Below are 61,509 nucleotides of genomic sequence, written 5' to 3' on the forward strand. Positions count from 1 at the left end.
GCAGAATCCTGGCCTTTAGAACCTCAGCTCTGTCATGCCATTTGTTTGAGCCTCAGTTGTAGTATCTGTAAAATGGGGGTATTGATACTTATGTCTCATCTTTTCATGCCCCAAGATGACTTTATCATACCCTTGCTTCTTATTCTACTGAGAAAATAAAAGCAAATAAAAGCAAAAAAGAGTTCCTTCACCCTCCCCATTTAATCTACCAACCTACTGTCGCACATATCAGTCTGAACACACTATCCCTGTTTCTATCCCCATCACATGTGATTTGGATCTCACTCCTTTTTTTCTACTCGAGGACCATGCTCCTGCAATTGTCATAACACTTTTCATATCTTCAGTTTCCCCCACTCTTCCGGGGCATTCTCCTCAGCATACAAATAACCAAAGCAATATAGTCTCTTTACTTCTCAGTCTCTCCCAGAGTTTTATGTTTTCTTTCAGCTAATTGGAGTTCGATTTCTGTCTTTCCAATGAAAAAAGCCCTGCTTAATACAGGAGACATAGATAGGTGTCAATGGAAACAACCAGTGTCTTTTTCCCCATTCATCTTCAATGGGTAAAAGGTTTCAGCTCTGTAGGGTTCATTCTTGCTCTCCCCAGAGGACGTGGAAACTCTAAATTGTCCATCTTTGTATGTCATGTCACCAACCTCACAGCTCTCCAGGGATTTCAGACACAGTGGGAAGATGTTTGAAATTCACCTTCACAGTAGTTTAATAGGGACAGACAATTTTACATCAAACATTTAAAATTCTTCTCATGTTTGCATAAAAATTCCTCTTACATAGTTTTTCACAGATTATCTGTTGAAGAGGAGGATATTTGGCTTCAGAATTTAAATGAGAGGCATAGTAAAGACAGTAAAATATGTGGGAGGCAGAGTGCTTAATACTGAGCAGTCTATATTTAATTAAATGATTACATGAACTAATGAAGGACATAAATTAACAATTTGCAAATGTGTTGTATTCCCAGAGTTGGTTTTGTAACTCAGTTGTTTTGGATTTGGGATGCATTCTCCCAAAGAAACAATGTTATAAATGATACTTCAGTGCCAAGAAATCCCACTAGGCTGTTTACCCATGTAGCAATAGAATGTAGAAAAGTAATGGCATTGTGTAAGAACACTTAATTTTGAATACAGGTGTTTGAGGAAAAGTAACTTTAATTAGGAGATAAGGTGGCACATGAAAAATGTTGTGTTGATTTCCAAGGAGATTTCTGAGCTCTTTCAAGGATCGTGGAGGGCACTGTGTCTTTTTTAACATCTATTTTCATTTTAAAATGTATGCACTTTTTCCCCTTGGTACAATCTTACACTATTCTTATCACCACCATGATCTTTATTGTTTGGCAGGCAATAAATAACTGTTTGTTTCCCACTGGCTAGAAGGATGGGGGGGGGAACTTCTCTTAATTGGAAAAGGGTTGTAAGAGTGTCATAAACAGCAAACAAGTATTTGTTACTACATCTCAGTATTGAGATAAAAGAAAGATGATGTGCTATGCTCTTGAGAGGCTTACTATTTACACAGGGAGTTAGATCTACACAGAGAAGGAAAAAGCACTACCTGGTAAGCCACCTTGGGTATTAATCAAGGATCTAGCTGTTCACAGTGGGTGGTGATCTCTGGGGCCAGAGAGGGGAAGGAAGAGCTTAAGTCTGACCTTTGGAGGAGGATTTCAGTGAGGAGAGTTGGGGGAGTTTATGAAGTGAAATTAACTGAACAGTACTCACGAAAGAGGTGATAGGAAACACAGGAAAAGGAAGAAACATTGTGTAGGCATGATTCTACCCAAGAAGAATATGGCAGGGAAAAAGGATGCCGAATGATTTCCCCATGGAGGTCATACAATGGTTCAGGAAAGGTTGGTGCTGGCTACAGCCAACTGGGAATAATGCTGGCCTTAGAGTTTCCAAGTGCCCAGGAAGCCTGCCATCCTATAGCTCTGATTTCCACAATGGCTACCTCTAAGTAACACAGATGATTGTTTCTTTAAGTCGGTGACCTCTGCGCTCAGAGCTGTCACTGGGGCACTGGGATTTATCTGGAACGAGTGGTATGTCAAGTGTAGTGTAGGCTCTTCCCTCCGTTAAAGCAGTGGCGCGGGACCCAGGGGCAAAATCTGTTCGCTCCCATCCCCTTCGATTCTAAAGTCTTCTGGGTAGGCGCCAAATAGATAAAACCTTATCGTTCCCCGTTTGGGGCCTCGACCAGCATTGAGTACCCAGCTGCCTAACCGCAGACCTCGAACCCCCCCAGCACCCCGCACGCACGGAGCCGCGGGACCGCTTAGACGGGCTGTGGGTATCCCGGTGCCTAGACGAGGCGAGACGCGGCGGAAGCGGGGCCGCCACACTTCCGGTGGCCGGGCTGCTCGAGCTCGCCACACTTCCTGTTGATCCGGTTCCGCAGAGGGCTGGGCTGGGAGGAGGGCCGGCGGGCGGGAGGCTGCGGGGGAGGCGGTCACTGGCCAGACGTGGGCGCGCTGGGGCTGCGGCGGGCATAGAGCATTCGCCTCGTCGCTTCAGCCCGTAGCACCCTCGGCGGCCGCGCCTCCCGCCCTCCGTCCTTCTGCCCGGCCCCGCGCCACTATGCCCGCGGTGGACAAGCTCCTGCTGGAGGAGGCGTTGCAGGACAGCCCCCAGGTACCTCCCGCCGCTTCGGTCCCCCCGCCGCTTCGGTCCCCCCGCCCGGGGGTCTGGAGGCCGGGGTGGCCCCTCGAGCTCCGGGGTGGAGGCGGGTGCCCGTAGGGGCCGGGGAAGGGGCACCCCTCAGGCGGGGCTGGAGAACCCGAGAAAGCCCCCCGCGGCCAGAGTCTTTGTGTCCTGACCCCTTTTCCAGAGTCAGCTGAAACTGACGCTGCCCGGCCTAAAGTCGGGCTCCACAGCTTCGCTGAGTTCCTCGGACAAATAGCCTTTCTGTGCTGCAGTTTTGTCATCTGGGAACACAGGGATAATAATTGTCCCCGCCTCACAGAGTTGTCAGAATTAAATAAGGGAACGCCTGTAAAGTTGTTAGCGGCAACGTCTGGTACAGAAGAAGTAGTCTATCTTAGTTATTACTACTGCTGCTGCTGCTGCTGATGCGATGGGTCCTGGCGGGTTTAGGGCCAAGATGGGAGGCGGAGAGCCCAGCTCTCTTTCCCAGCGGTACCCTTCGGCACGGTTTTCCCATTTTGTCAAGCGAAAATTACAACACCTGCCCCATTTGTCGCACGGAGGGACTTCATTAGCACGCTCGAGATGAAAGTTAAGTCCTTGGAGCTCTGCAGATGAAAGCTGCTGTGTAAATAGAACAGATGAGTGCAGAGTGACAGGAGCTCATAATTCAGTGTCCTTTTCTTCAAGGAACTTTTTTGCTCCGCATTAGCGTTGCCCGGGCTTCGTATCTACTCTCCGGGTTCTGCATCTTCCTGAGTTTATTTGAATCAGTCTTTTTATCCCCCCCCGGGTGTCTCAACTCCTCAAAAATTCGAGTAAGATTAACCTGTTTTCCTTCTCTTTTTTTTTTCCTATCCTTTTTCTTCTTAGAACATTACATTCTGGGGGATGATCTCTTGATGGACTCTGCATCTTGCCAGTTCAGAATCAGCAGTCAAATGGCAGTGTGCTTAGTTGCCTTGTGTCCATTTCTTTGTGCTCTTCCTTAGGTAGACAAGTAAGAAACTTGAGCAAGCTGTGACTTTTTTTTTTTTTTTTAAATTGGCATCTGCTGCTCTGATGGACTTTTCAAAGACCCCTTTGAAAGCTCTAGACCTGTGGCATTTTAATGGTACTGAAGCCCATTGGAGAAGTCATTTTGTCTGTCCTCACACATAATGTGAGATATGAAGATAATAATCTAGAATTTCTAAGGATACCGTTTGGAACAGGGATTTCCGTTTGCTTTCTTGTCCGGAAGTGCAAAGCTATATTGCTTTCCTAACTGATCATGGTGATGGCTGAGCCGGGTCAGAGAGGTTGCACTAACTGATTGTCCTATGTTTCCCTCACTGAGAAGTCACATTCTGCATTTCTGACTGTCACATGAGTGAATATGCACCATTTCTGAGTGGTTTACAGGGTTTGCTCAGCTGGGAGGAAGCTGGGAGGGAGGACTGGCAAACAAGCTGGGAAAACTGGATCCTAATTCTTGCTCTGCCACTGACTTATCATGTGACTGGGGCAAGTCACTTACTTATCCGCACCCTGTGGCTGGCTCAATTTTCTCATCGGCAGAATGAGGCATGTGGAGCAGTTGATCTTTAAGGGGCTTTAGAAGCTTAAAATTATATTGCATGGTTTATAACTTTGAGCTTGTATGTGGAAGAGGAGGTCTGGTGGCACTGGCATTCCCATGTAATGTTCCTCTTAATGTAGGGAATGGTTACTGCTCTGGGGACTTAGGTGTCACCCGACCGGGATTCTTCATGAGGTTGGTGCAGTGGAAGCTAACTTTCAAGGTCTTTGATAATCATCAGAATATATTTATTTAGCAGTCTTATATGGGGTGTGTCCCTAAAGCGACCTTATTCTTGAAGAAACCCATAGATTTGGAACTGGAGGAAAGCAAATCTGATTCCTTTCATGTGTAGAGAATAAAAACAATAGCAATCACCTATATCACATGTACATTTTCTGCACCAGACATTATTCTAAATCCTTTACCTATAATAATTCACTTTATGTTTCCAACAGTCTTCTGAAGTAGGTCTCCTATGAAAATTACCAAGGAGCAGAGAAGTTAAATAACTTGCCCAATGGCAATGGCAGAGCCAGGATAGGAACCCAGCAGGCTAGCCTGTGTTGTTCAGGTACTACCTAGCACCTGGCATTTCTTTCTTTCTTTTTTTTTTTTAAATATTTATTTGACAGAGAGAGACCACAGGTAGGCAGAGAGGCAGGCGGAGAGAGAGGGGGAAGCAGACTCCCCGCTGACCAGAGAGCCCGATGCGGGGCTCAATCCCAGAACCCAGGGTCATGACCTGAGCTGAAGGCAGAGGCCTTAACCCACTGAGCCACCCAGGCGCCCCACACCTGGCATTTCTATCATCGGTGACCTACAGTGTTTCACTGAAAGGAAAAGATCCTAAGAAACCATCTATTGTTTGTTTCTTCTGGTTTCTTGAAGAGAACTTATGAGGGTTGCTGGAGCAACCTGCACATGATTCAGTAAGTGAACACAAACGCTTTTGTAACTGAACTCAGTGACCCAAGAAGAGCTGAATAGCGGTTGACCGCCCTTAGACACATCTATTCATTTTGTCCTTTTCTAGCACTGCACGGTGTGTGGAAGACTGGTGTGTGCGTACACATATCATTTCTGGTTACACATTTCTGGTATGTGAGAGGCAGAATGTTTTGAGGACGAAGCTACTGACTGGTCTCCGTTGCCGTTTGTGGGTCTCCGCTCCTTGCCAGGCGCCGCTAGATGCTGGGAATATTGTGACAAGGTAGGAGTGCCTGTCCTCCACGGGGCACAGTCTGTCCCGAGAGACAGATAAGGAAAGCAGTGCCAGGGCCGTGCGAATGGGCTGTGGTAGGAACACAAACGCAGCATTGAGCAGCTGCCGCGCTGACTTCTTCAGGGGCTCAGTGGCTTTTGTGTAAGTAGTCCGCTTTTGAGATAAGATGAAGACAAAAGTGGTATTGCTGACTGTTTTCTTGATCTTTGTGTGTGTGTGTTTCCTTTGCAGTTGGCATAACTGAAGCCCAGAGAAATGAAAGACTTAGTTCTGAGATCATGCAGTGAGTGGTCCAACTGGGAACAGCCCTCCTTGACCAAACCGGACTTTCTTTACCCAAACAAGGTGCCTCAGAACAACCTGGGGTTAGGTCTTGTGGAGGATAATATGTGTATTTTATAATCAGAGTTACTAAAATTGTGCCATTATATGGTCAGATGCTATTCTGGAGAATAAAAAATGTCTAGGACTATTTTATTAGGGAGCACCCCGTTTCTTTAAGATGGAGGGACGGTGTGGAGCTGAGGCTGTAGCCCTAGTGTGTTTGTTTCTTCTGGCTAGGCATACTCTTAAAAGTATAGGGTAGTGGGGGCGCCTGGGTGGCTCAGTGGGTTAAGCCGCTGCCTTCGGCTCAGGTCATGATCTCAGGGTCCTGGGATCGAGTCCCGCATCGGGCTCTCTGCTCAGCAGGGAGCCTGCTTCCCTCTCTCTCTCTCTCTCTCTGCCTGCCTCTCCATCTACTTGTGATCTCTCTCTCTGTCAAATAAATAAATAAATAAATAAATCTAAAAAAAAAAAAAGTATAGGGTAGTAGGAAAAGGATGGAGCTGAAATCCTGATTCTGCCATTGTTGCCTTAGGCAAGTTACTTGACCTCTCTGAGCTTGAGTTTCAACATGTGTACAATTAGAATAAAAATAGTTACTTAATGGGATTCTTATGAAGAATGGAATAATGTGTGTAAAGTGTCTTCATGCCTGCATGTCATAACAACTCCATAAATGATTGCTGTTACCTACAAGTGATAGGCAGCAGGGTCTTTCGGACTTTTAAGTAGAATCTTTGATGTCTGGTGTACCTTCAGCTGGTCTTGGTCTCATTCCTTACATTCCAGATATAGAACATTCCTGTTGTTTCAGATATAAATTCAAGCAGATATGGAGCTGATAACGTAGGTATCAAAAACAGTGCCTAAGATAGCCGGGTAGGTTTATTTCAGTGGTGATCCTGGCCTACTTAGAAAGACTGGATTTTTCTTGCCAGTGCTCACGGCGGTGGGTGGTCACGGTAAATATGTCCAGAGTGTGAGCAAATGAAATACTGGTGATAAAGATTTGGCAGTTAATAGGCAAGAGCGTGACAGGATGACCGAAGGGAAGCCGGCTCCAGGCAGGACTTGGGCTGGGGGCCACAGCGCATGCCCACTGATAAAGCTCGGCCAGCTGGGTGACAGGTGCAGCCTCTTGCAGGGGAGGAAGCGTGGCTGTTGGTGCCCATCAGACCGGGATTGACATCCCAGCCCTACTGCTTCCCAGCCGTGGGAGCTTGAGCAGCTTTCTTGACCTTGATGAGCCTCAGTTTTATTATCTGTAACATAGGATTAAATATCCATGTATCTACCTCATAAAGTTGTTGGAAGGATTAAATGAAGTAAATATTTAGTGCTCAGCACAGTGTCTCATAGGAGGTACAGAGTAAAAGGGAGGGTTCATTTTCTTTTCTCTTTTTGGAAGACCTTTACGTAAGCCTTCTCTTTTCCTCTTCTCATTTTCCATCCTACTTTATTCCTGAGAGTTCTAAAAGCAATTAATAGGACTCGACTAAATGGAGATCAGTAGTAGTTAGAAAAATGAAATCTCAATCCAGTTGTATCATTCTTTCCTTCTCATTTTCCTAGACATGTTAGTTATAGCAAAGGAAGATACCAGAATCATAAAAACGTGAGCTCCTCCAGCACTGACACCATGAATACAAAGAGACAAAAGGTCCTTGCCTATTAGTTAACATTTATAGATAACTGTACAGATAAGTATTGCTGTGGTGTTAAAGTGAAATCATACAGAGATTCATGCTCCTTTCCTTTCTGAGTCTCCGAGACGCCCCGTCCATATCTGCTCTCTCTGTATCTTCAGGAAGCTCTGCTCTCAGAAAAAATGAGATCATACATGTAAAGCCCTTAGTGTCCAGCATATAATAAGGAATCAGAATTCATTATTTTCATAATTAGTTTCATCTGCTATCACTGTACATCACACACTGGGAGGGACTTTGTGTGTGTTTGTTATCTTAGTAACCCTGCACATCAGTGTTAGAGCCTGAATTTGGACCCATCAGTCCAATTTGGACTGATATGGTCCCATGGGGATCCCAGATGCTTTGAGAGGCACAGCGGGCTCTAAGCTCCTGGAGAACAGAGTTGGGTCTAATCACCTCTGAATCCCAGTTCCCAGCACGTTGTTTCGACAGATACTGGATGAAGGCAGAGATGTGTGCATCTGTGAATGGTTACAATCTTTTTTCTCCCCCCAAATAAAAAGTCTGTTTTAAAAAGATAGAACGAAGAGTTCGGAACTGATGTTTTCCACCTACTGGTTGACATCCATGCATCCATTATGAGAGCCAGTGGGTCACAGTCATGATTTTTGTTTACAAGTGGAAGGGAACAGAATAGAACAGGAAAAAATTGGAATGTATACGCATACTAAAGACAAATATTGTTTGGTAACGTGTTTCGTACCATTGTTTTTAATTTTAGAAGGTTTGAAGAACTCCGCTCTGGCACACGAATGACATACTGGATGAGCTCTGATATTTTGCTGTGGTTGAGAGCTCTTGAAAACCTGTCTTATGTTTTCCATATTCATTGCTTCTGGTCCCTCTGTTGATAAGGATTGATAGTGAAGAGAGTACCCTGGTCTCACAGAAGGTATTTTTAGCCTTGAAGACCTCAGCGAAGCCAGGACAAGTGTGTTCTGCTGCAAAGTACACTGGAGTTTGGGGGACAAAATCCAGGGGAGACAGAATGATCCAAACCCCCAGGTGATTGAGGGCACTATGAAGTCCATCCCTGCTCTCTGACCTGAGGTTAGAAAAAAAAAGAAGGAATTGAAATGCATATGCAGGGAGATAATGAGCCTTAATAGATTGTTCTCTGTAAAGTGCTTTGATATTATCTTATTAAAAGCATTTCTATAATTTACTATCCATTCTATGCCTAATGGGTTATTTTTAGAGACTCCATTATCACTGACATAATATTTTAATTTCCCACTGTGCTGAACACGTTAAGTAAAGTCCCTTGAGTAGATATGGTCACTTATGTGACACCTTCATACTTACTTAGACACCATCTCCCATGTAAATATTTCTTCAGTGTTCCACGTGTCCAGCTCTGTGCACAAGAGCGACAGGAAACACCTTCCCTCTAATGACCTTGCTCAGCTACTCTGGGGAACTGAGTAGATAGCCTTCCTGAAGGGACGGAGCTAGCATTCTTGTTAAGTTGCGATTTCAGTTTTGTGCCCAGACCCACTACTGGTGGACCCAGGGTATACAAAATTTCCTGGCCACGAGCTTAAAATTAGTTGAATAAAAGATGACGAAAGTTGTGGAAATTGACTGTAGTATCTTAAGAGGAAAGAGTGACGCATTCCTGCAAGATGTCCAAGTTTGCAGAAAACCAGACCAGCAGTTAGCTGTTGGGGTGATACACTGCTGGGCGTCCACACCCCAGGTAAACACACAGATCTGGCACCGTGTTCAGTTTATGGGCCAGAAGGAGAGGCTGCCTTTTTAACTTTTTTTTTTTTCCAATTGGATGGACTCTCCTGGTGCTTAGGTAGGGGCTAAATCGAAACAGATAATAGCCCTCAAGTCTTACTCTTTAGAAATTGGCTTTCCTTCTCTGGCCCCAACATTCGAATTGTATTCAGTTTGCCCCTAAGTTGTAGTCTGAAGGATGAGGAAAGTAGTTTTAAATTAAAGCTTCAGAAATCAACCCTCCCTAGTATTATCAGTAAAAGAATAAAGCCAGAGAATAAGCATCTCCCTTCCCCATTTTAGAGAGGGGTGTGTGCGCGCGTGTGTGTGTTTCTACCTCCTCTGTAACTTTTCCACTTAGGAATAAATGGACTTCTCTTCTTTCCTTGTAGACTCGCTCTTTATTGAGTGTGTTTGAAGAAGATGCTGGCACCCTCACAGATTACACCAACCAGCTTCTCCAGGCGATGCAGCGCGTCTATGGAGCCCAGGTAGCCGGCCCTGCCCTCTCCCGGGGAGGAGGGGAGTAGGTGCCCCCTGCCCTCACCTTGAACTTGTCTCAAGGGACAGAGGATTTTGGGTCAGAACAATGCCACTGAAAATTTGTAAGTAAAACCAGAATCGATTCCCTCACTTCCGTTCACCTTAAAAAACTGAGGACAGTCTGTTTTCTCTGCTAAAGAAAATGGGTCATTTTCCTGTAGCTAGTAAAACCAGTAGAGAAGGACCATGTCACTGGTTTTAATTCTTAAAAAATTCGGCCCCAGAAGGGAACATTTGTGAATGAGCAGGGGTCAGTATCCTGAGACATGCTCTTTGTCTTTCTTGTAAATGGGAATCTTAGATGTCAGTGTGGGAGGGTAGAGAGGGTTTTCCACATGCTTCCTCTGAGAGGGCTTGAGTCACACTTCTGAAACTATTGGGTGGCTTCTTTGTTTTGAGGAACAAATATCTCTGACTTGCAAAACAATGGAAAATAAATTGCTGAGTAGCAAAAGTGAATTTTTTTTGATCGAGAAGTGCCTGTGTATGTTGTTAACATTCTAAGGGAAGACTTATAAGTTACTTAAAATTCATTATGTTGCACATTAAAATTTATGGCGGCTGGTGCTTTTGATTATTGATTCCTTGCTGACTTAAATCTGTGTGTGTCAATGTTTCTTTCTCTCATTGATGATCTCTAAGGAAATACCACATTCAGTATATAATATATACTAATAATTATGTGTGTCATTTCTCATATAACTCTTAATATTCATATGTGATCATTTATTGTTATCATTGTTTTATTAGTCATTTATTCATATCATCTATGGGACGAAGACTCAGTCCTTTCCATTAGAGTGCTTATGTTTGGGTGGGGAGACAGAGAAAACATTTATCTAGGAATGTTAGTACCACTAAGAGAAGAGGTTGCCTAACCCAGAGAAATTGTGCTCAGCACCCAAAGGGAGGAGGATTGTGACAGTCGAGATTAACTGAATATTGCATAGCTTCTGGACATGATTTCAGGACTTTTACATGGATTTTTTCATTTAAATTTCCCAGAATGTGAGGTGGGCATTGTTGACACCATCCACATTTTATGGGTTAGGAGACTTAAGGATTCCAATGACAAGTGACTTGTCCAAGTCCACCCCATTACTATATGGCAGAGCAAGTCAGCTGGAACCGGAAGCCCAAACTCTCAGCTACTAAACCTGGAGCAGCTTGAACTAGGAAAGTGGCAGTAGAAATGGAAAGAAGGGGATGAATTTCAGAGGTGTTCAGGAGGCAGATTGTGACTGATTGGACCTGAAGGGGTCAGATGTGTGAAGGATGAGTCCAGAATGATGTCCAGGTCTTTGAGTTGAACGACAGGGTGGAGAGTCAGGAGCACATAGGAAGAGATGGAGGGTGTGTGTGTGTGTGTGTGTGTGTGTGTGTGTGTGTGTGTGTGTGATGGCAGGGATGCCAATCATAATTCTTTCTTGAAAGGCTGATTTCGAGGTGTCCATGGGACATCAAAGTGGAGAAAGAGCTTTTTAAAGGTTCAGATCTGAAGTTCAGGCTGGAGATACAGATTTGAAATCTCTAATGTATTATACAAGTGGAACTTAATTGGGACTGGTGTTAAAACCCAAACAAATGTGCTCATGTGTGATAGTTTTGGTAAGACATTCAGAAACTAGGGCCATATTATGTTGATTTTTTTAAACCCTATTTATATTGTATTTTTTATATTCCCTACATATTCAAAATTTAAGAAAATAAAAATTTTTTTCACTGGACTTGGACCTGAACTTACTTGCTGTTCAGTGATTTGAATATTGTCATTAAATGATTTGTCTCCCGTTTAAGGTTTAGGAGACCCAAGACTTAAGGGACAGTGTCTCTGTTACTCTCAAAAGTTTCTGTTCTGCCTCTCCATGTCTGTCAGAATCATTTACTTGGAGATGCCCAGATGCGTTCTTACACGTTTTTTTCTTTTGAGCCAGAAAACTACATTTTGCCAAAATTAAGTGGGTCGTGCATTCCAAGAGTCTGTAAACTGGCTTTTTAAATTCACACCACATGATCATCACATGGGTTCTCTACTGGCCAGAAGCCCTTCCTCCTGCTTCGGCATTTCCTACAGCAGGGGCTGGCGGGAAGGGCTGCTTAGGCTGCCAGATTCAGCAACAGCTTCGAGCAGCGGCCAGCGGCATCCAGATCGGCTGGGTCAGGGTCAGTTGGTCTTCAGGTTTATGTGAAGGCTTAGGTGTCTTCTTTTGTTTCTTTGTAATTAAAAACAAAACAAAACAAAACTTCTTTGACTCCTCTTTGATGAATTTGTTTATATACATGTATTTATGGGTGTGTGTATACTTATGTATAGTAATACTTCACCAGTGTTTTCACTCAACTTTTTCCCTCTCAGTTATTTCTTGGTTTATTTAACATTATTCCTTGAATATTTTACACCTAGACCTGTTGAATTAAATTAGTAGGGTTTTATAATCTCATTTTTAAAAACACAGGCACTTGGCAAGATGTTTTTGCATTGTTGTATTTTAAAAATCAGGTATATACTGCTGGTAAGTGATAAATGATTCACTTTGAATCAGACTGCATGGTAAATTTCTGTATTCTGATAGGGCGAAAACCATTGAACCTCAGTTTTAGAAAGAGGAAGAGTGAGGACAACTAGAGGAAAGTTCTGTGAGCAGTTTTGCTGATTGTAGCTGATTTGGGGGAAATTTTAAATTTTATTTCACGTATATGCTAGAATGAAGCTACAGTCCCTGAGCTGTTTTTCACATTTTATCGCGGTCCCAGAAGTCATGTCTGGTCTTTTGACTGTCACATGTGCCTTTGCAGGCCATGGGAACTGAGTGCCTTGTTAGGGGTCACTTGAACGAAGGAGGCAGTACACGTTTCTCATGCACTAACGGCAGAGATGGGTTACATAAAAAGGTCTGCTGTTTTGAGGATGATTGGCTAGATAAGGTTAAAATCTCCTTAGTGTCTGAATAGACGCATCTGTGTCTATATTCAGTTAAATCTCAGATTTTGCATTTCATAGATTTTACAGAATCCCATAAATAATCAAAACATCTGCCATAATTTTGTTTCTTTCTTGGAGAGGTTAAAAAATTTTAAATATTTAAAGAATGGTTTTATTAGGATCTTACAATGAAGTTTACTTAGTAATCTCCTTGTGAGTATTGTGGTGAGAAAACAGGGACCAGTGAAATGTCCCCAGCAATTTTAGCAAAACCCAGCAATTCTTGGAATCTGTCTCCTCCAACAGATAATGAACTTCTATAGTCAGTGCTTTCAGTCTGGATAGAATTTTTTTCTTTTTTTTTTCTTTAAGTAGATTTTGGATGGATTCTTTTGAGGTGAGAACCATTGTTAAGCCTCTTTCATTTTCCTTCAGCAAAACAGACTTACTCACCCATAGTTCTGTCTCTACAACTGTTCTTCAACCTTCTGGAATACAGAACTACACATCCTAAAAACTAAAAGCCCAAACTGGAGGTGGGAATAGTATCTTTTCAAATTGTAGGAGGTGATAGGAGTAAAATATTTTGAAGAGAAGATACACAGAAATTTGGTATTATAAAGAAAAAACTTTTCTTCTTAAGAAATGTTGATGTACAGTTGACACTTGAACAACATGACTTTGAACGGCACAGGTCCGTTTATACGTGGATTTTTTTTATAAATATGGTACTGTAAATGTATTTTCTCTTAAGATTTTCTTTCTTTTTTCTTTCTTCTTTTTTTGTAAAGATTTAGAGAGAGTGTGCATGCGCACAAGTTTGGGGAGGGACAGAAAGACAAGATTCCAAGCAGACTCCCCGCTGAGCCCAGAGCCCAAAGGGGCTTGATCGCACGACCCTGAGATCGTGACCTGAACCAAAACCAAGAGTGGGATGCTGAGCCAGCTGAGCTACCCAGGGGCCCCTCTCTTAAGATTTTCCTAATAACATTTTCTGTTCTCTGGCTTACTTTATTGTAAGAATAAAGTATATGATACATATAATATACAGAATTTGTGTTGACTGTGGATGTTATTAGTAAGGCTTCTGGTCAACAGTATGCTGTTAAGTTCGGGGGCAGTTCAAAATTATGTACAGATTTTTGGCTGCACGAGGCAGGGCTTGCCGCCTAACCCCTGCATTGTTTAGGGGGCCCCTGGATAGAGATCTCAAGCTACACAAGCTAATGCACCTGTGGGGAAACAAAATGGGAGGAGTGGGCTTCCAGGAGTGGGAGCTTATAATAGGGCCGGGGGAGGATTTGGAAAGCAGATAGGGTCAGAACTGCTTACTGTAATAACAGAAATAATGGTCTCCATTTACTGGGCACAGAAACATACCACACACTAAGCTCGGCATCTCCTTTGTAGAATCTCATTTAGCTTTCACAAGAAAGGAGAGGTACTACCATAGCACATGTTTGCAGATCAGTAAACTAAGACTCAGGTCATGTATTTTGCCTAATATCATAGTGACAGAACTAGAATTTGCACTCAGGTCTTTGACTCCAAGACCTTCACTCTCACCCTGAACCAGTACGCTCTACTCTTTTGACATACTGGCCTCCAGACGTGGCAGCAGAGGGGGCGCCTGGGTGGCAGAGTCAGTTAAGTTTCTGCCTCCGGCTCAGGTCATGATCCCAGGGTCCTGGGATCGAGCCCCACATTGGGCTCCCTGCTCAGCGGGAAGCCTGCTTCTCCCTCTCCCACTCCACCTACTGTGTTTCCTCTCTCGCTGTGTTTCTCCCTATCAAATAAATAAAATCTAAAAAAAAAAAAAGAAGTGGCAGCAGAGGCTGAGGAAGTAAGAGCTTTCCAAGGTTGTTCTTGTCCCTCTAGAACAATCCCCACTATTAGACAGCCAAACAGCTGCATAGCGCAACGGTTCCGCCTTTAACTGTGGGCTCACTTTCCGACGTTCCCGTTACCCACAGCCAACTGTGGTCTAGAAGCAAGTGCTCCTTCTTCCGCTGTATCTGCAGAAAGTCAGTAGTAGCCTAGAGCTGTGCCGTTCCCCTCACTTCATCTCACCACGTGGGCATCTTATGGTCTCACATCATCACAAGAAGAGGGGTGAGTACAGCACAGTGAGATATTTGAGACAGAGACCACATTCACATAGCTTTTATTATAGTTACAGTTGGCCCTTGAACAATGGAGGGGTTGGGACGCTGACCCCCGCACAGCTGAAAATCCTCATACAACTTTTAACTCCCCCAGAGCTTAACTAGTGATGGTCTACTGTTGACCAGAAGCCTTCCAGTAACATAGAGTTGATTAACACATATTTTGGGTGTTGTACATACTATATTCTGTACTCTTACCATAAAGTAAGCTGGAGAAAAGGTGTTATTAAGAAAATCACAAGGAGGAATACATTTACAGCTCTGTATGTATTTACTGAAAAAACTTGGCATGTAAGTTGACCTTCAAACCCATGTTGTTCAAGGGTCAGCTGTATTGTTGTAATTTTTCCATTTGGTTATTGTGAATCTCTCACTGTACCTAATTTATAAGTTAAATTTTATCATAGGTATGTATGTGTAGGAAAAAACAGTATATGTAGAATTCCACACTAGCTGTGATGTTGGGCATCCACTGGGGGTCTGAGAATGTGTCCCCCAGGGAAGCGGGGACCCACTGTATGTGAGGGGGGGAGCCAGTTCCTTTTTGTATCCCATAGTGACTTTCCTTGTTGAATTAGTTTTTATGCATAATTGTTTTAGTCAGTGCATTTCAGTAGCCCTGAAAACCAGCCATATTGAGGTTGATATGACAGGGACTGAGGAGAAATATGAAAGTAGCTTCAGTGAGGGAGCAGAGAGCCTGAGTGGTTTCTAGAAACTGCTTCAGAGACTGGGATTCCTGCTCTTGTTCTGCGTGCTGCAGGACCTACAGCTTTTCCTCACCATGGCTTTGGTGGCGTTCAGATTAGTATGGAAGAGGATTCTGGGCGAGGCTTACTCGCTTAGGTTCAGGGCCTAAGTGTGTGGCTTTGAACTCACAGATCTGAGTTCCAGTGCTGACTTTGGCCACTTGCTGTGTGGTGTTGGGAGGGTCACTTGTTTGCCTGAATTGCCTTGGCAGGTAACAGAGACCGTAATCATGGCCGCCTCACTGATTGTTGCGAAGGTTAATAGAGTTTACCTGTGAAGGGTGAAGATCAGTTCCTGCACGAAGGGCTCTGGGTGTTAATCATCTTCTAAGTCTTATAATAACAATAGTTAAGATAGCACATTGTACTGGGACTGTTATTTCGGTTCAGTAGAAGCTTGGTCCTCTGATCCTGACTTTGTTGACGGAGCAGTCTGTCCTTGCTCTCTTCACTTCCTCACTGGGTGTTTGATGCCTCTCCTCAGGCCACCTCAGTCTGGCCTCCCTCCTCCATTTCACAGGGGGACAGTTTAGTTCCTGAGTCATAGCCTCTCCACCTCGGGCCCTAGGCCAGCACCTGATCCTTTAATGACACGCCCCTTGAAGCGGTCTTGCTTTGGTTCCTGTGACAAGGTCCCTTCCGGTCCCCTCCTAGTTTTCTGCCCATCCTTCTAGATCTTTCTCCTTTCTTGGCACCCTGTTGCTGCCTGCCCCTTTTAAGTCTTGGTGTTCTCCAAAACCGCACTAGAATCCTCTGCTTCATATTTTGCTTCTAGGGTTCAGATCCCTTGAGCAAGTCTGGTGGTTTCAGAATCTGTTTCTAGCCCTTGTCCCTGGGTCTTTATTCAAGACATTTTCCTCTTGGTGCTGTGGGGAGTGAGTGCTCAGCTCTTACCCGATCCAGCAGTCCCCCGATCCATCCATCGTCCTGCCTTCAGGAGGTGTCTTCCCCTTTCAATGCCTCCTCCATCCAAACCTCCCTCCCTCCCTGTCTTCACATGCTTCCCTGGCTCCCTGTGCAGTTGAGTTTGAACTCCTCAGCAAGGTACGCAAGCTCTTCATGAACTATCAGCCTGATCCTCTACCCTCTTGTTTGGCTGTTCCAGAATGTGCCAGGCCCTTCTCATGTCTTGAGACTGTGCTCTGCCGTTCCTGCTGCCAGCAATCCCCGTCAACCCCTTCCCTTGACAAATCACCTTCCCGGTGTTAAGACCTCACCTCCGAGGTGTCTCTGGCACCTTTCCTTCCTTCCTCCCCTCCCTTCCCAGCCAAAGCGCGCCCGTGTGCCCGGATGCGCCGTACACTTGTCGCTCCCAGCACTTCCGGTGCAGGAGTGCGGTTTCCCTGTCCCTCTGGGCCGGGAGATGCAGAGCAGACTCTCCGCCTCCAGTGCTCGCACCAGGCCTGGCCCCTCTGAGTGTTAGAGCTGTAGGTGTTGCAGGTGTGGGGTGAAGGACCAGGCTGGGGACATCTGCAGCTGAACGCCAGCACAGCCCAGCTGTGTGCTTTGTCGTCGTTCCCGAATCCCCGCAGGTCCTCTGCGTCCTCGCTGGGGTGCCGTCTTCCCTCAGTCATCTGACCGGAGGTCGGTTTTCCTTGATTTCTCCTCCTCGCTCACGCACTGCATGCTGTTTTTGCCTCAGAAATTCGTCACAGGTCCCCACCGCCTTCTGCGCTTTCTGCGTCAGGCTCCGACTGCTCTCTCCCCTCACCCGACCTCTCCAGGTGGTCCTGCCACCCTCCTGCCCTGGCCCCTGCAGCGCGCCTCTCCACCACAGCCGCTCTTGAGCTCTCCTCTGCTCCTGTCAGGTCTTGTCACTCTCCTGCCCACGTTGCTCAGGGCTTCCCCATTGCCTCCCGGGTAACGTCCCCGTCCCCAGTGGGCACCCCTCATGGCCACCCCTCACCCAGCACCGCATCCTGCTTCCGTTCCTCGCGCCCCTCGCTACTCCTGTGCGCGGCCCAGCCTGCGGGCTCCTGGACCCCGGCTTGGTGGTAAGCACATGGTGACTGAGACTTTCCACGATGGGCTCGAGGTGACATTGCTGGGATGGAAGCAAGCGCTTGGTGACTTTGACCCCCGGGGGGTTTCCTCTGCCCCTGCTCCCAGCCTCACCGTAGCCATCCGGCGTGGATGTGCCGCCCGCAGGGGCGTTTGGGTGGTTTGGGCGACAGTGACAGTGCCGCGGGCTCTCTGTGCCGCCCCGAGATAAACAGTCCTGCTAAAACCTTGGTTTTCCTTTCGGGTTTGCTGACCACTGATGTTGCTGCCTTGGCAGGAGCCACGGAGGGGCTGTGGGATACAGGAGACGCCGTCCGCGAACACTTCATGAAGTGGTCTTTTTTTAAGGATTCTTAGGAGACACTGAATAGCGTCGTTAATAGCCAGAGCGGTTCCAGAATGTCACAGAAAATCTTACTCGTGGAACTCCATTTAGAGTCGGAATTTTAGGCCACTTCTGTTGTTGAACCACAGCTAAAAAAAAGTGCGGGATTTATGTTCCTGTCCCTGGGCCCCGCGAGACATGCCCACTGAGTGCCAGCCAGATAACAGGTTTGCCCTTTAGATTGGAAATAGCATGGTGTTAAAAACGCGGCGTGTAGATTTTAGGTGCAGCAGATCTGCATTGGGTCTTTGCCTTGCTGGATATTGGTTGTGATTTTAGAAAGTTACTACCCTTTTTTTTTTTTTTTTAAAGATTTTATTTATTTATTTGACAGAGATCACAAGTAGGCAGAGAGGCAGGCAGAGAGAGAGAGAGGAGGAAGCAGGTTCCCTGCTGAGCAGAGAGCCCGATGTGGGGCTCTATCCCAGAAACCTGGGATCACGACCTGAGCCGAAGGCAGAGGCTTTAACCCACTGAGCCACCTAGGTGCCCCAAGTTACTACCCTTTCTGAGTCTTTGTCTCCTCATCTGTAAAATGAGGATGGCGATAGTCCTCACCTGTAGGAGCATTGAAAGGATTAAATGTGATAAAATACGACAAGCACTTAACAGCTCCATCAAGTACCTAGAAAAGACTGACTGCACGTTTGCGGGTGTCTGTGTTACTGGTATTTCTTACTCTGCACCCCAGCTCCAGGGCTGCAAGCCTTGCCGCAGAGATAATCGTGTGGGCCGACCTCACAGGGTGTGGGGTAATTGGCTGATGTTGGCAAAACGTTTCATAAAACCTCTGTGTACAATAGATTAAGTGTGAGTAAGATTAGAGTTGGTCTAGTTCAAAAGATTTTTCACGGCATGTACTCCGCCCAGAAGTTCACTTCTTTTCAGGGCAGGTGACAGGTCGTTTTGGACCTGTCGTTTGTTCCCAGTGAGATCACACTGGCAGAGCAGAATTGTGCAGCCTGAAATCACACACATCTGAAAAAGGTGCAGCATTTTCACAAGGGCTTTCTGAGTGAGACCTGGCAGAGTCCAGCTGTACGCAGTAGTTGCGGGAAGCAGTGCAGCGGTGAATGTTGTGCCCCCTTCTTTGCTTTGAGCAGGGAGCCCAGGAGCGCCCCCCCTGGGAGCCAGGGTGCAGTCCTACCCAGGCAGCGCTCTGACAGGTTTTTTTCCATTCCATTGGGGACATTTGCCCCTAAGTGGTCAAGAAGAATTCAGGTAGCTGGTGCTTCTTGCTTAGTTTGAAGGTATGCATGGTAGGTATCATGCCTGTTAACCAATTGCTAAAGGATACAGATATAGGGCAGTAATATTTTAGGTTTAGCTAAGATAAAGAATGACTTAACAGAGTAGAAAACAGGGGACCTCGGTGGCTCAGTTGGTTAAGTGTCTGCCTTTGGCTTAGGTCACGATCCCGGGGTCCTAGGACTGAGCCCCACATCACGCTGCTTACTCAGCTGGAGCCTGCTTCTCCCTCTGCCTATGCCCACCCCTCCCCCGCTTGTGCTTTCTCTCTCTCAAATAAATAAATAAAATCTTTAAAAAAATAGAATATGTTCCTTGAATTTGAAATACTGTGGCTTAATGGAGAGCATCCCAAGGGTGGGTTTCTAGAGACATTTAGTGTCTAAAGCAGGATCAACAATTTACACCCTTGGGCTGGCTTCCTGTTTTTGTAAATAATGTTTAAACAAGGAAGGCACACTCATTCATTTCTGTCTTGTTATGGCTGTTTCGTGTTCCAGCAGCAGAGTGAGTAGTTGTGAGAGACAATGTCCAAAAATAATGTCTGTCCCGGCCCTTAGAGGAAAAGTTTGTCAACTTCAGGCTAAAGCATAGGCGGCCTCAGCTCTTAGCAAGACTTGGGATCCTGGAGGGTAGTGTTTAAGTGCGTAGATCTTAGAATGAAACAGACGTGGGCTCACATCCCAACCCTGCTGTGAACTAGCTGTGTGACCTTCGGCAAGTGTCTTAACCTCTCTGTGCCACAGTTACTTCATCTGTAAAATTGAGTTAGTAATCAGAACCTAACCTACAGGGTTGTCAGAACTAAATGAGGTAATGCATGGAGTACACTTGGTGTGGCATCTGTCATGGATTAAATGCTCTCCGTGTTAGCTGCTACTGTTAGGGTAAGTCTGTAGGTCTGCAAATCATAGTCCACATGGCGCTGCCCCCAGGCAAAGCCAAAGTAGCTTGAGCAAATCCACCTTAAACCCTCCGTCACTAACTCTGAGAAGAGGAGCAAGGGATTTTCTGACACAACAGGCGATCAGCCCAGTGAGTGGGCCAAGACCCTCGTGCCCGTGCACTCTGTCTGACCTTCCAAACGGCACTGCTGGAGATGATCGACAGGCACTGTTTCTTGGCAGATTGTTTCATGCGTGTCCATTCTTGGTATTTTATTGTACCTGCCCCCCCCCCCATTGTGATGTCACCTTGTGGGGTTAGGAGGTATTTTCCCCTGACCTCTGATTCCAAGTGTTGTGTTAAACCGGGAATTTCGATGAGTCCTCTGACCTTGTTTGCTCACTCACTCATCAACACATTTGTTGAGAGGCTGCCATGTGCTGGGAGCCATCGCATCCCCTCCCCCGGTGTGGGGCTAGTGCTTGTGCATCTGTTCACCTGCTTCCTCTTGGCTCTGTGGCCACCAGGTCTGGTTTGTTTTGAAAGGAGGGGCACCCTGGTAGGATGCCAAAGCCGGGAACTTTTATTATATGTGCTTGTTTTATTCTGGGGAAAAAGGGAGATAGCCATGTTTCAGGGCCAATTAGTGCCTATTCCTTGGGGCCAGTGAAGGAAGTCGGGGAACAGGTTGGCTGGTTGTCAGCAAAGAGGGCTGAAAAAAGTAGGATTAGGACTCCGATGGGTCTTGCAAAGGAAAACCAAGGTAAAGAAAACAAGCCCCTGCAGAGTTCGGGCCTTGCCCCTAAAGGAACAGCAAGCCTAGAATTAGAAAGTAAGCGAAGGCCAAGGCCAGCCAGTGCCCTCCCCTCCTCTCCAGTCAGACCCTGTGGCTCTCTCCTCTGCTAGGAGTGAGTCCTGAATCTGAAGAGAAGCTTTCAGTGAGCTTTAGAGATGGAAAACACGTGTTCTAGACGGAGGGCATCGACTGTGGGAGGCTAATGGTGGAAAACTGCCCCACAGTCAGAGATTAGAGGGATAAATCGGAGAAGAGGAAGATGAACAATATGGGCCAGTGAAAAGTGGCACAAAATGGGCCTCCCAGGACAGGGCAGCTGTGCTTCTGTGTTCCTATCCAGCAGGACTGACCTAGCCCTCTTGGGTTTGCTGGATCTGATCAGGTCCCAGTGCTGCTGAAATTCCCACTGCACTTAGAATCCAGGCCAGATGTGGACCCTGGAGTTTGTGTGCCCTCTGCCCGCACAGCCAGCCTCGTCTCGCCTGCACACCTGCACCCCTGCTCCAGCTACACTCTGCTCTGTCGCCGTTCAGACAGCCTGTGCTGCTTTCCACATGCGAGTCCCTCCTTCTGGAAAGCTGGTTCTCATGGCTAAGTCCTCGTCTGTCTTCAGGGGTCCGCTTAGAACCTCTTCCTTAGAGACCATCTGCGTGCTCCTACTAGAGCCCTAACATGTCTGCGATTTCCTTTGCAGTTCTCTTCATACTTGTAACCATTTTTTGATGTCTGCTTCCCCAGTAAATCTTGTGAGAACAGGGACAGCGTCTTTCTTGGATGTTGGGCACAGCGTAATTGCTCACTACATTTTTGTACTGACTGACCAGAAGGAGCAGTAATTTGTAAATTGGGGGGTGGGTGCGGGGAAACAAGCTTTACCCCTTTTAATTTGTTTTGCTCTTGTTTTTCCAAATAATTTCTGAACAAACTATTATTTCACAGACACACACATACATTTTTTTAGGGGATTCTCTGAGGTGACGTTTCTCTGGTGCCTGTGTGTGTGTTGGACACATCTTACCTGCTTTTCTCCTCTCCCTGCAGAATGAGATGTGCCTGGCCACCCACCAGCTCTCGAAGCAGCTGCTGGCATATGAGAAACAGGTAACTGGGGATTCACCTGGCACGTGAAGCTGTGCTCGGGGCCCTCGTGAGTTGACGGTCTTGTAAGGAATTCTCCAAGGGCATCCTTGAGAGGCTTTGATTTCCTTCTTTCTTTTTGCTTGTGGTCCACTCCTGTTTTTTCTCTTGTCTTGCCTTTTCCTTTCCCCTGATAAATTCTAATTGGTGATTATCCCAAAGTCTTTATGGTATATTCTAATTAGCCTACAGAAGTCACCCACTGCCTTGAGGGTTCGTGATCTGCGGAATCAAATTCCAGGAAATAACCCAGTTCCAGGAACTAAACTCAAAGATGACGTTATGTCCAGACAGAAGAAGGGTGATGGCCAACAAAGGGATAGTCAGGGAGGGGCGACTGAGAGCATTGCAGGGCAGGACGAGGCTAGCGCACTCATTTTCTGCAGCCAGACACTGTGACACCCTGTGCGCTTGGGAGCAGAGTGGGGACTGGTGTGGAGGGCGGTGGGACGTGGGTGGGGTGGTAGCGCTGACTCCCCAAGCCTTAACACCGGGGTCTTTTATTCTCTGGTCTTAGAATTTTGCTCTTGGCAAAGGCGATGAAGAAGTAATTTCTACACTCCACTATTTTGCCAAAGTGGTAGATGAGGTAAGATCACAACATGGCAAAATTTGATTTTATTCCTTCTTGAACTTTATTTCATCTTTGTGTTGGCCCACTTTCCATTTTAGATATCTCCTTAAATATCTCAGAGTATATCTCAACTTGCTGCTCTTCCAAGGCTCACTTCATAAGACAGGTTGTATGCGATTATGTTTGTTCCTGGTGTGAGGAGAAAGGCTTTGTTATACGTGAACAATGGACCAAGAGAGATTTCTGAGAATTCAATTTCCTAAGAAGGGTGTACTGGTTTCTCTAACTGCTTGTAATAAATTACAAGTAGGTGGCTTAAAACAGTAGACATTTATTTTCTCCCAGTTCTGGAGGCCAGAAGTATGAAATCAAGTTGTTGGCAAGGCCAGGCTCCCTCCAGAGGCCCGAGGGGGAATCTTTTGTGGCCTCTTCCGGCTTCTGTTGCCCCTGACTGTCCCATGGCATGTGGCTGCATCCCTCCAGTCTCCACCTTGCCATGGCCTCCTCCCAACCCCACTTCACTCCTTCCCTCTGTGTCTTCTCTTCGTATAAGGACACTTGTCATTGAATTAAGGCCTACGTGGATAACTGAGGATGGTCTCATTTGGAGGTCCGTCATCACATCTGTGAAGATCTTGTTTCTAAAGATTCACATGTTCTGCTTGGACTTTTCTTTGGGGGAGGATGAGGGTGGGCAGGGTTCACCCCACCACAGAGGGTTTCATGCAACCGTTGTTGTAGCTGTACTGCATAATACATTGGGAACATTTGCGAAAAACGGGTAATTGTTAGAAGTACATAAATCCCAGTTGTGATAAACACTGCAGCTCAGATGCTCCTGGTGCTGAGCAGAACCCTCTGCAGAACTGGGTCAGTACGAAATCGTATTTCATCTTTCAAGGAGCTCGTAGTTCTCACAGCAGAAAATGATGATAAAGCAGCAAAAGAATATGCAGGTGCCGTTTCACTGTCCAGGTGCTGGTGTAGAAGAGATACCGTCTTAAGTTTATAGAATGTGAAACTAACATTGCAGGGTCATTCAGTCAACAAGTCAACCCAACAAGCTGATACTCGTTCAGCAAACACGCATTGACCACCTGTACTGTTGTAGGCACTGGGGATATAACAGATATAAAAGGTTGTAAAGGGAGATATAACAGGATATAAAAGAACTGTCGTCCAGTTCTTTTTCAGCTTCATACTTTCTCCACGACTCTGACTCTTTTCACAGTGTATGTTTAAAATGGATACATGTCTTTTCCAGAAGAGGAGGAGCATGAATGGAAAAAAGTAACTAGAGAGGAGTAATAAGTAATTTTTTTGGAAGTGAGGAGACAAATGTTTCCTAATTAGCCATGAATAAGGAGCCCAGGGGGAGAAGCAGCGGACTACACCCTCTGAAGTCAGGTCTTTTCTTGACCAGAGCCAGTTGCTAAGGAAATGTGGTTAGTTGTCAGACACCCAGAACTGATATTTCCAGTTTAAGATACTTACTTATAACCCTCCTTTCATGGGCAGGAATGATGATGCTTTTGGTGGGGAGTGAATCATTCCCAAAGGCTGGACGGCTGGGAATGTGATGTTACAGGTGGTATGACGGCGTCCCAGAAGCTTGGCCCTGTCGGAGCTTCTCAAACAAGCCTCTTGGTGTGGAGACCTATGTGCATGAAAGCTGTTAGCTCAGGTGGGAGGCTTCTGAGTAGATTTTCAGGTTGTTTTCTCTACCAGGGCCTGTATCAGGTTGGAAAATTTTCAAGACAAGTAACTTGACTCAGAAAAAAAAAACAACTAAAAGTAGAGATTTTGTGTGGCTTATATTTTTAATGGAATCCCTAGGAACCAGACACTCCATGTTGTATGCATATAGAAATTTCTGTCCTTGTTGATGTCCCCAAAGGCAGGGTTCCTAGATCACTTCTGCTGAGTGCACCCGAAATAGGAATTCACCATCATTATGGATATGCCAACGAGTGTGCGTCAGGCCCTCTACTCTGAGTGTTTTCTATTCAGGTTACTGTTTTGTTGTCATAGTAACCATGCAGGGAAGGTGGTATTCTCCTTATTTTCAGGATGACGATATTGAAGTGCCAAGAGGTAATCTCTTTCCACTCTCTTGAGCTAAGGCACAGTGTTTAGAAGTGATTGTCCCATACTTCTCAAAACCCCAGGGCAAAAAGTTGGTGCCAAACCCCTTAATCCTTAAGAAATAAGGAAGACAATGAGTAGATAGGATATTTACCATTCCAAAAGTGAATGATGCCTGGAAAGCCACCTAATCACCCTGATTTTTGGTGTCTTCATCTGTAAGTGGCAGCAGCGAGAAAGCCCACCTAACTGGGCTGTTGTAGAGATTAAATGAGATAATGTGTATCAGGGCATTGAACACACAGCCAGACACATAGTAGGTACACTGGTTGACTTTCATTCACTTAACTGTTAGTAAAAAAAAAAACAGCACATTTCTCACTGAAGTTATTCAGGAAAAGTAGTTAACACATTCTGTCTTGGTGGCATTTGTTGGCATGTCTGTCCTCCTGTGTTCTCAGCAGAACAAAGCTGCCGTGCTTTGTCTTGATGATTGAAGGATAGGACATTAACTGCTTGGCCTCCAGCTCCCCTGCCTGGCAAATGATTGTCTGTAAGCTTTTCAGAGCAGTTCTGGAAGTACAGCCCTGAAGGACCAGATCTGTTGGTGGGCGAGCTGTGGGTACAGAGGGGCGTCGTGTGTGACTGCTGTCGTCGCTGAAAGAAGCTTGGCCAGATGCACACTGCCAAAAAGACTGCTGGGTGTCTTCCCTTTGTTCCCCAAGCAGGAATCCCAAAACATCTTTAGTAATATGTTTTCGTTGCTGATGTCTGGACTACCAGACATTTGAAGTTTGGGCAACTTCGTGAGCATAAGACTCTCTATCCAACACGGTATAAGGGGAAAAACCTGGAGTTCGGATTCCAGTAGCCCAGGATGAAAATCCCAACCGTTCTGCCTCTTTGCTGTCTGGATGTGGAGAGTTGTTTGTCCACCTGGTACATGGGTACAGTCAGTAAGACCGGACTCCCAGAGTGGATGAGAACCAAGGCATACAAAGCATGTAACTCTCCAGAGTAACTCCCAGGCCTGCAGCTGCTGTGGTTTTAGGGTTAGTAGGCTCCCAGAGGGCCCGTCTTGCAAGTGTGACCTCAGCCCTTCTGAGAGGGAGCGCGCGCACGGTGGCTGGTAACGTGTGACCTGAGGTGAATGCTCCCAGCGAGCTATGCTCACTGCAAGGACATGAACGTGTTCTCCTCCAGTTGGTGTGGCTCAGCCTGGTTTGCACCGTACACAGACTGTAGCCGTGGGCTCAGAGACTGCTTTAGCAAACCTAACTGAGGCCAGCTCAGAACCTTGCATTTAGTTTTGAGTACCTCTGGGCCTGTATCATTTGTAGCTTCATGAAATGTTGTTTATTTGCCGAGGAAATGTAGCAGAACTCTTGAAACACACAGAATTGTCCAGTGTGATCCTGTGTGGAAAGCAGTGTCCTTTATAGTGGGTTTAATTTTTTTCAATAAGATTTCTCTCTTTTTTCAGCTTAATGTTCTCCATACAGAGTTGGCTAAACAGTTGGCAGACACAATGATTCTACCTATTATACAATTTCGAGAAAAGGATCTCACAGGTAAAGTTACTGAGTTCGGTGCCAGTTACCTGCAAAACATCAATTCATTTCATAATTGTTCTGACTGCATTAATTTCTTTAAATATGTGCCTCATTGAGAAATGCCTTTCTTTTTCAAGCACTTCAGTTTAGCTACCTTTCACTGAATCTCCACTATGTTCTTGGCTCCCCTAAAGGAAGGTTACAGGCTAATGAGAAAACTAACTTGGAAACAATCATAACATTATGTGATGAGGGCAGCCGGAGAGAGAGGTACAAGGAATAAAAACAGCACTCGGAAAGGTGTGATTACCCTTTTGAAGTTAGAATGCCAGAGAGGGCTTCCTGGAGAAGGTGATCTCTGTGCTGGGTTTTGAAAGATGAGTAAGTGTTTACCAAGGAGACAAAGATGGCAAGGTTTGTATTACTGGTTTGGAGCATTTATAGGAGTCATGCTGTTTTGGGGGGAGCCATGAATGCTTTGGAATGTAACGTGGGTGGCTTAGAGAGGGACAGAGGGGCAGGGACCATGCTTTACCTGTGCTAGACCCTGAGCCGCAGCCATGAACAAGGCAGACAAGCTCCCTCTTCTCCTGGAGCTCACATTTTAGTGGGTCGGTAGATCTGGGACTGGTTCAGAGAGCCTGGTTGCCCTTCTAGACTATTTTTGGTTCTTCAATGAAAAAGCAAAACAAAACTTTAGAGTAATTTTCTATCTCTTGGAAATCAAGGTAGTCAAAACATGAATAAAAAAAGAACCAAAAATCTTGAAAAAAAGTAGTTGATAATACAAAAGGGAACCCAAACTTTCTAGTCTTTTTGTTCTTTATGTCACTGAAAATATTCACTGCTTAGAGATGGAAGAATTGTATTTTCTAGAGCACCGATATAAAAATTGCTGGCCAAAGAAATCTAAACCAAGTACTCAGAGATCTGTTCAGTATAGTGCTGCCTCTTCGGGGGTGGCTGGATGGCTGAGTTGGTTAAGCGTCTGTCTTCGACTCAGGTCATGATCCTGGGGTCCTGGGATCGACCCCCGCATCAGAATCCCTGCTCACTGGGAATTCAGCTTCTCCCTCTGTCTTCTTCCCCCACCTGCCTCGTGCTCGCTCTCCTGCTCTCTTGCTCTGAACTGAAGTCATATTCATATATATATATATATATATATATATATATATATATATATATTTATTCACCTTAAATGAAGTCATATATACACACATATATATTTTCACCTTAAATGAAATCATATATATATATACATATATATATACACACACACACATATATATATATCCATATATATATACTCACCTTAAAATGTAAAATTTAGGGGCGCCTGGGTGGCTCAGTTGGTTAAGCAGCTGCCTTCGGCTCGGGTCATGATCCCAGCGTCCTGGGATTGAGTCCCACATCGGGCTCCTTGCTCGGCAGGGAGCCTGCTTCTCCCTCTGCCTCTGTCTGCCAGTGCTCACTCTCTCTCTCTCTCTCTCTCTCTCTCTCTCTGACAAATAAATAAAATATAAAAAAAAATGTAAAATTTATTCAGGCAGGAAAGACACAGCACATCTTAAAGATGGTCTTCTCCCCACACCCACCCATATGGAGATTCCCTGTGATCACGTCACCTGAGGCTCTAGGGAGCAGGGGTAGACCTGAACATTTGCCAGGGGCGGTGTGACAGCACTGAAACCTGACAAAGAACAATAAATGATAGGTCAGCTTGTGTGAGGAGAAACCTTGCTTGAGCAGGAGTTTTAGTGGTTTTGTGTGTTGCTCGTCTGTAATAGCATGCAAATCCCAAAGCTGCATGTAGTCCCGTGCTGATTATCCAGTGCGAACTGAGAGTCTTAGTGCATTTTTTCATAAAGATTTTCTCTAAATAAAATCATAGAAATGTGTGGGGATATTGTTTTAAGAACAAACTCCAAGTCTTTTAGACAGAAAATAATCACCCCCCCTCCCCGCACCCCGACCTACGTTGTCAGATTTGTGTCTTTCAGCTTTGTGGTGGGAGGAAGCCCGGGCCTGAGGGTCCCGGCAGTGGTAATGACCAGGCCTTGTCGGTCCTGTAGGACTCAAGTGTGGATTAGTAGTATTTGCCTAGGATGGCGATTTTTTTTTTAAAGAGAATAAAACTATGTGGTAATAGTAAAAAGAGAAGCCTCTTCGGTATCTTTGGAAACAGTGAATCACAGTAACCTTCTCTGACGACACCAGCATGCAAGTGTGAAGCGTTTGGCCCAGGTCATGCTTGAGTCAGCTCGAGAACCAGCTTAGAATCTGGCCTCCCCTCCACGTGATGGTTTTTACCTGATGTTTCGCCTCCTTTTCCATTTATGCACCGATCCAAGTACCTATCTAAATGAAGAGAACACAAACCGATTAAGGAAGCTATTTGACCCGAGAAGGGAAAACCCCTGAGAGTGCTCCAGTAGGAAGTGAAAGGGAGAGGGGAAGAAAGGGAAATGCAGAAAGCAGCCCGATACCAGAAAGCGTAAGAATAACATGAAGAGAGATTGGAAAGCTGGAGGCAGTTTTGAGGCAAACAGAAAAAGGCATGAAAGGTATGAAAATGCTTTCCTTTGTTTGATGAAGCAAAACTGATTGTGGCAGAGTTGTAGAAAGTATCGCTTTCTTCTAGATGTCTCTGTGTTTTTGTTTTTTTTTAACCTTGGACAGCCATCACCCTCACTGACCTCGTCGTTTTTTATTTCTCAGTCTTGGACTTTGTTATATGTCCTCACGCGTGAGGCGCGTGGCACCCACAGGAGGATATAGTGGTGTGTGTTGGCTTGTCGCAGGTACCCTGTGCTAGATGGCTTCAGACTTTGTCATTAAAACAAATACCCTGGGCGCCTGGGTGGCTCAGTTGGTTAAGCGGCTGCCGTCGGCTCAGGTCGTGATCCCGGGAGTCCCTCAGCGGGGAGCCTGCTTCTCCTTCCACCTCTGCCCTTCCCCCCCTGCTTGTGCACTTGCTCTCGCAAATGAGCACCCCCATATTCCTTTGTTAGTGGTGGCTTTGCCAGACGTTAAAAATGGCTAGCCAAAGGGCCTTTCTAGGTTCTAAGTATGGTCCAGATATTGTTAGGAAAGAGGTATTAGAACACTCTTTTTGGGGGGCAGGAGAGTCCGAGCTTAGCTGTATACTCCAGGTCTCCCTGAAGAGCACCTGTCCACCACACACTCCAGCCCACTTCCCCCAGGGACCCTCTGCTTCATGGACCCCCCCAAATGCTGTCAACAAGGAGTGGGTGGTCAGGGTCAGTCAGGGTCCCAAGTTTGGGATGCAGCTGAAGCCACAAACTCCAGTCACACCAGGAGGCCAGAGCTATGTGAGGGCAGAGGCTCGGAGGAGGGGCTCACAGAGCCGTCCTCCTTCCACACGTGGACTTTTATTTCTTGGGGAAGCATAGAGCTCTGGTTTGGCATATTTTACTTTCCTTTGCTCTAAGATTTTTTTTTTTTCTCTCTTGTTCAGAGGTTAGCACTTTAAAGGATCTTTTTGGACTCGCCAGTAATGGTAGGCATCCTCTCTGTTCTTGGCGCGTGGGTTTAGTATGTGTGTGGGTGGAGATGCTGAATGAATGTTCTTGCCTTTCAACCCATCTGGGTGCTAAAATGCCTCTTTATTTTTAGAGCATGACCTCTCAATGGCAAAATATAGCAGGCTTCCTAAAAAAAAGGAGAATGAGAAGGTAAGAATACCTACCTGACATGGTGTTTTCCGCCTCACTTACTTAAGCTCCTTTTCTACGTTCCTGCTGTGAATTCATGGCATTGAGGGTACCTTGATGAATTCTTTTTCTTCTTTGATATACGTAGATTTTTAATTATTCTGAATCTCATAAGTAGACTTCTACCTCCCTATTCTGGCTTTTCAACGTGGTTTATTAGACAGCAACTTGGAACCATTGTATAATTACATTTGCACAGTGATTTCAGATTACCTCGGTACCTTGTGCTTGTCTGCCGCATACGTATTCAGGTCACTTGAATTTCTTGCCCTGGGTGTTGGCTCTGCTTCTCTAATTCGTGCTTTTTTGCTGCTGTAGATGATATTGCCCATTTGAATGCATCTAAATTCCTACTTCTGTTGCATGATTTCCTTGAGCTAAATTACTTCTTGGAATACAGTCTTAGGAGTGAACTAAAATGTTTGTGGCTCTCAGTGCAGGCCCCTGAGTTGTTCTCCTAAAGGCTCGGGGAGTACTTGGCTTTACCCTGGGGCAGCCTCATAAGCACGGAGATGCTAATACTTCGGTATTTTTAATTGGGAGTTTTTAAAACATAAAGGGGAACCTTATCTGAGTTTTATTGTATTGGTCACAGAAATGGGTCTCATGAGTAAACACACACCGTTGAAGCTTCATGCTCTTACAGAACGGCCACGTCCTTCAGACAGCCTGACGTTTGCCTTCGCCTCTCACCCAGGTGAAGACGGATGTCGTGAAAGAGGTGGCGGCCGCGCGACGGAAACAGCACCTCTCTTCCCTCCAGTACTACTGCGCCCTCAATGCGCTGCAGGACAGGAAGCGCGTGGCCATGATGGAGCCCATGATAGGCTTTGCCCACGGACAGGTAGGCCATGCCCGTCCCCTGAGGGCTGAGCCCTGAGCCAGCTGGGGAGAACAGCTCAGTGTGCCTGCTGAGCTAGCGTTTAGGAGAAACTGAAGCATGTTTCAGAGAAAGAAACACGAACGCACCACCTCCCTGGAACTTTCCTTAGGTTCAGCACGTGGAAAGCTTCCAGGGGGGACGGATTGTTAGGCTGGACGTGCAGGCAGTGACGGCCTCCGTCCCAAGCCTCCCAAGGGGCCGGAGGGGGTGCTGGCATGGCCCTTTGTCTCTGAGCCAAGTGAGAGTCAGGCCTGGTCTAATGTTCTGAGAAGGAGAACTGCTCAGATTGGTAGAGCTGGGCCTACAGCTTAAGACCCACACACGGTCCCCTGCTGCTCTCTGTGGCGAGGCTCACCCTCAGCTGGGCTGTTCTCACTGCTGAGGTCATGGCCGGCACCTTGGCATCTGGGCCATGGCAAAATACTGCTGGCGCTCGCTGAAGTCTCTCCGGGATGTATGTAGCTTTTTCCGCCATTAGTGGTCTCTTGAACACTCGTCTGTCCGGATTCTCCAGTGGCAGGGCGGGGCCCTGGCTGGGCAGCACCAGCCTGGCAGGGACAGGAGTGAGTGTCCATTCATGGTGAATGGCACCACCCCTCCCCTCCATCCCTGTCTTGCTGGAGCCCATTTAACATGGACTCTAGCACCGCACCCCAGCATGCAGGAAACACATCCGGGAATCTTCTTTCAGTTGACAGCCTAGGAATAGAAGGGGATGTCAGGAAGCAGAATTTTGAGAAGAAAACAGCAACTTTTTAAAACACCACATGTGTGAGCATCTATTCTTTTTAAATACATGTTAAAAAAATACGTGTATTTCAGAAAACAGCATCAGTATCCTTCAGTTTGGGAAAGGGGAGCAAGGGAGGATCTTTAGGCATTCAAGCTCAGAGATCCGTCTTTTTATGTGGTTGTGACGTTGAAAGGCGAGGTTACTCAAGATGGCTTCTGTCTTCAGGGGTGATATTTAAGCAGAGTGCTATAATCTGTCTGTGTCATCTGGGTAAAGCTGGGTTGAACCCAGAGCTGGCCCTGTCCAGCCCTGGGCTCCGTTCCACGGCAGACCCCTGCAGCGTCCACCTTCTCGCGGTGGGTGCTGGTGCCGCCTCTCTCCTTAGTTCTCGCACCTCTGCCCAGCGGAGGGCCTGGCCGTGCTGGAGAGCGCCGGTGCTGCCTTTGCTCTCTCATTAATGCCTCCTGTCCTGTCTGTCCTCCCTGGATTGACAGTGGTGGCCTGTGGAGCACGAGTCCTGGCCTCTTAAGAGCTGGGGCTCAGCTAAGTGAATGCAGCCCCCTCACTGTACCCCTCAGGGGGGCTAGCAAACCGTCCCCCCCCCGCCTCCCCCTCACCCCCAGCCTGGGGACACAGAGCAGAACATGCCGCAGTCATGATGGGTGGCTGCAGCAGCAGCCTTGAGGACTGAGGACAGCATGTTTCCCTTTCATGTGCAAAGTACCCAAATTTCAAGACCAAGACCAGGTAGTCCCTCCCGCTGCAGACTTCACATCCTGCAGAAAACTATAGCTCCTTTGCTTAGACCGGTTGTTGTCTAACCCATAAATCTTTTGGATGATCCCAAAGCATTTGCTCTCCTCCCACGTCATCAGCTGTTTTAAATCCACGTTGACTAAGCGTCCACCTTTTTGGCTGATGGCCGTCAGACCACTGTACTTCCTGCGGCTCCGAAGGCCTGAGAATCTGGGTCTCTGGATAATGCGGCACTGAGCCAGGCTTCACGGCACCACCCGCTTCAGTGCGGGCTGTTTGACTTCATTTCTGCCTCCCCTGGCCCTTGTTGAACAGATTTGCACTGAGATCACAATTCAGTCATCATGCCTGAAACAGGTTTTGCAGACTGTGTACAGGTTTACAAGATCCCAGAAATCAAGTCCAGGATAGTGGTCGCAGGGTAGATCTGATGGAAGCTGGCTAGAGAAGCCAGGATCTCATCCCTCCCACCCTTCCATCCCTTCAGACCAGACTGCTTGAGGGATTGCAGGAGCAACCCCCACTCCCCTGCCACGTAAAGAATAACAGAGGAGCTAAGCCATGGAATTTGGAGTATCAATTCCAGGGAGTTCAGGGAGAGGAAGAGGGGAAGGCCACTGGGGGGCTGTGTCCTCAGAACTGCAGGAGGCCCCGGAGCAGACTTTGATGTTGCAGGTTTCATAGATTCAGAACGGCATTTGCTGTTTTCATCTCCGCATGATTAAAAGATCACGGGGCCAGAGCAGCGCCCCACATGATTACCTTACATTAGGATAATCGTGATCATCCTGTTCTTATCCTGTGAAAACTAAGGGCGTGGGGGTGCCTCCTTCCCCAGGATGTGAGCATGTGAAGCCTGCCAGCCTCACGAGGGTGCGTGGTCGAGTTCCCTACCCACCGCACAGGGCAGGGGCTGCTTCCAGATCAGACTCCTGAGCCAGCCCAGAATGTGAGAGAAGTCCCATGTCCAAAGCTAAGCATTTTCTCCCTTTTCTCGTTACTCAGGCTTGCAACTCTTACCTTTCTGTGATCAGGCACGTAAGATGGAACAGATCACCCCCAGTATTCGGATTTTTTAAAGCCTTGGCCATGGGAAGAAATGGAGACTTGAGCTTTGGGGTGGGATGGTGATAGATCTCAGTAATCCGCAGAAGCAGGCCCCTCCCTGTGCCCTGCCTGTCAGGGTTTGTGAGGCAACCCAGCCTTTCAGGAAAGTGAATACCCTGGAACCACAGGAAGTAAGGACTTCCTTTCTGTTTGTTCCCCAAAAGCCAGCAATTGAAGTTTTATTTTCAAAGGAGACGGAGCCCTCCTCGGGCCACCCTCCGCTGAGCGCAGAGAGCCCGCATCCCAGAACACTGGGGGCCGGAAGGGAGCTCACCCGGCCGAGGAGCTGTTCAGGCCCAGGGCTGTGCTGCCTCCTTCACACCCACAGTCCCCTCTGGGTTGACGTCAGGGTTGGAAGGGCAGCATCCCAGCCGCATCCTCTGTCCAGCCCGTGTTTCAAGCCGCACATGACTCGCTGACTGGGGTCATGGCAGACTCCGGGGTCTGCTCCTCTGAGCACCTCCCGCCGCGCTCCACCCAGTGCTCGTCTGGTTCTGGCCGTGCACGTCAGCTGTCACATGCTGATGGAAGCCCCTGGGGATGCCAAGATGTAGACCTGCTCCTTGCCCCCCTAGAAGCTTTCTGTCCAAAATTCACAGAATTCACAGTGAAGAGCTGACGATGAGACCATCAGAAATAATTGTCAATAGGAGCTACCGACGCACGTCATCTAGTATGTGCCAGGCAGTGAACTCACATTATCCCTGATGTCCCCCTGCCTGTCCGTAAGAGCTCCCAGTGTCCCCAGTCTGCAGTGCACTGGGTCGGGAGGAACTCCGTGGGCGTGGGAGTCCAGCCAGGGACTCGGCAGGCCAGCCAGGGTCCCCCCCCAACGCTGTCAGTCCCATGCTGGATGCGCTCACTGATCACCTTTCCTAGGTGACCTTCAGAACATCACCATTCTGTCTTTCAGATTAACTTCTTTAAGAAGGGAGCAGAGATGTTTTCCCAAAATATGAACAGCTTTTTATCCTCAGTTGCGGACATGGTCCAGAGGTAAGGCTGCACTCCACTCTGGGTCCAGGGGCCTCTGCCTTTCCTGCCGAATCCATCCCTCTGGCAGGTGGGAGGGACGGAGCCCCGCCACCATGGGGACTCCGGGCAGTGGGCCCCTTCTTAGCTGCCGGTATTCGGGAATACTGAGGTTGGAAAGTAATGCCTTCTGCGTACCGCCCCCCCAACTGTGTGGGGAGCCCAGAGCTGTGCCCACCATGTGAACAGATTATATAGCTTAAAGAAAAGATGAAGCGTCTGTGAGGGGACTTTCCCGTCAAATTCCAGTGCCCGTGCTGAGGGAGGTCTTCCCTGTGTCACAGTGGCCTCCACAGCCCGTGGGCCCGGCGTAGGCTGGCTGTGGATTTAGACGTGGCCTCGTTTCCCCTTTGGAACCAAGGGGCTCACAGCCAGAAGTGCTGTGACTCTTTAGGAAACTGGTCATCACGGCCATTTATGACCGATCATGGGGCTTTATGCCTTTTTGGAATTAATTTAACAAATCGCACTTCAGCCTCGCAAATGCTTATATTTTTTAAGATTTTATTTATTTATTTGACAGAGAGAGATCACAAGTAGGCAGAGAGGCAGGCAGAGAGAGAGAGGGGAGGAAGCAGGCTCCCCGCTGAGCAGAGAGCCCAATGTGGGGCTCCATCCCAGGACCCTGGGATCATGACCTGAGCTGAAGGCAGAGGCTTTAATCCACTGAGCCACCCAGGCGCCCCTCAAATGCTTATTTTTTTAAAAATACACCATCCTCAAAAAAAAAAATACACCATCCTCTCTTCAGGCTGTCCTGCCAGGCTTGCCTCCATTGCCAGCGTGCACGACAGCGAGCCCCAAGGAGGCTTGCTTCATTCACACCGCAGATCTGGTTGCGGGAGTACTCCGTGATTTCTGGAGCATGGGCGAGGGAGAGAGCAGCTGAGAAGCAGATAGACTAAATGGAAGTAGGAGTGTGGGATTTTATTTCGTGTGGAAAAACAGAGGAAGGTTGCTCCTTTTCTTGAGGAAGTTGTATTTCAAGATACCTTTAAAATAAAATTTGTTTTAGAGCAAGTGAGCAAGTGCAGGGAGGGGCAGAGGGAGGCAGAGAGTAACTTTAGCAGACTCCGCACAGAGCCCGATGCGGGGCTGGATCTCAGGACTCGACCCTGGGATCATGACCTGAACTGAAAGGAAGAGTCAAATGCTTAACCGGCTGAGCCGCCCAGGCTCATTGGCAGGGCTGACATAAAAGGAAAAGCATTGCCTTTGTCTTTGTCATTGCACTTAGGAAAATGACCAGGAGGGGGACACTGGGTGGCTCAGTGGGTTAAAGCCTCTGCCTTCGGCTCAGGTCATGATCCTAGGGTCCTGGGATTGAGCCCCACATCGGGCTCTCTGCTCAGCGGGGAGCCTGCTTCCTCCTCTCTCCCTCTCTGCCTGCCTCTCTACCTACTTGTGATCTCTGTCTGTCAAATAAATAAATAAAATCTTAAAAAAAAAAAAGAAAAAAAAGAAAAATCCAGGAGGTGGGACCAATCTCCAGTGGCCCTTTTTCACCTTAGGGGAGCCTGGGGAGTAGAAAGGGGGGTAGGAGTGACTGCTGTTTCCTTCCCTCCCTCCCACCTTCCTTCTCTTCCAGCTCTTTCGTAGGCAGCCTGCATGGCAGCCCTGAGGATGGGCTCATCAAAGCTTTTCTCCTAAAGTTTGCATCAGCATGGGGCGCCTTGGTGGCTCAGTCAGTTAAGACTCCGATTCTTGGTTTTGGCTTGGGTGGTGATTTCGGGGTGATGGGGTTGAGCCCCATGTCAGGCTCCGCCCTCCTTGTGTGCGCAGTCTCTTTCTCTCCCCCTCCTTCCCTCTCTAAAATGGATGAATGAGTCTTTTAAAAGAAAATTGCATCAACAGTTCTAAGCCTGGATACCACTTTGTCGCAGAGAAATTGTTTCGCTGGGTTCAGGCGTCGTCCGGTGGTATTTATTCCTCATGTTCTGTTCTAAAACAGCGGCCATATAGGACCACTTCTAGCAGAGCAGACTCGAGTCCCACCATGTCCAGCTTCCGGGGCAGGAAGCCCCATGGGGCAGGAAGGCCTGGCACAGTTCCGCCGTGGGCTGCTCCGCCGTGCTGGGTCTGCGTGAGAAGCAGCTGACCTGACGCCTTCTGTCTTAAGCATTCAGGTGGAACTAGAAGCCGAAGCGGAGAAGATGCGCGCGTCCCAGCAGGAGCTGCTCTCTGTTGATGAGTCTGTTTACGCCCCAGACTTTGACGTGGCCGCGCCACAGATCAATAGAAACCTCATCCAGAAGGCTGGTTACCTTAATCTCAGAAGGTGAGAATGTCACTGCGTGCCTCTCTTTCTGAAGTCTGTTTTCCCTCAGGTGGCTAGACAGCGTTGTCGGGAGAGTGGGTGGTGCTGGGTGGTGCTGGGGTGGTGGCCGCCATGCCGCCCTTCCCACCTCAGGGCCCTGGTCACCGAGAGGTGGGCTTGAACCAGTCTCAGAAGAACCCAGTGCGTCGACTCCGAGCGCTGGGCCGTCCCTGTCCCTGGTCGAGGGGACTATATGCAGATAGCCTGTTCTTAACCATCATCATCCTGGACTGTAGGGAGTTTCTGTCCCATCCCGCCCTTGGCCCCGGCCCCTGACAGGTGAGAGCCATGTGCTCAAGCCTGCCACTGAGGCCGGAGTCCGAGGGCCAGCCAGCCTCAGTGTCCTCCAGGTTCTCACACACAGAATCACGCTGTAACACTCGGGGCCATTTGGCTTGAAGGGAGGAGGCTCAGGCTTCCTTGTGTCCAGGAGCAGACTGAGGCCGTTCGGTGTGGTGAGGACCCTGACTTGGTTCAGTCACCCCCGCCTCAGCTGGGCCTCAGTCACGTCATGTGCAAAATGGAGCCGATCATCACACCTACTGAATAAAGTTGTTACAAGGACCGAATGAGGCCATTTCCAGTAGGTCGGAAGCACTCGGATGCTAGCTATTACCAGTTTTTGGAAATAACTAATTATTGAGGCAGGATGCCTCGTGCCTTGCACAAAGCTGCTTCTTGATAAACACTGATCAGGTAAATGTCCCAGATATTTCTCAAATGGAGGATCTACAGAGAGGAACGGCCAGCCGTTTTCTTACCAAGGTGGAGCTCCTCAAAGCTCTTCCAGCTCGTTGAGATCACAAGTTAAATATCTGTCAGTCTGTGTGGCTAGAAAACCCTACAGGGTTGGTGGTGTTTGCCAGTTACTGGATACTTCTCTTGGAAGCAGCGCACAAAACATCCAGTAAGAGCAAAACTCAGTGTGGTAAACGCCCCCAGGATTCCAGGTGCCGGGAGCCGAGGGGATCCTGGTGACTCTCGCTGGACTCAGCAGTTCAGGTCCATGTCTTAGAGGAAGGAGCATCTAGGTTTTCAGTTCCTAACGGGGATGGACTCATTCTGTTTCCAGATCCTGCAAGAAGCCAGTGTCACTGCCGTTGGGCGGGTGGGGGCGGTGACTGCCGCCTGCACACAGGGCTGGCCCCGGGCTGCATCTCCTGTGTGAGCAGAGCCCCTAACTTCCGGGTCACCCAGGCTGCATTGTGCCTCGTCTGCCCCTCTGCATTTGGATTCTTTCCAAAGCAGTTTTGCTCTGATGTAAAGAAATATTATCTCTAGAATGTCACCAGTACTCAGGGAGAGGCAGCCAGACTTTGAGGTGCTGCGCGGGCTTCCTCGTACTGGCGGGTGTTCTAAAACCACAGTTCTTCCAGTAAAACAGGGCTGGTCACCACCACCTGGGAGCGGCTTTACTTCTTCACGCAAGGCGGGAACCTCATGTGTCAGCCGAGGGGCGCTGTGGCCGGAGGCCTGATCCAGGACCTGGACAACTGCTCGGTGATGGCCGTGGACTGTGAAGACCGCCGCTACTGCTTCCAGATCACCACGCCCAACGGGAAATCGTAGGCTGGGCGGGGGTCTAGTGACTCTGCCCCTGCCAGGGGCCTCCTTGGGGAGAGGGGGTGCGTGGGAGGAGGGCCCCCAGACCTGCCTGCGTGGAGCTCTCTGCTCCAGCCAAAACCCGAGATGGCTGGTGCACTCAGCCCCCATACTGGCCCGCAGACCCCCATGTACTACAGGGGCCCAGAAGAGGTCACTTGGGGTCATCCGCAGGGACCGCCTGCCCTTCAGTTGTGGCTGCTCTGCTTCCATTTGCTTCCATGTGGGGCTCTGAGCTGAGCTCCTGTGTTGACAGGAGTGTGTCCGGCCAAGTCAGTACAGTGCAGACCGTCTGTTTGGTTGGCAGAGCTGTTTCAGACCTTGTCCTCCCTCCTGGGTGACAGGAGTGGCCTGGGATCCCGGTCCCGGTTACCTAACTCCTTGGTCTTCTCTGTAAAACAGGATAAGAGCCATGCTCCCCCCTCCCACCGCCGTGGGGTCCCGGGATAGGGTGGAGCCCTCCCCAGAGGAAGAGCAGTGGTATTTGTGTCCAGTTCCCCTCTCCCTTCCATGGATTTGGGGGCGGGGGGGGGGGGGTCTGCCAACGCCTCTGGGCCAGACTCCTGGTGGCCCCAGTCACCTGAGAAGCCAACAGGATGTCCAGGCTTGTGAACCGCCAGCCTCGAACTAGTAGATCCGAGCCCGGCTGCTCACTTCCCTCAGGAAGTATCTGTCCAGGATCACACAGCAAATGAGCAGGGAGCCTAAACCCCATTTTCTTCTCTTCCTGTCATCCTGCCTTCCCGGCCCTTCCCTTTGGGACCCAGCTGAGTTCAGCGTATGTGGACTAAGCCTCAGCCAGAGGCCTGGGAGTCACTGACATAGATGTGCTTTATTGCAGGGGAATCATCCTCCAGGCAGAAAGCAGAAAGGAGAATGAGGAGGTATGGTTTGTTCTTCCACTTCTGTCCTAGTCTAGCGGTGACCGGGGTCCAGCAGATTTTGTAATGTCCTCTCTCCACAGTGGATATGTGCCATAAACAACATCTCCAGACAGATCTACCTGACCGACAACCCAGAGGTAACTCGCGCTGCCTTCCCCGGCCCTCGCTCAGTCTGAAGGGTGAGCGCCCCTCCCGGGACTGAGCCTGTCCTCCCGCGCATTTGTAGGCAGTCGCCATCAAGTTGAATCAGACGGCTCTCCAAGCAGTGACTCCCATTACAAGTTTCGGAAAAAAGCAAGAAAGCCCGTGTCCCAGGTAATTAGAGGACAGTGGGAAAGCGGCTTGCGTATACTTATGAGTTAGGAATTGGATAGCAGTTATTTCTCTTCACGTACCACCTAGGGGTGGAGCTCAGGCTACCGGGAGAGGTGGGGTGTTTGCGCACGGTGACACCACCTGTGAGGGGAAGAACCGGGAGCCACGGCCGCGGGACCCTGGGTGACCCTGCCACCATCCTTCCCCTGGACTGTGCAGCCACAGCCCGAGCAAACAGGACTTGCATCGAGGGTCTGCTGGTCAGGGCTTCTTGCATTTTTCTGTCAGCATCAACAAAGTTCTGGAACCAAAAGGAAACTTAAATAAGGAACAAAATTAGCTTTTCTGCATCTGTTTTACTGCCCAGGCCTTACCTGTACGTATACAGATACTTTCGCATGTATTTTGTTAAATTTTTATTTTCACATATATTTTTCATGTTTTTACATTTCTTATAATTGTTCCTTTTAGTAAGTCTACACACTCTTCCGTGATTTATTTTTATTAGCTGTTGAATATTTTGGTGGCCTCCCTTTCCTCTGCACTATCATGTACAGTGAACACTTTCATGCACCTAGCTTCGCTCTTGTTTTGAATACAGCCTTAAGGTTTATTCCAAGAATCTCACCTTTTGTCTTAATGGGAGTTTCCAATTGGTTAACTAATAGAGAACTGCATTATTGGTCACACCAAAGGTGGGTTACGATTATGACTGTATGTGGTGTCCGTTTTTCTGTGGCATGGTAGAAAGAACCCATTAAATAAATGTTTCACAGATATCTCCTGAGTCCAGACAGATGTCATCAGAAAGCTAAGAGTTCAGTTCCCGGGGCCTTGGGCCTGTGTGGCAGGTTGCCAGGGTGCATACGCGGAGACCTTGGTGTGCGGGAAGGAGCAGAAGAAAAGGCCAGAAAGTGGCCATGAGTCTGATGTCAGTGGATTGGGGACCCTGCTTAGGCTCTGGGCCATAGAGCAGAACTGCAGACTGAGGCGAGTGGCGTGTCGCAGCCAGTGTGGACAGGCTGTCCTGCGGCTCTCTGCACATAGGGCATATTGGATCTGGGGCGTGGTGGGGCAAAGGACAGGGCGGGGACGCCCGATAGGCTGCTGCTGGAGTATCTTAAGACAGAACAGGAGAAGCTAAGCAGAGGTAGTAAAAATGGGCAAGGGGCAACAGGTGACACTTGAATGCTGGGTTTCATAGTTGACACAGACAGCATGTTCGTGAAGGGCAGCTCTAATGAGGGCGCTCTGATGGAAGTGGAAATACTGATCGGGCCAGAGGGCTAGGCCATGAGCCTCATCGTGGGTGAACATGCTGGCCTCCTCTCTGTAAAGCCGTGAGCTGCACAGCGAGCTGGGTACGCTGGAGAACGCTGGCCTGGAAATCTGAGAGTTTCTGGTGGCTCTGCCTTCAACGCGGCTAGATGGCCTGACGTGGCTCAGTTCTCTGGGCCTCTGTCTCCTTCAATTTGTGACACAAGAAGATGCGAAACTAGGTGACCTCCCCAGTCCCTTTGTACTTCTAACACTATCTAGGGTGCCGATGTATCATTTGACTAGTATTAGTAATTAAAGGTGTGACTGGTTTTCTAAAAAAAAGTCAACCGAGACTGTGTTTGGGTTTGTAGTCTGTAGCTACAAAGTTTGTAGCTGAGATTTAATTATTCAGTAACTGATTTTTCTCCCTGTTGTAGAATAAGTAAATCACACAGAAGAATCCTGAAACAAAAAAGATCTCTAGCCAGGCAGCCGAATCAACAAAGAGACTGGGAGGGTGATGGATGTGGCTGCCAGGCGGCCCAGAGCTGTGGAGACGGTGGGGGAGGGCTCCTGTCCCTCTCAGGGCCAGCTCATTAGGAATAAAGAAATGTTTTGATGACGGGAAAGCAGCAGAGAAACTGTTTGTGGGAAGAAACTGCCACTCACTCCTAAGCAAACACCATGTGTGGCCTTCCCTCACTCTGCGGATAACACAGCTCTGATGTGCATTCTTTCCTCCAGCTGGTCCAGTACCAGTTCATTCGTGGAGTGTCTGCTCTGTGCCCCAGGCCCTGGGCCAGGTCAGAAAGCTGAGTCTTGTTGGTAAAGACCAGCAGAAGGTAAATACTTAGTTAAAATGGAGGAAAGCGCTCTGGTGTTAGAGGCGAAGGTGCTGTCACGGAGAGGCCTGCCTGTGGAGACAGTATCAGACTGAGAAGTGAACGACGAGAAGTGGCCACTCTTGCAAAGAGCCAGACTCATGCATTCCCAGTAGCAGTCTGGAGGCTGGAAGGCAGGAGAGAGCTTAGTGTGTTTGAGGAACTGAAAGGAGGCCACTGTAACCACAGTGTGGGCGCGGGGGGATCGCAGGGCAAGGTGGGGTTGGGGAGGGAGGGAGGCAGGCAGAACGGATCGCGAAGTCATGGTCAGGACCCTGGGGAGTTGTCAAAGGGTGCAGAGAGGCAGACATGGGCGTGTCAGAGAGAGTGGATCCGTTGTGTGTGATCTGAGGGCAGCTCTGGCTGCGGTGGAGGACATGGGACACAGAGCTGGGCAAGTAGGTAGAGTCAGGGACCCGTGGCAGCAGTCCGGGTGACGGCGATGGTGTCTTAACCAGGATCGTGGCAGAGGACATAAAAAGTAGCTAGCTCGGGGACTTGTTTTGGAGGGGAAATCTACTGGACTTGTGGTATAGTGAGATGTGAGTGGAAGGGATGGGACAAATCAAACGACAGCCATAGTCTGGGTTGAGCACTTGGGCAGAAGGTGGCATATTCAGGGAGTGAAAGGAGTTGGTAGTGTTCACTTCTGGACACAAGATTGAGGGACCCGCGACATAGCCCAGCAAGTGTCACGTGGTCAACGGATGACACACTTCTGGAGCACATGGGTAATCCCAGGGCTGAGTACAGTATACGAATCAGGAACTCCACGGAACGGATGTGGCCGTGGAAGAGATCGTCGAGGGAGGGAGTGTAGAAGGAGAAGACAGGAGCCTTGGACAGATTCCTGAAGAACTCCAGCATTTGTCGTAGAAGGGAAGGAACCTACAAAGCCACCAAGAAACATCAAGGAAAGTGGTGTCAGTAGGAACCGAGAAAGGAGGAGAGCTCAACTCTGCGAGCTGCTTTGATGCGGGGTGTTTGAAGCAGGACACTCTCAGGAAGCACGTGTACATCAGAGTGGGTGACATGGAGGTCACAGGTGATGCTCCCACGTGTCACTCCTATATTCAGGGTCTCTCGTGGCTCCCAATGCTGTAGACTCAAGGGCAGATCCCACCCCATGGGGTCACTGCCCTCCACACGTGGCCGCATGCTGTTGTCACTGTGTTCTCTCCCCGTAGACTCTCTGGGGAGCCAAAATCTTGGACTTACTTTTCTCTCTTTAAGCTTCTACTCCTCCCTTCCTCCAGTGCTCACCACGTACGAACTCCTGCCCTGCCTTAGAGACTGAGGGAGCTGGCAGTGAGGAGCCCTCAGAATTTCTTCCCTAGAGACCGTGCTTCCCTGTCCTGGTCACGGTGAAGCAGGGTCTCTCCTTGCAGCGATGGTCTCCACACCCATGTTGTATTTCTAGCCACTTCCCGGTCCGCGTGCTCACCTGTCAGGTGGCTAATTTAAGGTCATTTCACACAGTATATTCAGTTATTGACATATTCGAGAGAAATGAACAGAGGTATCAAGAGCCTTCCTGTGCTCCAAATAGCGTAAGAAATCAAAATATTTTGACATTCTTTGTCCCTCAAAGAAGCTTACCCTTGAGCTGGGAAGAAAGGATCATGAAGATGTGAAAAGCTAAATTACAACAGCCTGACACCGGAAGGGAGGAGTCGCGGTGGCATGTGACCAGTCGCCGTAGCGACGGTCCTCCTCTGTCCTGTCAGACGTGTCAGACGCGTGTGTGTGCACAGAGCAGAGCTCGGGGGCACGCAGACGTGCAAGCTGCCCCTGGAACTCTCAGAGAACAGCACGGGAACACACGGTGGGTCGGGGCTGGCTTGAAAGCCTTAGTAGAGGAATAGGAATTGGAGCTGGTGTTGGACAGGGGGGATTGGGATGGACAAGGAAACTAAGCAAAGTGTGGGGTAGCTCCAAGGGAGGGTGCATGGAGGAGAAAGTTAGAGCCACGTCGTGAATGCTGGGCCAAGATGTATTCAGTCTGTTAACATTTTTGAGCGCCTTCTATGTACCATGTAATAAATGGGATTTAGCTACAGCCCCTGCTCTCAAAAACCTGTCTGACAGGAAGAAAGACCTAGAGCAGTAGGTAACGTGTTAAGTAACAGAACATAACACAGAATGCTGTGCGGCAGAGCTAACTGGGGGGAGGGGTGGTCCTCAGGCTGTTTACCGAGGACTCGAATGATGTTCTGTGAAGATTTATTTGTAGAACGAGTTGAAGGATTGACTGAAATCATCCCCTTGTCCATCTGTAAAAGTCGTATCGGCATTCAACACATGTTCACTTGATTGTAAAGGCATAAATAACGCTAAATGGGATTTGATTTTTCCCTCCCTCTTTTATACCGCAGCCAGAACCCGAGAAATGTAGAGCTGGAGAATGACAAGATTGTTCCCAAAGCAGCAGTCCATGTCCCTGACGCTGATGAGCTCATCGCACCTGGAACACCCATCCAATTCGATATCGTCCTTCCTGCCACCGAATTCCTGGATCAGAACAGAGGCAGCAGGTACGGGCTAAGGGAGGCTGTCTCTGGGAGAAATGAAGGTACACTTGGGATCTCTCGTGTCGGCACCCATCTGCCAAGACTGTTGCTGTTCTGACTTCTAGTTGGAGAGTTAGTGTCCTTTTAGCCGAAAAGGTCTTGATTGTTGGACTCTGACCATTCCCCTAGGCGCATCAACCCTTTTGGTGAGACCGAGGACGAGACATTTCCAGAAGCAGAAGGTGAGTGGCTGGTTTGGTGTTCTCACTCTTTCCCCTCAGAATGACGAGTCCTTGAAGTGAGACATGAAGTCACGTTCCAGGGAGCCAGGACTTGGACTGTGAAGCAAAATTATGACCCACAGATTTGTTGCTCCCTGGAAACTCAGTAGGGCATGTGCAGCGAAGGCAGGTCTTCGATAAAAACTGAAGGGAAGTAGACAGACTTTCTACAGGTGTTGTACTGTTGGCCTCACGCACATCCTCTTGGTAGCTCTTGCGAAGAAAGCTGCTGAGGCTAAATCAGGTGTCAGGTGACTACAGAACGGACTGATAGGGGATGAAAGGGCCGCAGCAAAATGCAGTCCGGGTGAGTCACAAATAGGCGGTTCCATTTTAGCCAAAGACACACAATTTATTCTTGAATTTGAGGAGGACATGGGTGAATGGTATTTACTTTGTTCAAGTTCAGATATTTGTTACGTGACGTGCATTCTTACAGTGGAGCTGACGTAACCTTGTGCCCCAGAGAGCAGCACTTGGGTCCCAGCCGAGGCAACTTAGGAGCTACAGGTGCCGGCGAGACCTCGTTCTGACACCCCATGACTGGAGCCGAAGAATATCACTAGACTTGCCACTTCCTTAAATGTAGAAGTAGCACTTGAGAGTCGGTTCTCCTTACAGAATTAGGCAGAAGAGGGTTGGGGCGGGAGGGGGGAGAGGAAGGAAGCTAACAGGTCTGCTCAGATCTGCCCGCTGGTCTCTGGCTGACCTTCCGTATACTCCACACTGTAACTCTATAAAACTAAACTTTCAAACTTATAAAAAGTATCTTCATATGGGAGTAACTACTTACAGTTTTATATCAGTTATATTTTCCTAGTCTTTTGTTACTTAAGTTATTTTTAAGGGCAAAGACATTAATAAGGCAAGTGAGGAAAAAGTAGTCCTCTTCGTGTAAAATGGTGGATAAGCGAATTACTGTTCTTATAGGAAAAAAACCCACAAACCTTTAAACCTTGTGATCTTCCAGTTATGGCTGCGGTTACTCAGTTTGTCAGGTTTCGTCCCACTATCAGGAAGCCAGTCCTGGTTATTAGAGTCAAAGGAAGTAGCGGATGGGACGTCCTCACAGCCCTTCAGTAACACACGATGTGCGTGAACCGACTGAGTCCCAGCATCAGGTCTTCCGTTCTTTAGATTTTCTCCTTTAAGAGGACTTTATCAAGGGCCAAAGTACTGCATTTTCTGTTGTCTGAGTGGAGACACTCGTATTTTCAGAGAAAAGATGCATCTAGTGACACCTACGTTAGTCACCTAAGTTTTCGTGCCGGAAGGATGTTCTTGTGGTTCTGCCGTCTCATTGTGTAGATGCAGTAAGAGGTGCTTGTCTAGTCGGATGAAGTAATTCCAGAGAGACCAGATGCGGACAGCAGGAGGCTCTGGGCTTTGGCAGTGCGGGTTTGTTGAGAAGCTGGGTGGGAAGCTGTGTGTGGGAGGTTTCCAGCGGGTTCTCCAACCCGCCCCTCTGAGGGGTGCACCCAGCAGGAAGCGAGTGTGCTCCTGAGCAGAAAATGCTGTCTTGCAGATTCCCTTTTGCAACAGATGTTTATAGTTCGGTTTCTGGGATCAATGGCAGTTAAAACAGACAACACTACCGAAGTGATTTATGAAGCAATGAGACAAGTACTGGCCGCTCGGGCTATTCACAACATCTTCCGCACGACGGAGTCCCACCTGATGGTCACCAGTCAGACTCTGAGGTATGTTGTTTCGTTTCAGACTTCTCACAACTTTATCCGATTGCCCACGCAAGGCACATTTACTCATCTAGAATGTTCACACTAAGAGTATTTGATCGGAGTATGTGAGGATGTCACTCTCGTTTCTGCCCTACTCGTTTTTACAGTTGGATTTTATAAGACACGTTGGGTAGAAGGTGCTCCCCTAAGTAACTGATCCCTTCCGAAATTTAGTGGTGACTGAATCCTACTGTTCATAAAGACGTCGTCACTCAGGAGTTGCTCCGTGTATCTCAGGGCTTGGAAAAGAAAGAGTTTGCTCCTTTCTGAATATACTGTTTATAAAAGTTAACAGTGAAAACAGAACACGAACCTGCCCGAAATGACTAGACCACCACAAATACAGTCTGATGAGTATCTGTTGGGGGGAAAATAAAGATACCAAGTGCTGTTACCAACATTACTCGGGGTCTCAGGTGGTAAGATGGATACGAGCAACAGCAGAGGACAGCCACACCATGGTTCGCATCAGCTTCCGCACGAGCCGCACCGTCCACTATCGTGTCCACATGCATCACTTGAAACAGAATTGAAGTTTGAGCTGAATGTTTTAAATGTAAAAAACAATAAATTTCTAAGACCTCATACAAACCCTCCCAAAATGCAAAATATCTCAACTTTTATATTAATAACATGTCTAGCTAGTATGAGTTTAGACCTTGTAGATTAAATAAAGTACATTATTTCACCTGTTTCACTCTTTGATGTGGCTGCTAGAAAATTTTATATTATGTATGAAGCTTACATTTGATTTCTCTGAGACGACAGCACTGCTTTAGAGCCAGAATTTCTAGGTTTACCTCTGGCTTTGGTGTTTGTTAGTTGTATGACCTGGGCAAGTTTTCCTCTCTGTGCATTGGTTTCTTCAGCTATAAGATGAAAATAACCATATCTATACCTCATTATGTTGTCATGAGGAGTAAATGAGTTAATACACATAAAATATTTACAACCACAACTGACATTATGGAAAGTTCTCAGTTAAATGTTAGCTTCAAAAAAGTTAACTGGGACTTTGTTAAATATCAGAATATAGTGTCTTCCATTCATTAAAATCAGTCCTTTTCATTTATTAAAAACCTTATACTGAGAATAAGTTTCTTACAAATAAAACCTTGTATTTCCTTATTTAGAACTTTTCTCCAAGTGTGTCCTGCACTTTTTATGGGCACTGGCTTACTGTTCTTATAATCTTCACCAAAAATGTCAAGAGTAAATACATGTAAAAGCATTGTGAAAAATGACAGTACATCCAAGAACACTATCAAAGTACAAGGACAATCCACAGAATGGGAGAAAATATTTGCAAGTCATGTATTTAATAGAAGTATATGTTCAGAATATATAAGGAACCCTTATAAGAATCAACAAAAAGACCAAAAAACAAAAAATGGACAAAGGACCTGAATAGACATTTCTCCAGAGGAGATATACAAATGGCCAACAAGCACATAAAAAGATGCTGTGTCATTAGTTATTAGGGAAATGCAAATCAGGTCCACAAGGAGGCATCACTTCATACTCACTAGGATGGCTGTAATTTTTTTTTTTTTAAAGGAAAATAACAGGTATTAGTAAGGATGTGAAAAAATCGGAATCTGTCGCTGGTGGGAATTGTTAAGACAGTTCAGCCATTCCGGGGAAAAGTCTGGCAGTTCCTCCATGAGTTAAACCTAGAATTCCACTCCTGGCAGATACCCAAAAGAACTGAAAACAAGTGTTCAGATAAAAATATGTATGCATGTTTGCAATTCATGATAGCTAATAAAGTAGAAACAATCCAGATGTCTGTCAACAAATTTTTACCCAAAATGTGGTATTTTACATATAGTCGAGTATGATTCAGGCTTAAAGAAGAATGAAGTCATGACACGTGGTACAACATTGTTGAACCCTGAAAACATTCTGCTAAGTGAAAGAAGTCAGACGTGAGGGTCAGCTGTTTTGTATGAACATTTACATGAAAGGTCCGCGGTAGGCAAATCCAAAGACAGAAAGCAGGTTACTGGTTGCCAGAAGCCGAGAGGGAAGGAATGGAGGAGGGGGACTCCTTAATGGGTTTGGAGCCTCCTCGTGAGGTGATGAAGATGGTTTAGGAGCCTGAGAGCGGTAATGGTTGTACAGTGTGGTAAACGGACGAAATGTCAACAGTGGTCAGTTTTATGTCGGGTATATTTTACCGCAGTATACGCACACATATCCCTGAACTGGAATTCATGTTTTGAGACAATTTAGAAGTCCCACAGAAAATCTGATTTTTTTTTTTTTAAGATTTTATTTATTTATTTCACAGAGAGCGAGACAGCGAGAGAGGCAACACAAGCAGAGGGAGTGGGAGAGGGAGAAGCAGGCTTCCAGCAGAGCAGGGAGCCTGATGCGGGGCTCAATCCCAGGACCCTGGGACCATGACCCAAGCTAAAGGCAGACGCTTAACGACTGAGCCACCCAGGCACCCAGAAAATCTGATACTAAAAGGCAAATCCATGTTACCTGATTTAGACAGCAATCTCTTTAAGTTACTCAGAAAATATGTTTTAAGTTTCTATTTATGAAAAAATTTTACAAAATACCTAAGTAAGGGAACTTAGCCCAATTTGAGGGAACTTGTTTATGATGTATATTTTTTAAATCTTTAAATTCATGTTCATTAATAGGGACATAAATAAAAAATAACATTTATTTAGCTTTGTAGATTACTACAAATTCCATACACATTTTCTCCTTGCCTTCACCACCTCTTTCAAGTGGGGGGGTTCTTATCCCCATTTTACAGCTGAGGCAGTTCTGAGAAGTCAGGGTGACCTGCACAAGACCACGGCTGAGCAGCCAGGTTAGAGACCTGATTATAAAGCTGATGCTTTCACAAGTGTAACTGCATATATTTCCGACTGTAACCAGTGGGGGAGAGAACCGCTTTGCTGAGGTAGAACTCCCAATACAGTTCACCCATTCAGAGTGTTTTTAATATATTCATAATTGTGCAGCCATCACCACAGTTTCGACATCTTCATTATCCCCAAAGAAAACCATAGCCATTAGCACCCGTTCCCTTTACCTTGAAACCCCCCAAGCCTGCAGCAGCCATTAGCCGCTCATCTTCTGTGTCTATAGATTTGCCTATTTGGAACATTTCATATAAATGGAATCGTAACTTTTTTTTTAACACAATACATTTTTTTTGCTTTTACGCACAGAATTTATAGCCTATTAGCAATAGATAATACCACATTTAGAAAGTAGAAATTCGTGTATATATATATATGATAGCAATAGATTCTGTAATCTAGTGTATTTTCCTAGCTACATCAACCTGATTATTAGGTGCTGCGAGTGCCATTCAAGATACATCTAGAACAGCTCCATAAATAGTACTTCCCACACCCAAACTGACATAGAATAGTTTTGTTAAAATCTATTCACTATTCTCTTACCCCATATTTAAAAAAAAAAAAAAAAAAAAGATGTATATCAAACACTTCAAAGGAAAACCCGTAGTCAGTAAATGGCTGTTGAGCAGCCGACTGTACAGGATATGGCCCATGCATATAGGGAACTATAATGCTGCCTTTCTGGATAAGCACTGAAATGTGAAATTGTCGGGGCACCTGGGTGGCTAGTTGGTTAAGCAGATCTGCCTTCCACTCGGATCACGATCTCAGGGTCCTGGGATCGAGTCCTGCATCAGGGTCCTTGCTCAGCGGGAGCCTGCTTCTCCCTCTGCGTGCCGCTCCACCTGCTTGTGCTCTCTCCGAGAAATAAAATCTTTAAAAAAAAAAAAATGGGAAATTTTCTATTATCTTTTTCCATGAAGATACACACTGAGCTTTAACTACTCAGGTTCCACAGAGCCAGGAACCATGGCACGTCCTCCCTTTGGACAGTCACATGGAGCCGTGTCGCCTTGCCCTCAGCCAGGCCTTCTGTTTTCATATTTGAAGTGTACTTGTGTGATTTCATTCTGAACGTCTGTAGATGCTTCTAAGAATATAAGCGTATCCAGCTTGTGTGATATAATGACTCTCTTCAAATTTCAGGTTGATAGATCCTCAGACTCAAGTAACGAGAGCCAATGTAAGTACCACGTGCTCACTGACTTTAGCAGTTATTCCTTAATTCAAAGTAGGCACTTCACCGATCTTGCCAAATTTAATGCCTGTCTTCTAGTAGTGCGCTCTTCCCATGATGTTTTCCCCGGAGAACGACTGGTTTGGTTTTGCGTAACAGTTGTGCGATATTCGGTCTGTTCCTGTTATTTCCAGTTTGAACTCACCAGCATTACCCAGTTCGCGGCTCATCAAGAGAACAAAAGACTGGTTGGCTTCGTGGTCCGCACGCCTGAATCCACCGGTGGAGAGGCTCTGAGCACATACGTTTTTGAAAGCAACTCAGAAGGCGAAAAGGTCTCATTTTTTTCATCTTAAGATTCCCTAACCTCTCTGTCCAGATACTTACAGGGGTTTTTGCACCATCCCCTGGATATTTAGTTGACTGTTCCTTGTTTCCTACTGAGGAGGTTAGAGGATACCTCTAGGAAGGCCCCACTGAAAGAAAACCAGCTAGAATACAGTTTCCCTGTGGAAAATGCATGTCGTCCTCAACAGAGTGATGAAGAATGTTAGTGGTGGGATACAGTTGTTTAGAAGAGATATCAGGAAATGTTAAAAAAGCAATTGCCTTCAAGTTTGTTCTTTCTTTTAAAAAAATTAAAGCAAAAGTTACAATGGAGAAAATCTAGTCTCAGAGCAAACCAAGGAAACAGACATCAGGAAACTCTTCGCCTTTGGTATGAAAAATTTTATGATGGTATTTGCTACTTAGTATTAATCAAAATTAATCAGCTCTTCTTTCAGCAAACACCTATTTGCTACTGTGTGCATGAACATGTGGTAGCTGAGTGTGATTTCGAGAGAAAGGAATAAAGTATTCCATTAAGAATTTTAAGCATCGGAGTGACTTCAGTTGCCACTGAACCTGGACATTTTTGTTGTGCACAAATGGGCAACAGGAGACCAGGAGAGGTGGACACTAATGTTCAGAACCCCATGTGATGAGTCGCCTACAGCCAAGTCCTCGGTCCCCACACTGAAAGGAGCAGTGACCTCACTGTACTTCCACAGTCACATTTTCCCCCTAAAGTTCTTTATCCTTTTCTACCTTTGCCAAACACTACTCTTCTTGTCTTGCAGATATGTTATGCTATTAATTTGGGAAAAGAAATCATTGAGGTTCAGAAGGTAAGGTGCCTTTTAGTGCTGTTTTTAACAACTGCTCCAAATCTCTCTACATACTAAGATTTCTCTCAAAAAGAGCAAGGATGTTCACTAGGCAGTGTGGCCAAATTTGAGATTTCCTTTTAAGCATTCTGACCACCAGACTTGCTAGAGGTCCAATGTCACTGGTAACCCATGTGGAGTTCTTAATAATCACTGCTACAATCCTGCTTTATATTATCAGTTTTGTGCTTGCTACTGTTGTCTAGATATTCTTTCTTTCAAATTAAGATGGTAGAAACTTTAAGTATCTACCATATGCTCAAGGGTCTTGTCCCTGAGAGCACGGACAGATCTCACCTGAAAATGTACTAGACATGAAGATTCCCACACGTCCCAGTCTGTCAGCTACTTACAGTCTTTCATTCACCAAACAAATTTTGAGAGCCATGTTTGGACAAAAAAAACCTTGGAATTACAGCTGTAATTAAGACAGTTCTGGTTCCTCCCCAGAAGGCTTCTAGTTTAGCATTGTCCAGAACTTTAATAATGGAAATGACCTATACCTGCACTGTTTAATATGCAGACTGAATGTAGCTAATGTGACTGAGGAACTGGATTTTTAAGTTTTAATTTAAGCAGTAACATACAGTTAGTACTGTATGAGCAGTTCCAGTCTGTTGCGGGAGGGTAGGAAGGCCGAGGACTAACACCAATATACATGAAAGAGTAGCAAGAAGCACAAGTGAGTATTTTACGATATATTTCAGGGGTTTCTATAAAGGGCAAGATAGTAAAGCTTTTACGCTTACATCTGTTGCAGCTACTCCTCAGCAATTGTAACACAAAAGCAACCAAATAAAGTATGTAAATGAATGGCTGTGTTCCAATAAAATTTTACTTATAAAAACAGGCAATGAGCCCAGATGACCATAATTTGACAACTCTTGGTATAGCGTGAAAGAGAGAGAAAAGCTAAAGACCTAGAAGACAAAGGTCTTATAAGTTCCTCTCTGGATTCTTTCTGGAAAGACAGTTATGATTTGTGTGAACAATATTTTGGCTGAAAAGAAAACCTTGCTCTAGATTCTAGAAATAATACAATTGAGTTTTTTCGGAGAAGCAAGGAGACTAACCTGAAGGCACACATAACAGAAGGAGTGAGGCTAGATTACAGGACATCACGAATGCCAAGCCCACAGGGGTTCTTAAGTGCATTTTAAGCATTTTCTTTTCTCCTTCTTAAACTCCCCTAACTTCAGGATCCAGAAGCGTTGGCTCAGTTAATGCTGTCCATACCACTAACCAATGACGGAAAATATGTACTGTTAAACGAGCAACCAGATGATGGAAGTCCAAGTGAAAATAGAGGCGCAGAATCTGAAGCATAACTCTCTTGGGCCTTTGGGGGAAGAGCACCCAGGAAGGAGAGCTACCTCCTTAAGGGTTTTCAACTTCTCTGATATACAGGCCCATGACCTGGTTTCAGAATGCTGACAATCGCTTGTGGAATGTCCTCTGGATGCCTTGATACTGAGAGATGGGAGGGAAACAGTTCGAAATGGTTGACAACATTCCTACCCATCTACAAATGTTATTTTAGGTGCTTTGTGGTAAGTCTTTTTCTTAGATTGTGTTGTTCAGCGCTCAGAATGAAAATTAATGAAAAAATGCATTGTTCACTTTATTCAAATGTCATCTCTTCAGTTTCCAGTACCCTTTTTTAAAAATGGCAAAAACCTAGATTTATAATTTGATAAACACTAAATATTTCCTATTAATATAATCTATTTTTGTATTTTACTTAATGAGCTTTAAGTGCCTGTCACTCTGGAAATTGTGTATTTATAATCAAACTTATCTCACATTTGGACCTAATAGCATTAATTTGTGCAGTTAGGTGACATGCCCTGCTTTGAGGCCTGAGCACTAGCAAAAATGCAGGTCTAGTTTGGATAATTTTTCCAGACATGCAATAAAAAGACTAGCAGATGAGTACCACAAAAGATGTTCGATTTTACATTGGAAACTTAAGAACCAGCATTCACAAGTTTACAGGCCTTTAGATATTTTTAGTGGTGGACAGAGTGAAGCTCTACCAGTTCCTGATTCCTCTGAGCCAGACCCTCCTCAAGGAAGGGACCAATTAATTTTAAAACTCACTTGAAGCACGGCTGGTTGTGGGGCTTGGTACAAAGTTCCTGTTTCCACCTCTACCTATGAAATAAGTATAATGGTCTTGAATTGGCACAGTGTGTTTAATTATAACCAAGTTCAACAGAGTATCACTGTCTTTGTAATAAATTAACCTAGCAATAAATGCTAGCAAGTAAAAACTATCATTCTGTTTCTCTCGTTTTTTTTCTTTGAATGGTTATTTTCTGGATTAATAGAACAATTTTCTAATCCAAAATTGCTATAGGGTCATCTATACTATGTATACACCATTAGAGACAAAGTGAACTGATCTAAGCCAGCAGGAGAAATACCATGAAATTATTAGTTCAGTGTTAGCTAATACCTTACAAAAATTTGTATATCATAACTACATTAAATTAGTAAGTTCTCTGATAGGTGGCAAGAGGCATAGTCCCCTGAATTTTTTTCTTGTTTAGCATTGTTCATGGTGGGAGGGAAGAATCTAATCATGAACAATATTGTTAGAAACTACTTTTTCATTAACGTAACTTTTAAAAAACTTGTGGCTTAGTTAAGCCACAAAGCATGCAAATGATAAGGGGAAAAAAAAAAGCCTGAAATCCAGTACATTGAAACTACTTAAAAAACCATAGGGGAGAAAAACATCATAGAGAATGAAAACACAAAATTAACTGAGCTTATTAAGCAAGCACAGATGACCAATAAAAAATGCTACCCAGAATATATAAAATACATTAAAAACAAAACAGAAAAAGTCAGAAAAGCATTTCATAGAATAAAAATAAAAGGATTTCTGAACGGAAATATATTCAATTTCCTATTATAATCAAGGAAATGCATATTAAAACCACTGCAATATTATATATTCACCAGATGGTAGAAATGTGGCTGTTGGTGGGGATGGAGTGATGGGGAACCTCCTCCACTGCTGGGATGGAAGAAGCCGGGTATTGTAGCCATTGCTCTTGTACTTGGCCCTGCTACCTAGCAGATTCACTTGTGGGTAAAAACATGGAGAAATTCTTAACACATATACAATAAGTTACAGTAGCCCTGTTCATAGTATACCAAATTTGGAAATGACCCACATGTATCAACCGAATATTAGAGAAGTAAAACTAAATGAACTATAGCTATCATGCATCAACATGGATGGATTTCAGAAACAAGTCCTACAAACTACACAGTAAGAATCCTTTTATATTAATTATTTAAAAACAGGCAAACCACCACCATGTTGTTTAGAAAAATACAGAGAGGTTATGACACTAGAGAAAAGGAAGGAATAGTTACCACCAAAACTCTGCATATTATGGCTTCCTCTGGAGTGGAAAGGGGAGCTGAGAGCTGAGGAGGAACAATGGGAGCATCTGAGGTGGGAGCAACTGGCTTTGAACCTACATGGTGGCTACTGAATTGTTCTGTTTTTATTCTCCATATAGTACATACATATTATATACTCTTTTGCATGTTATGTATTTTTAAGTAATTTTAAAATTTAGAAAAAGTAGATAACTTCCCCTTTCTTTAAATTTACCAAACGAAAGCACAATGAAAAATTAAGTGTCCTATAAATGAAACGTGGGAGGGTGGAAAAACGGGACCTTTTTCTTAGCCAGCTATTCACACCAATTTTCATTTCCCAGCATTGCCTCTGGCTGTTAGCTACCTGTCAGACTACCTTTTTTTAAGAAGTGCAAGACTTAGGATACTAAATGAGAAAAATATGCAGCCAAGAATACTATATCCAGCTAGGCTGTCATTAAAAATAGAAAGAAATAAAAAGCTTTCAGAATAAACAGAAACAAAGAATTTGCAACCACCAAACCAGCCCTACAAGAAATACCGAAAGGGGTCCTCTAACCAGAGAGAGGCCCTAAAAGTAACACAGATCAGAAAGGAACAGAGACAATATACAGTAACAGTCACCTTGCAGGCAATACAGTGACACTAAATTCGTATCTTTTAATAGTTACACTGAATGTAAATGGGCTAAATGTCCCAATCAAAAGACACAGGGTATCAGAATGGATAAAAAAACAAGACACATCATTATGCTGTCTGCAAGAAACTCATTTTAAACCCAAAGACACCTCCAGATTTAAAGTGAGAGGGTGGGAAAACCATTTACCATGCTAATGGGCATCAAAAGGAAGCTGTGGTGGCAATCCTTTTATCAGACAAATTAGATAGGAAACCAAAGATTATAATAAGAGATGTATCATACTTAAAGGGTCTATCCAACAAGAAGATTTAACAATTATAAATACTTATGCCCCTAACATAAGAGCAGCGAATTATATAAGCCAGTTAATTTAAAAAAATCAAACACATCAATAATAATAATAGGGGACTTAGCAACCCCCTCACTGAAGTGGACAGATCATCAAAAAGATCAACAAGGACAAGTTGGTGCAGCCACTCTGGAAAACAGTGTGGAGATTCCTTAAGAAATTAAAAATGGAGCTTCCCTATGACCCTGCAATTGCACTACTGGGTATTTACCCCAAAGATACAGATGTAGTGAAAAGAAGGGCCATCTGTACCTCAATGTTCATAGCAGCAATGGTCACAGTCACCAAACGGTGGAAAGAGCCAAGATGCCCTTCAACAGACAAATGGATAAAGAAGAAATGGTCCGTATATACAATGGAGTATTATGCCTCCATCAGAAAGGATGAATACCCAACTTTTGTTATCAACATGGACAGGACTGTAAGAGATTATGCTGAGTGAAATAAGTCAAGCAGAGAGAGTCAATTATATGGTTTTACCTACTTGTGGAGCATAAGGAATAACATGGAGGGCATTGGGAGATGGAGAGAAATGAGCTGGGAGAAATTGGAGGGGGAGACAAAGCATGAGAGACGTGGACTCTGAGAAACAAACTGAGGGTTTTGGGGGGGTGAGCCTGGTGGTGGGTATTATGCAGGGCACGTATTGCATGGAGCACTGGGTGTGGTGCATAAACAATTCTGGAACACTGAAAAGAAAAAAGATCAACAAGGAAATAAGGGCTTTAAATGACACGCTGGACCAGTGTTCACTGGACTGTGAAGTCTATCAACTTCACAGATATATTCAGAACATTTCATCCCAAAGCAACAGAATACACATTCTTTTCTAGTGCACATGGAACATTCTCCAGAATAGATCACATCCTGGGTCACAAATCAGGTCTCAACCAGTACCAAAAGACTGGGATCATTTCCTGAATATTTTTGGACCAAAATGCTTTGAAACTTGAACTCAATCACAAGAGTAAAGTTGGAAAGAACTCGAATATGTGGACGCTAAAGAGCATCCTACTAAGGAATGAATGGGTCAACCAGGAAACTAAATAACTTTAAAAATTCATGTAAACAAATGAAAATGAAAACATAACTTCAAAATCTTTGGGATGCAGCAAAAATGGTCCTAAGACAAAAGTATATAGCAATACAAGCCCTTCTCAAGAAACAAGAAGTCTCAAATACGCACAACCAAACCCTATACCTAAAGGAGCTGGAGAAAGAACAGCAAATAAAGCCTAAACCCAGCAGGAGAAGGGAAATCATAAAGATCAGAGCAGAAATCAATGAAACAGAAACCAAAATAACAGTAGAACAGATCAATGAAACTAGGAATTGGTTCTTTGAAAGAATTAATAGTAAGACTGGTAAACACCTGGCCAGACTTTATCAAAAAGAAAAGAAAGGAGAGATCACAACCAACACCAAAGAAATACAATTATACAACATTATGAACAACTATATGCCAACAAATTAGACAATCTGGAAGAAATGGATGCATTCCTAGAGACATATAAACTACCAAAACTGAACCAGGAAGAAATGAAAACCTGAACAGACCCAAAACCAGAAAGGAAATTGAAGCAATAATCAAAAATCTCCCAAAAAAACAAGAGCCCAGGGCCAGATGGCTTCCCAGTGGAATTCTACCAGACGTTTAAAGAATACCTATTCTTCTGAAACTGTTCCAAAAAAGAGAAATGGAAGGAAAACGTCCAAACTCGTTTTATGAGGCCAGCATTCCCTTGATCCCAAAACCAGTTAAAGACCCCATCAAAAAGAATAGTACACCAATATCCCTGATGAACATGGATGCAAAAATTCTCACCAAAATACTAGCCAATAGGATTCAACAGTACCTTAAAAGGATTATTCACCACGACCAAGTGGGATTGATTCTGTAATTCTCCTTTTGCAGCCACATGCAGCAATACTCTCAATAGATGCAGAAAAAGCATTTGACAAAGTACAGCATCCTTTCTGAATTGAAACTCCTCGCAGTATAGGGATAGAGGATACATGCCTCAATATCATAAAAGCCATCTATGAAAAACCCACAGCGAATATCTTCTCAGTGGAGAAAAACTGAGAGCTATTTCCCTAAGGTGAGGAACACGGCAGGGATGTCCACTATCACCACTGCTGTTCACATAGTACTAGAAGTCCTAACCTCAGCAGACAACAGAAAGAAATAAAAGGCATCCGAATCAGCAAAGAAGAAGTCAAACTCTCACTCTTTGCAGATTATATACTTTATGTAGAAAATGCAAGACACTCCACCCCAAAACTGTGAGAACTCATACAGGAATTCAGTAGTGTCGGGATATAAAATCAATGCACATATGGTGAGTGCTGTGAAGTATGTAAACCTGGCGATTCACAGACCTGTACCCTGGGGCTAATATTACATTATATGTTAATAAAAAATTAAAAATTTTAAAAAAGAAATTAATAAAAATAAAATCCTGTGGTATTAAAATAAAAAAAATCAATGCACAGAAATCAGGTTCATTTCTATATAACAGCAATGAGAAGAAAGAGAAATTAAGGAGTCAATCCCATTTACAAATGCACCCAAAACCATAAGATACCGAGGAATAAATCTAACCAAAGAGGCAAAGAATCTGTACTCAGAAAACTATGGAATACTCATGAAAGAAACTGAGGAAGACACAAAGAAATGGAAAAACATTCCAAGCTCATGGACTAGAAGAACAAATATTGTGAAAATGTCTATGCTACCTAGAGCAATCTACACATTTAATGGAATCCCTATCAAAATACCATCAACATTTTTCAGAGAGCTGGGAGAAATAATCCTAAAATTTGTATGGAACCCCAAAAGACCCCGAATAGCCAAAGGATGCTGAAAAAGAAAAGCAAAGCTGGTGGCATCACAATTCCAGACTTCAAGCTCTATTACAAAGCTGTAATCACCAAGACAGTATGGTACTGGCACAAGAACAGACACATAGATCAGTGGAACAGAACAGAGAACACAGAAATGGACCCGTTGACCTATGGTCAACTTATCCTCGACAAAGGAGGAAAAAATATCCAGTGGAAAAAAGTGTCTTCCACAAATGGTGTTGGGAAAATTGGACAGCTATATGCAGAAGAATGAAACTGGACCATTTCCTTATACACAAAAATAGACTCAAAATGGATGAAAGACCTAAATGTGAGAAAGGAATCCATCAAAATCCTTGAGAACACAGGCAGCAACCTCTTTGACCTCAGCCACGGCAATTTCTTCCTAGATACATGGCCAAAGGCAAGAGAAGCAAGGTAAAAATGAACTACTGGGACTTAAGATAAAGTTTTTGCACAGCAAAAGAAACAGTCAACAAAACCAAAAGATAACAGACAAAATGGGAGAAGATATTTGCAACTGACCTATCAGATAAAAGGCTAGTATCCAAATATGAAGAACTTACCAAACTCAACACCCAAGCAACAAATAATCCAATCAAGAAATAGGCAGAAGGCATGAGCAGACATTTCTGCAAAGAAGACATCCAAATGGCCAACAGACACATGAAAAAGTGCTGAACATCACTCTGGCTTCAGGGAAATAAAAATCAAAACCACGAGATACCACCTCACAATGACCCCACAATGCCCAAAACAGCCAAACTATGGAAAGAGCCTAGATGTCCATTAACAGATACAGAAGATGTGGGGTACACACACACACACACACACACACACACACACACACACACACACACCATGGAATATTATGCAGCCATCAAAAAATGAAATCTTGCCATTTGCAATGAGATGGATGGAAGCAGAGGGTATTATGCTAAGCAAAATTAAGTCAATGTGGAATTTGAGAAACAAGGCAGAGGATCATAGGGGAAGGGAAGGAAAAATGAAAGAAGACAAAACCAGAGAGGGAGACAAACCATAAGAGACTCAATCTCAGGAAACAAACTGAGGGTTGCTGGAGTGGGGAAGGGTGGGAGGAATGGGATGGCTGGATGACAGACATTGGGGAGGGTATGTGCTATGGTCAGCACTGTGAATTGTGTAAGACTGATGAATCACAGACCTCTACCCCTGAAACAAACAGTATATCATTATGTTAATAAAAAAATAAAAATTAAAAAATTAAGAAAAAAATGAAGTGTAAGACTTCCACTGGCTACACTTAGCTGGGCCATTTAAAAAGGAATAGTTTTTATGAGACCCACTCAGAGTCACATACTGTTTATCTTCAAACTTTTCCACCTAAAAGTAATAAGAGTAAAGTTAATTATATGCCAAGTGCATTTCTGTCTATGAGTAATGCTAATAGCTAGCATTTTCAGTAGTTACTGTTTCCTGACCTATAAAGTGCTTTACACAAATTAACTCTCAGTCTATGAGCTTTATACTATTAGGCTACTTTATGCCTTAGAAAATGAAGCACAGAGAGGCTAAGAACCTGCTGGTAGGCACCAAATCAGGATATGAATCAGTCTGGCTCCAAAGTCTATGCTTCTATCGGTTCTGTGACATACAGCACAAACCAGAGACTGCAAGTGCTTTTCTCATCAAGTATATAAACCTTCGAAGATTATTCTGATATTCAGTAATTGTATCAACTTAAAGTTAGCATCTCTAATGCCTTGTTAACCTTTTGTGCCCATTCTGAAATGATTAAATACTATAATATAGATAGGTGTTTCTGGATATAAAAGTGTTAACCTCCCCCCCTCACCTTAATGATGAGGCATTGCTTAAAAAAAAAAAAAAAAAAGATGAGGCATTACTAAAGAATGTTTTACTACACAAAGACCTTACACAGAGAATGTATAGCCCTTTAAAATGATCCCAGAATTATGACATCACATCTACACTGATCAGAAGATAAATTTCAACTCCACTGATGAAGGTAACTCCATTAATGGGAACAACTAGACTATCAGGTAAACTGGGCTTTACAGTAAAGACAGGCAAACAGAGTAGCCATATATTTGCCCAAATCGACTTGGTATACACTATACATAAGAACTTTTTGTATAAACTAAGCATTAACTTTGCCATCACTGTCTGAGTTCACAGCATGATGGTCCTTTAATCTCTAAAGATGTCCACTTATTCTGGATTCCTTTTTTTTTTTAATCTGAAATCTCTAATAACATGTTTAAGTCTTCCTAACATCTAAAAACTTGAAATTGTAGTGTTAAAAAATCTTTCTTAAAAGGAATACATCAGTATGAAACTTCAAACTTTAGCTGGGAAAAAAACATAGAATTATTAAAATTAGTTAAAATCTATCTTTTTGCATTTATCCATCAAAGAGTAACATGATATATGTGATGGTATCATCCCATCATTCCCCCAGTCTTACAGATTTATTACCTCAGAAGAGTAAAGGAGCAGCAATCAGACTTTACCAAGAACAATTTCTCCAGTGTAGTACAGCTGATCCTTGAACAACACGGAGGTGAGGGGCACCAACCCCTCAGGCAGTCAAATATCTGTATGTAACTTTTGACTCCCCAAAAACTTAACTAAGAGCCTACTGTTGATGGAAGCCTTACAATGAACACATATTGTATATG

At 45.6% G+C, this 61,509-nt stretch overlaps 1 protein-coding gene across 3 annotated transcripts; it reads left to right on the forward strand.

The window, feature by feature from the left end:
• Nucleotides 1-2,584: 2,584 nt before the first annotated feature.
• On the forward strand, nucleotides 2,585-53,846 carry LOC111142171 (adaptor protein, phosphotyrosine interacting with PH domain and leucine zipper 2). 3 transcript variants are annotated; one of them, XM_022495172.1, is made up of 21 exons: nucleotides 2,585-2,659; nucleotides 9,608-9,706; nucleotides 21,952-22,011; nucleotides 22,565-22,636; nucleotides 26,190-26,277; nucleotides 29,738-29,779; nucleotides 29,896-29,954; nucleotides 30,691-30,837; nucleotides 34,386-34,468; nucleotides 36,624-36,782; nucleotides 38,198-38,386; nucleotides 39,265-39,307; nucleotides 39,388-39,444; nucleotides 39,534-39,622; nucleotides 44,139-44,297; nucleotides 44,463-44,515; nucleotides 46,080-46,254; nucleotides 50,328-50,364; nucleotides 50,553-50,693; nucleotides 51,480-51,527; nucleotides 52,766-53,846. In XM_022495172.1, exons 1-21 carry the CDS (start codon nucleotides 2,606-2,608, stop codon nucleotides 52,892-52,894), a joined length of 1,983 nt encoding a protein of 660 aa, XP_022350880.1. In that variant the 5' UTR covers nucleotides 2,585-2,605; the 3' UTR covers nucleotides 52,895-53,846. The 3 variants fall into 3 exon arrangements, with proteins under 3 accessions (XP_022350880.1, XP_022350882.1, XP_022350881.1); XM_022495174.1 differs by having other exon boundaries at nucleotides 52,974-53,846; XM_022495173.1 differs by having other exon boundaries at nucleotides 2,606-2,659; nucleotides 29,878-29,954.
• The last annotated feature ends 7,663 nt before the right edge of the window (nucleotides 53,847-61,509 follow it).

This window comes from Enhydra lutris, unplaced genomic scaffold (assembly GCF_002288905.1).
Source record: "Enhydra lutris kenyoni isolate GAN:26980312 unplaced genomic scaffold, ASM228890v2 scaffoldscaffold7, whole genome shotgun sequence".
Classification (NCBI taxonomy): Eukaryota; Metazoa; Chordata; class Mammalia; order Carnivora; family Mustelidae; genus Enhydra; species Enhydra lutris.

What these genes read in the sequence shown, in the direction of transcription:
- LOC111142171 (XM_022495173.1), top strand. Translation starts at nt 2,606, where the DNA reads ATGCCCGCGGTGGACAAGCTCCTGCTGGAGGAGGCGTTGCAGGACAGC. An exon ending in ACCACGCCCAACGGGAAATC is followed by an intron (nt 38,387 to 39,264) that starts GTAGGCTGGGCG and finishes GCTTTATTGCAG; the next exon opens with GGGAATCATCCTCCAGGCAG. An exon ending in GACATTTCCAGAAGCAGAAG is followed by an intron (nt 44,516 to 46,079) that starts GTGAGTGGCTGG and finishes GCTGTCTTGCAG; the next exon opens with ATTCCCTTTTGCAACAGATG.